General features: G+C 38.8%; 1 protein-coding gene across 1 annotated transcript; it reads left to right on the forward strand.

Moving 5' to 3' along the window:
- Positions 1-26,151: 26,151 nt before the first annotated feature.
- LOC130834491 (cGMP-specific 3',5'-cyclic phosphodiesterase-like) lies at positions 26,152-51,920 on the forward strand. The gene is made up of 3 exons (XM_057704635.1): positions 26,152-26,591; positions 48,011-48,599; positions 51,858-51,920. The coding sequence occupies exons 1-3, from the start codon at positions 26,470-26,472 to the stop codon at positions 51,918-51,920; spliced, it is 774 nt and encodes a 257-aa protein (XP_057560618.1). The 5' UTR covers positions 26,152-26,469.
- The last annotated feature ends 13,444 nt before the right edge of the window (positions 51,921-65,364 follow it).

A 65,364-nucleotide genomic window follows, 5' to 3' on the forward strand; every position in this document is an offset into this window, starting at 1 on the left:
AACTGAATGAACGTATGATAGCTTGAAGGAAAGGTCAGGGAGGTCTTTGAGGACATAATGTTTTAATAATAATAATAATAATAATAAAAATCATAGGCACACCACTGTGAATCCTGGGTGAATAAATTGTGAATGAATGAAACATGTAGTCAATGATTGAACTAAAAGCCTACAAACAAAACTGAGAAATGCTTACATTGTATGAACACAGGATCATTGGATGAATATTTATATAAGCATGGGAAAAAGAGAGCAATCACCCCAACAGAATATATTTGGACATGTCAACAGAAGTCTCTCAAAAGCCCTAACACTGCAGAAAATGGCTTGCAGCATTTGGCCCTATCTTATCAGCTTGGAAAATCCATCTGGGCAAATCATTGTCACCATTTTTTTGTGTAAACTAAAATAGTCCTCTCCTCAGCTAGATATTAGAGTCCTGGCCACAATCACAGTCACCTCATTTGAAAGACTCAACCAAGGGAATGTGTGTGTAAAGATACAAACAGCCACTCTAACAAATGTCACTTCACCCTACCACATGTTCAAATAAATCATCCAATTTCTAAAACCCACTGTCTATATTGAATACCATGTTAGGCAACAGAAAGGAATTTATAGTATGTTTATGAAAGTTTTCAAGTAATACTAAGACAGGTGGGTTCATTACAGACAAAAACAAGCTAATAGCTAGTAAATTACCAGGAAAGAATGATTAATGACTAATAAGGAAAAAAATCTAGAGTCACAAAGGACAACAAATTAAATGTGTTATCTCAATCCTTATCCCTACACTGTCATATAATGCTTACATATAGGATAAATAGGAAAATGAGAGATAGAAAGACTTTTCTCTCAAAGTTAATATATGTCAAATCTTAATTAAGAGCTTTGTATTTTGAGGCCTTATGTTGCCCCCAAGTTTAGGAAACAGGAGAGAGTCTTGGACGAATCTTAGGAATAATAAATAATTTAAAATATGCTAAGTGCTATGAAATGTTAAAGATGTTTAGATAAGGAAAAAGAATAGCTGTCTTCTGAGAATCTTACCTCACATTTGTTTCAGAGTAGTATAAAACAAAATATATGTTTATTGATTTTAGATAGAATGGAACTCTTTGTAACTCTTTTGCAGGAGGATGATATCAAACCCTTATAACCACAATGAGCTGCCACTTCGTACCCACTAAGAAGGCTGTAATAAAAAAAGATGGACAACAATACATATTAATGAGGATGTAGGGAAATTGGAACCCTCATGCATAGATCATGGGAATGTAAAATTGTGCCATCACTTTGGAAGACAATTTGTCAGTGCCTTAAAAAGTTAAACAGAAGAGAACTGAAAACATATGTCCACACAAAACATAGGTCCACACAAAACATACAATAATATTCACAGAAGCATTATTCACGATAGCTAAAAGTAGAAAAATCCAAAAGTCCATCTATCATAGAAGGGGTAAACAAGACATGGTATATCCATACAGTGGAATATTATTCACTAATAAAAAGGAATGATTCATGCTACAACCTGGATGAACCTTGAAAACATTATGCTAATTGAAAGAACCCAGACAGAAAAGGCCATATTTTATATAATTCCACTTATATTGAATGGTCAGAGTAGGCACCTGTAGAGGTGGAAAATAGATTAGTTTGTCTGGAGAGGGGATGGGGTTGGGGAGTGACAGGGAATGGGGTCAGAATTTCTTTGGTAATGAATGTGTTCTAGGATTAGAAATGTTTTGGAATCACGTAGTGGTGATGGTTGTACAACTTTGAGAATATAGTTAAACCCAGTGAATTGTATACTTTAGAAGGGTGAGTTTTATGATAGGTGAATTATATGTCAATTTAAAAACTATATACGTGAGTAGCTAATATTAGGGAAATAGTTATTGTATTTTAGAACAAAAAATGTTTTATCTAAAGTAAACTTCTGCAATTTAAAAATATTCATTAAAAGGACAATGCACATCAGCTGTTCCTTCTTCTTTAGAACAGATGAAATAAAAATAATGGACAGCAATGATAGGATTAATTATACAAGGTCTCTGCCTACAGAGACTTCCCTGTACAGTGGAATAGACGACATGCAGATAAATAATTACACTACATGAAATACATGGGAAAAAATGAGAGATCTATACAAGGTAATATAATACAGAAGAGAGACGGTCTATCTCTGGGCGGCATCAGTGCTTAAGGAGCTTCAAAGTTAGTATACATTGATCTGAGTCTTTATGGAAGAGTGCATCTTCCACAGATACACAGGGTGTGGAAACACATGCAGATACAAAGAGCACGTTGGTTTCATGGGTCTGCAAGTCATTCTGTTGGGCCAGAACTTGCAGAGTTTTTGCAGAAGAAGAGCTGATGAGGCTCACAAGGTTTTGTTTTTAACAAGGAATGAGACGATGAGCTTTATTCCATAGGAGATGGAGAGCCATCAAAGATAATACTCAAGAAAGTGAATTATTCAGATTTCATTTTAAGCAGATCATGCTGGCAGCAATGGGGGTCAAGCATCGGAAGACGACACGACTAGTCGCCGAGAGATTCTTAGAGAGTAAATGGTTAAGGCAACTAAATGACGAAGCAGTATTAGCAGAAATAGAAATAAATTAACCAGGTAGGGACATACTTAGGGAAGAGGAGGAATTGAGAATGACTCATCTCTGGCTTAGGCAGGGAGACATTTGTTTATGTTGTTTCTATTTCTAACAGAATTATATTTAGATTGTAATGTTGAATTTGAAGCGTTTGTTCCAAATTAGAAATCTAGTTGGTAGAATTTTGCATTTTCAGCAAGGGGGAGAATGTCTGGGTTGGAGATATATATTTGAGGGGTCATTAGAACATTCCTGGACTGATGGGAATGGATAAGATTGAGCAAGAGGAACAGATAGAAAAAAAGAAAAGAGGGCAAAGGCCAGAAACCATTAGAAGCCTAGATGTTGAATAAGGGAGCTTAGAGCCCAGCACATATTGCTCAATAACTATTTGTCAAATGAGTGGACAAGTGAACTTCATATTTGCTCCCAAGGAGAGCAAGTAAGATGAAGGGTTGAATATGGAATCAAGAAAGAAGGATGCTTCTTACCTAATTGTTAGTAGATCACAATGAAAAATAAAAATCAGTCCTCTACATTGGCTGAGCATATAATTTTGGTAATTTTAAGCACAGAGATGAGATTGCTGAGTAGAGAAGAAGGCTGAAGACTAAGTTCTAATCAGGAAGAGGAGGTAGATCCAGCAACTAAGAGAGACAAGCAGCCAGTGAGATGGGGGTAAAGGGAGGTGGGAGTGATGTCTTGGAGACCAAGTGAAGAAAAGGGAGAAAGGGTAGTCATTGCTCCAAATGCTGCCTATAAGTCAAGTTAGATGAGGACTGAGGATTTTATATTGGATATGGCAAGGTAAAGGTCATGAGTGACTTTAACAAGTGCTCTTCTATGAAGCCAAAATGGGAGAAAACCTAACTGCAGTGGGTGTAAGAGACAGTGCTGTGGAGGAGTCAGATATGTCGGTTCAAATAAAAGATCCAGGCAGAGAATGAGGAGGTGAAGAAAATAGAAACAAGTATGGAGTTCTAGCATAAAAGGGAGTAGAGAAATGGGCAGAGCTAGTGTGGGATGAGGAGTCGAGAGAGGGATTCTTTGTAATGAGATGGGAGATATTCCACATGCTTTTAACTGATGGGGATAATTCAGTGCAGAAAGAAAGGATGATGCAGAAGAGAAATGGGATCAGCCCAGCCTCAGAGAAGTTAAGGAGGAACAGGACCCAGAACACAAATTGGGGGTAGGCGGAGGGAGTTGGTAGGAGAATGCTACTGCAGGAACAGCAGAGGATGTGGGTCCAGATGTAGGAAACTCATTAGATTTGGTAGAATTTAATTTTGCAGATAAGATAAAAATGGTAGTACATAACTTCCCAAGAACCAGGAAGCCAGGATAGTTAATTTAATTTCTGTCTAAAAATTGTGACATGTTAAATGTTGGCCCAAATGGGACCTAGTATTTTTCCTTAAAAATGATACTATTATTTTCATAAAGTAAGTTGTCTCTTAGTAAGTGTAAGAATAAAATGCTATAAAAGTTTGAATATAGAAGGCAGCTGGGTTTTACATATCAAATATGAGAGTGAGTCAAAAATTATCTGCACTCTGGCCTTAGAATTTATTTTCATTAACTTTTAGAAAAGACAAAATACATCATTTTTCAACATAATCTCCCTTCTTTTCAATACACTTTGTCCATCTGTCAATGAGCTTTCGTATTCCCTCATTAAAAAATGTTTTAGGCTGAGCTGTGAGCCACAAATGCGCTGCCTCCTTCACTTCTTCATCAGAAGTGAATCTTTGTCCTCGTAGGGCTGCTTTCAGGGGACCAAACAGGTGAAAGTCCGATGGAGCAAGATCAGGACTACAGGGAGGATGCTTTAACACCTCAAAGCGAAGTTTTTGCAGAGTGTCGACAGTGTGGGCAGAAGTGTGCAGATGTGCATTGTCACACCAGATCACAAAGCCCTTGGATAGTAGTCCTCTGCGTTTAATCCAAAGTTTAGGCTTCAGCACAAACTTTTCGAAACGTAAGTCTGTCATGGATTATTTCATAGGCAGAGCCGTGGCTGATTTGCAAACGATTTGCCACACAATCCACTGTCACTCATCTATTCGACAGAGTCATTTCACATGTACACTCAATGTTGTCATCAGCCGTGGTCATGGACAGGCGTCCGGCTCCCTCTTGACGGCTAACACTTGTGCAACCTTCCTTGAACTTCTCTATCCATTCATATACACTTCTTTGCGACAAAACACCTTCTCCATACAGTGCACAAAGTCTTTGATAAATAACGGCACCGGGTGCACCCTCAGAGCACAAAAAATGAATCACTGCATGCTGCTCTTCTTTTGTGCAGATCACAAGTGGGGCATCCATTTTTGCTCGCACCTCAGTTACCAATGAACGGATGTAACACATTCACACCTGCACAGCAGTGACTGGGGAGACAGTAGCCTTGAATGGAAAGCGTTGATAAGACAGTGCGGGCAACAGAAGTTTTAATATAACCGGAGTGCAGATAATTTTTGACTCACTTGTAATATGACAGCAAGTACATTGGAATCCATGTAAAGAAAACTTTAACACAACTGGAAGATTTCTAGGGTCACTTAACTAGCCTGACATTAAACAGGAAGCCATCAATAGCAATATTTACTTTAGGAATACATGTGCAAATCAAACTCTGAGGGGTACATTTCCTTGTAAAATAAACAGAAAATAAATGCCCTAATAGCTGTCTTCCCAGTAACAGTGTATTTTCACAAAACACTTGTAAATAATTAGAATTTATTTTACATAGGAGGCATTCAGAAAAACCCTTTTTAATGAATACACAGATGGATGAATAAACTTTGAAGAAACATTGAGGAGCTTTCTGGATCCTGTGAATAGTCGAATTATTCTTCAAAACATGAGTTACCTTCCCTTATAGGCAATAGAACATTGCCTGTTGGATCCTAGAGCAAAAGAAAAAAGTATTACAAGCTCTAAGTCAATTAGCTTTTGTAGAACAGATAATATAAGGGATACATTTATCTGAATAGAGTCATATTTTTATTAGACAGTGGGGAAAGTCTTGAGCAGACAAGGTGATAGAGATTTCAGAAGGCACTAGGAAACATTTATTTTCTAAATTCAACACAATGAATGTTGGCTATGATTATAATGATCACTATTCATGTTTTCACTAACTTGTTTTGCAACTAGCGTTTCTTTACAGCTAGTGATTATTTTCTGTAAATAAAGCAGTTGGGATACTGTCTGCACCTTATCGGGTGATAATGTGACTTAAACAACATGAATTTTTATGTCCAACAGGGGAAATAATAATATTTAAATATAACATTTTGCATATAGTTATATTCAATAAATATTTGTTAATTTGATTTAAAGATTATACCTATTTTACGTGAAGTAATAAATGTTTAACATAATAAACCATCAGTCCAAGAAAAGGTTGGAAAATAGTTACTATAAGATCAGTTGGGGACAAGAGTGTGATTACACGTGAACAAATTCTGACCAACAGAACACATATCTCGCTACCTAAAAAAAAAAAAGAATAGAATTATTGCTTTTCCCAAAATACGTAAATACAAAGTATGTGTCGAATACAAAGAAGAAATCTCTTTGGGATTCCAAAAGTCAGTTCTCTAGCTCACATAAAAGCTGGATTGTTTTTATCCCTTTACACCAAATAAATGTACCATAAATGCTAGTTGGGAAGGAAAGCAAGAAAACTTAATAAATAATCTTTTTTACATAAAAAGTAAATGCTTTTTTAAAAAAGTTAATAATTTGATTGTAGGCCATAAATAGTCACTTAACAAATAAAATCATTTAAATTTTAAAAGTAAATCTGAGTCCTATTTTATACTCAAGAGCATTATTCAAGTCACGAGTGTAGTTTTAAATTTGAGTGTAAGTGAAATGGTATTTCATAAGTGCCAACTAGACTTCTCTGCTATACCTTTAAACGAAATGGACACATTATTTTAGGTTAATTGCTTGAGATAGTCTCACTTTGAAATCCCATATCAATAGTTCTGTGATCATTTCAATTCAGAATGTTTGCTAAAAATTATATATATCGTTGTCACCTACTCAAAGGTCAAATATTCTTTTTAAGGTACCAGTACAACTTGAAACAAATTCTGATGGCTCTGATTGTAGCGATTCTCTTTAACTGTACCTGAAAAGTAACTCATGGCCTTTTCTTAATTTGTTGGATTTTAAAATCAGTTAATTTTTAAAATTTTAATCATGTCATGTGGTGTTAAAAATATGCAAAGGTTCTACAGCAATTCATACACAAGTTATATACCCATCTTCACTCTTCACTTTTCTTTGCCAGGTAAATTATTACTTGAGCTTCTTGCTATCATAGGAAACTTGTAATTTCACAAAACACGCAATGTACAATGTTAGGGAACTGAAACTTGGTGACTTCAGATGAGTGGGTATATTTGAATTGGCAAGTTTTAAACTAACGTAGTCTCTAGAAAGTGTTTATTTGATTTTGCAGGCCTCTAAGTACAGATTTCTGAGTTAGCATGAGTCTTAACATTTTGATACCATGAGTAAGGACTATCTTTTTTACTTGTTTTATTGACTCAGCACCAGAATAAAATGTTGATAGTGCATAGATTCGAATACTTTCAGCAGCAAGTGACAGGAAACCCAACTCAAGCTAGCTTAAATAATCACATATTTATTGGCTTACTCAGCTAGAAAAAGAGAAGGCAGAGAGGTGTTAGAGGTGACAATCCTGTCACCTGCCAGAGTTCTTTTTCCTACTCTAAATAGAAGCTTCATTTTCAGGGTAATAGCAAAAGAGTTGCAGAAGAATCATGACAATGTCTAGAGAGAAGGTTGCTCTGAGAATCTCTCTCATTGTGATGATGTCTTTCTCAGATGCCCCTTGAAAACCCCTTTCACATTAGCTGGGTCACATGGCATCTCCTGCATCCATGACTTGCTCTAGAGATGGGGTTAGCTTTAGATGCACCAGAACCACCCAATAGAGCTGACCTGGAGTGATTGAGGTCAGGTTCTCCTGAGGCCCATGAAAGGTATGGCGAAGGGGCAGATACTTGAGTACAGTTTAGGTATTATCGGAAGGAAGAGAGAAATGAATGCTTGTAGGCAGCAGAAATGTCTGTTTCAAGTAGTGGTTGGTGATCATGTATGAAATATAGCCCTCCAAAAATCAAAAGCAAATAAAAAAATAGAGGGAGCAATACTCTTCCATATATACAGAATTTTTATTCTGCAGCTTTAGAATTTTTCGGTCAGGAGATTTTTGCAGTCCTGTCTTTCAAATTCATGGTGTGTTTTCAGCCTCTTTGCAAAAAAGAATTATATACCAGCTTGGTCACTCTGTGGCTGCTGTTTTTTAAGTCAGGCTATAACTTTGGAAATAGTATCAGATATTTTATTTGCCTCCCGCATTTGTTACTGTTCATTTCAGATTATGTTTTTTTCTAATGTGTTATTCAGCCAGACTTTAACAAGCACTATCCTTACTCAAGGCACTTTTTACACATCTTTCATATATTATTGGCACATATGTAGTTCATGAATTTGGTGGAGGAGATAGAGTTTAAGGCGAATATGCTGGGCTATCTGATAAAACGATTTGTTTGGAGTGAGGGATTAATTAGAACAAAATAGGAGCTATGCAAACCCTTGTTATATTACATTTTCCATTTATATTAAATCTTGACTGTGTTCCTAGACTAGCTATATTCAAGCATCTGACTAATATTCTTGCTTCACTTGCCATTTGATTCAAATGTGATCATAATTGATGCTTATAAACCCAATAATGTGGTTAGAGACTCATCTCTTATAACCAGCTAGGAAAAATTCCTGAGCCTTATAAAGCTATCTCCTCATTTATAAAAAAGAAAGAAAAACTACCTCACTGAATTGTGGGAAGATTTAAATGCGATGAACTGTGTAAAATCATGGAGCAATGTTTGACATAAAGTAGGCCCTCCATAAAGGTTAAGCAACTTCTGGAAAAGGCCTGTTGCTGGAGTGTCCCAATTAAAGAAGTTAACCTTCAAAGGAAATGAAGCGTATAAATACAAATCCTTTAATCTTATAGTATTGCAAGATTATTTGTTTGTTTTAGTGACGGGCAAGAGTAAAGAATATATAAATTGGTATAGTTTCAAATTCCCAAAAATACATAAAGAGAAAGGTAGACATCTTTAAAAATTTTTTCTAACCGAACACAAACATGTGTATCTACTATGGCCTACTCCACAAACCCAGAGGGAAAAAAAAATATGCATATCTCTTATTTGGTTCCTGTTAATCCACTGGGTCGTCTTTGGTTACCTGCATCCCTCCCTAAATGCCACAGCTCTTGTCAGACACCCTCTACAAATAGCCACCCTCAGAGTTCTGGTCCCTTCTCCCTTTCCTTCAGACCGGGAACAGGTAATGGTTCTCCGCTGTTGCTAGTTTTGAAGTTCTACATAATCCTTATTTTTGGTTTCTTTAAACACTCCCACAGTTTTAAAAATAATCCTTTGAATCAGTTGGAGTTTACCCTCTATTTTCTTCAGAGATCCTGACTGAAACAAGTAAATAAGGACGCAAGCCAGGTTCTCCAAAACAGGAACTCCTACAGGTGAAACCACATTTCATTTTGTGGGTAGCATTTCCTCTAAGCACCCCTGGAATCAGAAGGAGGATAGGGAGCTGTGAAGGGTATTCCAGGCTACAGACCCACTAGGCCCGCATAGGAGTGAACGAGCCTTCACGTGGTTCCCACCCCGGCCTCCACGTCTTCCACCTGGGACTCCAGGTGTAGTGGATTAGAGACCCTGCTGTACCCCATCTGAATTCCTGACCCACAGAAACCATGAGACAGAAACACTTATTATTGTTGCTTTAAGCCACTGCACTTCGAAGCACCCTGTTACACAGCAACAGATAACTACTACGCTTGTCCTCTCCAGCGTCTGTCCTCTGAGGAGCTCCCAACCTCTTCCTCTTTTTCACTGTCCATCATCTCTGACACCTGTGAGAATAGGCAGCACCAGCGCTCACTGACCCTAATGACACAGCAGACCAGGGTGACTCATTTCTCCTGTTCTCTAAGCCTTTCCTGACAAGACTTCACAGCATAACACAGTGGTAAAGAGTGCACACCCTCTAGCTGAACTGTGTGCCTTCAAGTATGAGCTCTGCCACTTACTAGCAGTAAGCCCTTGAACCAATTATATAACCTCTACATACCCCAGTGTCTGCATCTGTAAAATGGCGATAATAATAGCACATGGTTGATAAGGTTATTAGGATTAAACAAATTATTATTTGTATATTGTTCCAGAGTGCCTGGAATATAGAAAGTGTATATTTTATAGAATATAAAATAATATAAAACATATATACTGTATAATATAAATATGTTATAGATATAATTATATCTATATATAGATTACATACATATATAGATTCTATCAATATAATATTATATAGCTACGTAGTCTATATAGACTATATAATATCTATCTAATTAGATATATCTAATATATATATCGAATCTGTAGATTATATTGATAGAATCTATATATAGATATAATTATATCTATAATTATATATTAAAGATATATAGTATATATAATATAAATAAAAGAATATAAAATAAGACAGTATGCCAGAAAATGACCAATTTCCCCACAAAGCAACAATGGGAAGACTCACTGAATCCAGAAAACCTAAATAAAGGATGGCCTGAAAAACCTGGTCTCTTCTAAAATATTCTAAAGTATTTTGTTAAGGGTAACATGCTAATTACCTGATATGAATACACACACATATGCTTGTGCTAATTTGTCTCTGGCTTTCTAAAGCATAATTTTGGACATCCTTAACATAGACTGTTAGCTTTCTCCTCTGTTCTTTAATAAATCTTGTGATATGTACATCAGGTCTGGTATATAAGCCAAGATCCTGACAGGAAAGAGATGACATTCTCAAACTGGGTAATTCAGGAGAATTTAATTAAGGGACGTTTTTGAAAGGTGGACAAGGTTTCTAAAAGTCAATAACAAAAGACAGTACAGTTAGAAATGGCAGGGAGCCATTACCTCCCATAGGCTGTAAGGCAAGAGTAGTTCTCTGGAGAGGGCTGTCTTGAAGAGATTTTGGCAGAGGGACACAGCCAACCAGGGCTGACCCAGTTGGGAGGTTACCAGGTGTTTGGTTATTTATTGCTGTGAAACAATAATCATGTATTGTACTCACAATATTGTGGGTCACTAACTCTGGCAGGGCACAGCAGAAATGGATTATTTTTGCTTCACAAAAGCCTGGAGTCTCAGCTGGGGTGGTTTGAACAGCTGGAGATGTTTGAGACAGCTCAACAAGGGTCATATATCTGGGGCCTCGGTACGGTTGTTGGCTGAGTTCCTTCATTCTTCTCTATGATATATCTGCTGGGATTGCAACGTCCTCCAAGATGTTGTCTTCACTCACGTATCTGCCTTGGAAGGCTGGAACAGCTAGGGGATGGCCAGCATCGCTCTCTCTCCATGATCTCTCCCTATGGCTTCCTCCAGCAGGGAAGTCTCAGGGTAGTCGACTTCTGACAAGACAGCTCAGAGCTCCAAGAGTGAGGGCTCCAGGAGACCTAGGTAGTAGGGGCTGCAAGGCTTCTTGTGATGCCCTAGCCTTAGAAGTCTCAAAATGTTACTTCCACTACATGCAATTGTTCAAGCAAGTTACTTAGGCCAGCTCTGATTAAAGGGGAGAGGGGAATTAGACTCCACTCCTCAAATCTTCAACTGGAGAAATAGCAAAAAAACCCTTGACAGCATGTTTAGTTTAGCATATCTGGTTATTAAAGATTCTGAGCTCATTTCCTCCTGGCCTGCCATCTCTTGCTGATGCTCTCTATAAACCAAGTCAACCAATACCCAGAGAGCAAAGGAGCTTGTTTTTTTTAATCCTACTAAAATTTAAAAATTTGAGAAAATTTACAAATTTATAAATATACAAATTTATATTATTCTACTTTTATAATCACATGTCATATATTTATTGTTTGTTAATATTGGGTTGGTCAAAACATTCATTCGGTTAGTGAATATGTTGTTCAATAAAGTGCTCTGTGAAAATGAAAAATGTCTTTTAGTTTTACTTAAAACCAAATGAACTTTTTGGCCAACACAATACATTCTTATATTCATATTATTTTCTTCATTGAAATACAGTTAATTGACAATGTTGTGTTAGTTTCGGGTGTACAGCAAAGTGATTCAGTTTTATATATATATGTGTATACAAACACACACACATATATATTCTTTTTTCAGATTCTTTTCCCTTATAGGTTATTACAAAATACTGAGTATAGTTCCCTGTGCTACACAGTAGGTCCTTGTTGGTTATCTATTTTATATATAGCAGTGTGTATATGTTAATCCCAGATTCCTAATTTATCCCACCCTCCCCCCTTTCCACTTTGGTAACCATCAGTTTGCTTTCCATGTCTGTGGGTCTATTTCTGTTTTGTCAATAAATTCCTTTGTACCATTTTTTTAGATTCCACATATAAGTAATAGCATATATTCATCTTTGTCTGACTTAGTTCACTTAGTATGATCATCTCTAGGTCCATTCATGTTGCTTCAAATGGTATTATTTCATTCTATTTTATGGCTAATATTCCACTGTGTATATGTACCACATCTTCTTTATCCATTCATCTGTCGATGGACATTTAGGTAGTTTCCATGTCTTGGCTATTGTAAATAATGCTGCAATGAACATTGGGGTGCATGTACCTTTTTGGATTATAGTTTTCTCCAGATATATGCTCAGGAGTGGGATTGCAGGATCATATGGTAGCTCTGTTTTTAGTTTTTTAAGGAACTTCCATACTGTTCTCCACAGTGACTGTACCAATTTTCATTCCCATGAACAGTGTAGGAGGGTTCCTTTTTCTCCACATTCTCTCCAGCATTTATTGTTTGTAGACTTTTTGATGATGGCCATTCTGACCGGAGTGAAGTGGTACCTCATTGTAGTTTTCATTTGCATTTCTCTAATAATTAGCAAAGATGCTGAGCATCTTTTCATGTGCCTGTTGGCCATCTGTATGTCTTCTTTGGAGAAATTTCTATTTAGGCCTTCTGCCCATTTTTTGATTGGGTTGTTTGTTTTTTTGATATTGAGCTGTATGAGCTGTTTGTGTATTTTGGAAATTAATTTCTTGTTGATCTCATTGTTTGCAAATATTTTCTCTCATTCTGTGGGTTGTCTTTTTGTTTTGTTTATGGTTTTCTTTGCTGTGCAAAAGCTTTTAAGTTTAATTAGGTCCCATTTGTTTATTATTGTTATCTCCATTACTCTAGGAGACAGATCCAAAAAGATATTGCTGCAATTTATGTCAGAGTGTCCTGCCTGTGTTTTTCTCTAGGAGTTTTATAGTATCCGGTCTGACATTTAGGTCTTTGGTCCATTTTGAGTTTATTTTTTGTATATGGTGTTAGAGAATGTTCTAATTTCATTCTTTTACATGTAACTGTCCAGTTTTCCCAGGACCACTTATTGACGAGACTGTCTGTTCTCCAGTGTATATTCTTGGCTCCAGAGGAGCTTATTTATGTAGTCTTTATAGGTCAGCCTTCTGGGAACAGAGTAGGACCTGGAGGAACAAACAGAAGATATCCAGCATATCCAATGACTCTCCAAACCCTCAAAAAGGCTTTCAAGCACTGTGCTAGAGTTATATAGGAGTTTGTTCTTGAGAACATGGGAATGACCAAGAGGAGAGAATCATATAAGCCCTTCATTGCATTTGTATTTCCTATAATTGTACCTTTCATTCTTCCAGTCTTAATCTGTGTTCATATAGAAGTGTTCTTTGGTGTGGGCTAGAATTTCATTCCCTACATACCGTCAATTATGGTACTGCAATTTCCCATCTACAGGGAAAAAATAGACTTACCTCCAACTGGAATCCCACCATTGGAATATTCTTGCAAATCATTCTTACACAGGGTGGGTAGCAACATGTTAGTCTGTGTGTGCTAGCATGCTGAGGCTTGGGATGCAGTACATTCGTGCCTCAGGAGTCTAGCAACATTAGATACTGTGTCCCCTTCCATCGTGAGGTTCTATTTAAAAAAATGTTTTTTGGACGGAAGGCAGGGAACGGTAGAGTATCAGGTGAAGGCCTTAAACTCATACTGTACATCATTTTCTGTTTGGTTTATCTTCAGAATCAAATAGTTACTTCCTTTTTCAGCAAAGACTAGTAAAGGAGCATTCTCCTTCTATACCTTCCAGAATGTTTTGCTGTCCAGTAATTTTTAAATATATTATAGTTTCCTTTTAAACTAAGTCTTATCACAGTTTTCCAGATTCCCCAAGTCAGAAAGAGCTTTTTCCTCCTGAACTATCCACACACTTCCAGTAACAAGTAATGTAAGGCATATTCATTTCGCAACACGATGTCTGACCCTTTTCATCCTGGAATTAGGTGATTCTGAAGAATGTGTGGTAGGAATATTCATGTAAGTCTCTCCCACACCAGGGCAGCGAGCAAAAACTTCACAATGAAAAGAATTGACTTTGAACCAGATAAAGATATCTCCCTTAAACCAAACTAAATGTATTCCTAACTGAACGTCCTCTTCGCTGAATCCCCAAAATGCCTTCAGCCACTCCAGTGATATTGCTGACGTCTGAGGAGGAAATTTTGGGTGTAAAGAGTCCGTTGTCTTAAACAGTCAGCAGTTAAATAGTTGCAACGATGTGGCCATGTTGCTAGAAACCCACTCAGAGATTCAGAAGGGGCCCTATAAAGGAATGATCAGGAAGCTTCTGTAACGTTGGGGTACATCCACCTCTGCCCTTTTTTGCAGATGATGTTTCCTCAGGAGGAGCCGTTGCTCTTCTCTGCCTCTGTGTCTAGATCAGGGACATCCTGAGTCAGCTTGGCACACAGTACACCCCAGCCCCCGCCACCCCCGCTGCCTCCCAGTGCTGGATTACAGCTCATAAAGAGACGTGGTTTCGTTCCTCTCTTCCAGAAGCTCCAAATTCCTTATGAAAAGTAATCTAACTCCATCCTAGGGACCTTGTTTGTGATGAAGGGGTCCCAGGGAATGGCAGCCTTTTGTTTCAACTGTCATTCCCCCTTCAAACAAGGGAACCCTTCCTATACCCCATGTACATAACTAAAGGGAAAATGTCACGTGATTTGTAGCAGAGGATCTGATTCAAAGAAACTGTCTGTCTCCTTTCTTACAGGTTGGAAGTGCTCACTTAATTTTTAATTCCCCCTGCCCCCCCCCCCAAAGGCTATCTACAGGTATTGTCTGCCTCAAGAGGCACCCTGTTCCTTGTTTTTAGGTGACTAAAACAAATACATGTACATATATTTATCAATTATATGCTATAACATTTTAGGTTATGATGTGGATATACGCAATTTACTGTTCTCAAGGACCTTATAATCTGGTATTCAATGCTTAACATTTAGCACCTAGCATGTACCAGAGAGTATTGTGGGAGCTGGCGACCCAGTGGTGAATAAAACAAACTCAACTTTATGGAGCTTACAGACATCTGGAATAAACAAGCAAATAATATAGACTATAATGTCCAGAGTAGATAAGTGTATCAAGAAAAATACAGCTGTGTTTGGCAGTGGTCTGATTGTGTGTCCTATTTACTTACTCAGAAGACCCTTCTGAGATGATACGTGAGCAAAGATCCACATTAATTGAGATATGGAGCTATGCTACTATTTGGGTTTGTTTTTTTTTTTAAGTCAGAGTGAGCAATCTCCCCAATTTGGGAGATTTTTTTTAATCTTAATAACAATAAAAACTGTTAATGAGTCACAAGAATAGTAAATAAGACATAAGAAACCTTACTCATTCATTCATTCATTTATGTTCCTAGGGATACAGATATGAACACAGGTCTTAGAAGGGTGTGACTAAGACTAGCATGAATAAGACACAGGGCCTGCCCTCCAGGAGCTCATATCCTGATGTGGAAATAAATTTCAAGTAGAGGATTACAGTACAGTGCAAAGGTTGGGCATGTGCTATGAGATTACTTAAGAGGTATACTAAATGAGCCTTGGATGAGAAGTGGGGCCTGTTAAGGCCTGGGAGTATGAGTTTGTTGGAGAACTTAATCTCTAAATGAAATTCAGAGGAAACAGTAGGAGTTAGCAAGAAGCCAAAGAGAGCACATTTCAGCCTTGTGCAAAGTCCTGGGAAACTGAGAATATGCTACATTTAAAGAACTGTGGCACTGATGCTTCTGCCAGTGTGAACCCGGTTCAGGCCACACATGGCTTTATATGTCCCACTGAGAAGATTGTCCTCTGGTTAGAGGGGATAACGGGGAAACACCAAAATGTTTTAAGACGGAAGTGACTCCAGCAGGCTTACACTTTGGAAAGATCACTCTGCCTGCGACATAGAGAACGCATGGCTTCAGGATTGAAGACAGGAAGTGGGTTGGAGAAAGGGGATGGATTTAAGAGCTGTGATATAAGATCAGTCTTTAGGCCTCCATGATTGGCTGGAAAAAGAGAAAATTACAAAATAAATTATTTACACCAAAAAGGTGGCTTCAGAGAATGGATTTGGAGTCAGTTTTGAACCATATGCTGGATTTGAATAGATGGAGTAAGGAGTTTAATAGAAGGGAGAGGGCTAGAAGTCCCTTCATGTAGTTATTCTCCAGGTAAGAACTACGGAGCTCTGAGTGCTGGGCACTCTGACTACTAAGGTATATTTATTATATCACATAATAGTCAGAACAAGTCTATGTGAGCCATTGTTATTCCTGTTACAGAGAAGGAAGCTGAGGCACTGGGCAGTCACCCAGCTGGAAAACAGGATGATACAAACTTCCAATCTAGACTATAAAAACCAGAGCCATTATTTTATAACCATTTCTTATTTTACCAAAAAAAAAAAATGTATTTCCCACCAGACCATAGGTGAAGTAACTTTTGACTGTTTAAGATATACAAAAAACCAAATTCACTCTCAGCATAAACTAAACAAACCAGAATATTGTTACTACTGAAGAGATGCAAAAAGTCTGCTGCAGACTCTGAAAGCATTCAAAGAAGAATTTCCCAAAATGCTTTGAGCAATGGCAATACCATTCGTAAAATCATATGGCCTTCCAAGGTAACTATTGCAGAGAGAAAATCACTTGCATTGATCAATTCTAGAATTTTAAGACATTATTGAAATGTTTTTCGGTTTCGCAGACCTAATATGAAAGAAATTTTGCTGGTTTTACTCTCATGCTAGAATAGCTTGCACAATACTTCTAATATGTGCACCACCTCAGTGATTTCATGGACAGGGAAGAATGAAAACAAATGAACTGAAGGAATTGGGGCCTGTTCTGTGGAGTATTTCCTTCTTTCAATTGATTTATTGATTACTCTTCTTGGAAGTGCTATTATTTAAAGAGAACATTTTATGTAAGCATAGCTGGAAATTTTATCCTAGAACTTCCAGATTGGAACGGCTGCACATCATCTCCTGTCAATATATTATTCATTTCCCTGTAAGAAAGGAATGGGAAAATTCAGTCACTGTGACTATATCTATTAATATAAAGAATGAACTTCTGGCTTCATCTAGATCTTCATACAGCCTTTGTTTACTTAAAAAATGGAGTATTTTCAAGGCATCTATCAAAGTTGAGTAAAAATTTTGCACACTTATTATCCCTAATTTGGGGGTCTTGTTTGAGTTTTAATTGATTTTATTAAATTGTAAAATGTTGATTTTTGTTTTCAAAGAATTGAGTCAAAGTAGTTTATCCACAAGCTACTCCTGAAAGATGAAAGTTATCTCCAGTCATGAGGTTCTTTCTTTTTCTCTGGCATAATAATTAAACCACACCTTGCCTTACACATTTGGAAAGAGGCAGGCTTCACAACAGTGTCTATGCAGCCATCCGAGGTTTTCCAAATGAGACTGAGCATCAAGTAAAAAATTTTCATCTGTAACTTATAAAGGAAAAACAAATGATTCTGTAGGCTAGACTCAAGATCAACAAACCTATCTTTTTTTTAATACACATTTTGTTCCTTTAACCTTTAAAGAGTCTATTTTAAATGACCTACTTTTAAACTGGTTTTCAGTTAAGTGTGTCACACCTGGATGCAGTTAACTTAAAAGTGTTTCACTCCTTGCTATTTCTTTCTAAACTAATTATTTTATTTTTAGTCACTCTGACTAGCGCAGGATATCTTCTCTAGAGAATGAAATCTTTTCTGTAATATGAAAGTGGATGACTAGAGTACAGATTTGTTCTGGATATAGGTGTTTTAGGTTATTTTACGCTTCTGTGAATGGTTAATATTATTTATCAATTAAAATGACATCATTCCTCTGTTTAACACATTCTCCATATGCAGGTGAAAGGGCAGTGAGGAGCCTCGAGAGTTCCTGAGGTTGATCTGCCCTGAGACAGGACTTCAAAGCATTATCAGAAGATGGTTGTCCACCTCATTTGTAAAAGTCTCTAGGGAAAAATTCCACAGTTGGTTTTCATCATGAGTCCATCTGTGTTGCATCCTTCTGTCAGGAAAGTGTGTCTAGTATCTGTCCGGAATCACTCCTGTTTTAATGTAAGTCCATTTCCTCTACGTGTGACCTTCCTTGATACAGAGAACAGCTGCTTGCCATCCTCTGTGTAGTATCCTTTCACATGGATCAGCCTTTGTATATCAAACTGAATTCTTGGCTGCTTCAAGGGACTTAGGTAGAAAACCCTAGGTTTGATTTGAGGGGAAAATGCTGTGTACTGATTGGAATCATTGCACTGCACTATAACATAGTTTTATTATTCATAGTTTGGCTCTGTCCTTGAAAGTTAGAATTATGATCTGATTTAAATTCACGCATTTAAGATATTAGGCTGATCTCTACTGTGTGACAACTTGAAACATGTACTCCAACACTGTCCTCAGAAAACTGCTATGTCACATGAGCTTAGTGCTGCTAAGAATAAACGGTGATGTTATTAAGCGTGATATGACTTCCAAAGACTACTAAAAGAAATAACCCTTCCCCAGAGATCAATTGCTGACATATTTACATACATACAATGAGCAAAAGTATTTCCAAAGTACTCTAAGGAAAAGCCCAGGACTTCCCTGGTGGCGCAGTGGGTAAGAATCCACCTGCCAATGCAGGGGACATGGGTTTGACCCCTGGTCTGGGAAGATCCCACATGCTGTGGAGCAACTAAGCCCATGTGCCACAACTACTGAGCCTGCACTCTAGAGCCCACAAGCCACAACTATGGAGCCCGCATGCCTAGAGCTGTGCTCTGCAACAAGAGAAGCCACCCCACTGAGAAGCCTGCACACTGCAACGAAGGGCACCCCCCGCTTGCCACAACTAGAGAAAGTCCATGCACAGCAACGAAGACCCAACCAACCAAAAATAAATTAAAAAAAAGAAAAAGCCCACATTTCTTTTTAAAATGACCCAACAAATATCTACTGAACCCATGCTATGTCCCAATCACTGTGCTTTATTATACAATATTATTCTAGATGGATTCCTGAGGTGGTCTCCATGATCCCCTCATCCTGCTGTTTACACTCAGGTATGATCCCTTCCCCTTATGTGAGGGCAAAACCTTGACTTGCTTCTTTCAACTGAAAAAAAATGTTCAACCTAAAAGTTGAGAATTATGTTTTAATCAGTGGCCTTATGGAGGACTATAGGATACATCCTCTCAAACAGCTCTGAGGAACTATTCCAGAGAGGTAAGGGAGGAGCCAGGACATAGAGGATTTTCTGCTGGGAAAACAAAACAAAACAAAACCATGCAGTCAAACATCAAAAGACTACTGCTAATCACCCCCCCCCAAAAAAAAAAAACAAACAAAACCCCCAGACATTTCAACTTAATGACTTTTAGTGCTTTGCTATATATGGGAAGATGCAAGAGTCTGGGCTTATAGAAATTATTCCTTTGTTATGCATCTTAACTATCAATATCTAGGGCCAGTATTCTGCTTTTCTCCACGCTGTATTCCCCTCTGGGCACACTGCTGGGGCAGCTGCAGTGGCTCATGGCTTGATGGCAGGCAACATTCATTGTTTACTGAAATGGCAGGCAACTTTTTTCTGTCCACACTTCCACAAATATAATATGGCAAAGGTACGTATGCATGTATGTATGTGATTGTGTATATGTGACTGTTTGATTATATTATTATAAGTTTATACTGCTCATCTTGCTGGAGGCTCTCTCCCTTGCTGGCTTTGAGGAAGCAAAGCAACTGGACATGTTGGGAAACTCCATGTGGCAAGGCACTGACAGTGGTTTTGAGAAGCAGAGAGGGGCCTCCAGCCAATAATCTAAAAAGGCCTTCAGGAAGCAGCCAGCAAGAAAAAGAATTTCTCAGTTCTACAATCACAAGAAATTGAATTCTGCCAACAGCCTGAGTAATCTTAGAAGAGGATCCTTCTCCAGTTGAGCCTCAGATGAGACTGAAGCTCTGGCTAACACCTTAATGCCTTGTGAGACACCTCTGAGCAGAGGAGCCAGCTCAACCAACCCAAACTTCAAATTCACAGAAACGGAGGTAACAAATGTGTGTTGCTTTAAGCCACTAATATTGTGGTAATATCGTTGCATAGCAATAAATAATAAGGAGCTCCTCGGTCTTTGTCTTTCTTGACCTTGAAATCTTTGAAGCATAGAGGCCAGTTATTTTGTAGAATGTCTCTCAGTCTAGGTGTGTTTTATATAAATCCCTCCATCTCATCCTCGTGATTAGATTCATGCTTTTGGCAGTAATGACATAGAAGGAATGTTGTGTCCTTCTCAGTATATTCTATTAAAAGGTGTATACTGTTAGTCTGTCCCAGTATAAGTGATACTAAATCAAATCACTTGGTTAGAGAGGTATCCAACAGGTCTCTTTGTTGTAAAGATACTATTTTCCCACGATAAATAATAAGCAACCTGTGAAGAGATACTTTTATTTTAATTTTTATTTGGAGTATAATTGATTTACAATTTTTATTTGGAGTATAATTGATTTACAATGTTGTGTTAATTTCTGCTGTACAGCAAAGTGAATCAGTTATATGTATACATACATCCACTCCTTTTTAGATTCTGTTCTCATATAGGTCATTACAGAGTATTAATTAGAGTTCCCTGTGCTATACAGTAGGTTCTTATTAGTTATCTTTTATATATAGTAGTGTGTATATATCAACCCCAACCACCCAATTTATCCCTCCCCCCCCTTACCCCCTGGTAACTATAAGTTTGCTTTATGCATCTGTGACTTGTAGATAAGTTCATTTGTACCTTTTTTAGATTCCACATATGTGATATCATATGATATTTGTCTTTTTCTGTCTGACTTACTTCACTCAGTATGATAGTCTCTAGGTCCATCCATGTTGCTGCAGATGGCATTATTTTATTCTTTTTTATGGTTGAGTAATATTCCACTGTATGTATGTGTGTATACACACACACACACCCCCCCCCCCCCCCACATCTTCTTATCCATTCCTCTGTCAAAGGACATTTAGGTTGCTTCCACATCCTGGCTAAATAGTGCTGCAGTGAACATTGGGGTGCATGTATTTTTTTGAATTATAGTTTTCTCCAGATATATGCCCAGGAGTGGGATTGCTGGATCATATGGTAGCTCTGTTTTTAGTTTTTTAAGGAACCTCCATACTGGTTGTACCAATTTACATTCTCACCTACAGTGTAAGAGGGTTCCCTTTTCTCTACACCCTCTCCAGCAATGGTTTGTAGAGTTTTTGATGATGGTCATTCTGACTAGTGTGTGAGGCGATACCTCATTGTCATTTTGATTTGCATTTCTCTAATAATTAGTGATGTTGAGCATCTTTCCGTGTGCCTGTTGGCCATCTGTATGTCTTCTTTGGAGAAATGTCTATTTAGATCTTTTTCCCATTTTTTGATTGGGTTGTTTGTTTGCTATTGAGCTGATGAGCTGTTTATATATTTTGGAGATCAATCTCTTGTCAGTCACTTTGTTTGCAAATATTTTCTCCCAATCTGTGGGCTGCCTTTTTGTTTTGTTTGTGGTTTCCTTTGCTGTGCTAAAGCTTTTAAGTTTCATGAGGTCCCATTTGTTTATTTTTGTTTTTATTTTCATTGCTCTAGGAGGTGGATGAAAAAAGATCTTCCTGCAATTTATGTCAGAGAGTGTTCTGCCTATGTTTTTCTCTAAGAGTTTTATAGTATCTGGCCTTACATTTAGATCTTTAATCCATTTTGAGTTTATTTTTGTGTATGGTATTACAGTGTCCTACTTTCATTCTTTTACATGTAGTTGTCCAGTTTTCCTAGCTCCACTTTTGTTTTAAATTTTTTATTTTTTACAATAAACTGCATATAGAGTGTACAATTTGTTATCCCAATCTCCCAATTCATCCCCCCCCCCAACCCTCCCCACTTTCCCCACTTGGTGTCCATATGTTTGTTCTCTACATCTGTGTCTCTATTTCTGCCTTGCAAACTGGTTGATTTGTACCATTTTTCTGTAGTCCACATATATGTGTTATTTGTTTTTCTCTTTCTAACTCACTTCACTCTGTATGACAGTCTCTAGGTTCATCCATGTCTCTAAAAATGTCGCAGTTTCATTGCTTTTTACAGCTGAGTATATTCCATTGTATGTATGTACCACATCTTCTTTATCCATTCATCTGTTGATGGACATTTAGGTTGCTTCCATGTCCTGGCTATTGTAAATAGTCCTAGCACCACTTTTTGAAGTGACTGTCTTTTCTCAATTGTATATTCTTGCCTCCTTTGTCATAGATTAGGTGACCATAGGTGTGGGGGTTTATCACTGGACTTTCTATCCTGTTCCATTGATCTATATTTCTGTTTTTATGCCTGTATCATACTGTTTTGATTACTGTAGCTTTGTTGTATAGTCTGAAGTCAGGGTGTCTGATTCCTCCAGTTCCATTTTTCTTTCTCAAGATTGCTTTGGCTATTTGGGGCCTTTTGTGTTTCGATATAAAGTGTAAAATTTTTTGTTCTGATTCTGTGAAAAATGCTGTTGGTAATTTGATAGGGATTGCATTGAATCTGTAGATTGCTTTGGGCAGTCATTTTGTAGTCATTTTGGGTAGTCATTTTGTAGTCATTTTGTAGTCATTTTGACAATATTGATTCTTATGTGAGGAGATGCTGTAAGCTATGAAAATATCCCATCCATCATCAGTCTCATTAATTAGTTTTAGCAACCATTAATATTTTTCTAATTACGTGATTCTTTTTATATTTATTTGTTGGTGTTCTACTGTAAGAAACATCCCTTTCTCTTCTGTTTATTTGGTTATCTAGTTATTTATTTATATCAGTATGGAATCACAGTTTCTTATGTTAGTCAATGGTTTAAAATTTGTTGCAATCAATATATATTTTGATATTCCAATTGCTTTAGATATGTACATTGGAAGCCCCTTTCAGATATGTTCTCTGTTCTGATATGTTGGCATCATTTTTATTTTCTTATTTTCTGTCAAAACAAGATTTTCCAGGCACATTTTGTACTTTTCCTGACACAAACCTGGAATCTTTTCTCCAAAGACTCCTGGTTTCTTTTAAAGTGAATAATGGTATTTAGAAACCAAATCTGGGACGAAGTGTACTCATTGCCACATGAATGTCATTGCTTCTAGTATCTCTCAGTGACAGTGAAGTATATACTGAGATAAGTTTAACAAAATACATGCAAGACATGCACTAAAAACTACAAGACATTGCTGGGAGAAATTTAAAAGATTGGAATAAATGAATAAATATACTATGTTACTAGATTCTAGGACCCAGTGTTATTAAGATGCCAATTATGAAGCTGTCTTCTGCTTAGCATCTCAGAAGGCTGCAACCAGTTTATTGGCTGGCATCGTGGTCTTATCTAGGCTTGACTGGGGAAATATCTGCTCTGCACTCACTCCAGTTGTTGGTGGAATTCAGTTCCTTGCAGTTATAAGATTGAGGAATTCATTTTGTTGCTGGATGTAGCTCCTTGTAGGCTGTCAGCTGGAGGCTGTCCACAGCTCTTAGAAACTGCCTGCATTTCCTTGTCATGTGGGATTTCCCCACATGACACATGCACACACACATTTAATTTTTAACCTCCAATTCCATTTCAACACCACAATGTACCTTCTAGGCTTCCCCTTCAACAATGAGAAACCTAGATCGCATTATATGTGCAAATGTGTTTACTCAGTTTTCTCAAGCCTAGAGTATATAGGTTCGCTGCAAGGACACAGAAGCTGCTATGTGGTATTTGAACAAAACAAAACAAAAGGCAGGAAAGATGTCATGACTTTTATAATTTGTGTTCTCTTTTTTGGAAAAGGAATTTGATTATCCATGGTTTTGTTCGTTTTTTCTAGTTGTATGAATAAAACCTTTAGCAGCAGAGGTCGGTAAAAATCATGCAGAACCTTTTAAGCCATGGTAGAGAGTTTGGGTTTTATTCAATGGGAATGCATTGGAGGGCTTTCTGTTAAGTTGTTGCATGTTTGTTTGTTGTAAGTAGTATTAATATCGTTTTCCAAGTTATTTCCTAGTAATGTTTATCACTTATTCTTCAGCTTACTCTACAACAAGATAGACATGCTTAGAGCAATCCATACCACAAAGTGAGAAAATACATAAAATAATGGAGCAAATAAATGGGATAAAGAATTAATGGAGCTGGAGAACAAAAGGCCAGGGTGAGGCCAGTTCAAAATATGCTTAACTTTAAGTACTTTAAAGTTACAAGACGTACTGTTTTCTCTGAGTTTTCTAGAGACTAGAACAGTTTGAAATGCCTCATCCCCCATCCCTTGAGATATACTCACTCAGGTAACAGGCCTTCACAGTAACCCTCAACCCAGCATCTATGCCACGCAGAATTGAGACTCACTGATGGGAGAGTCCATGGATTGTTTTTCTTGCACAAATTTTTCGGAAGCCTTCCTGGTTGCTGATAATTTAACCCTTTGAGGTTAGGAAAGAAAATGGACATTTGGATAACGCCTGTTTAGTTAATCATGGTAGCCAACCAAGGCAAGAAATTCAAGCCAAAAATTCACTCCATCTTTAGTAGGACATAGACTTTTAAATTATAATTGACCTCTTGAGAGGAGAAATGCATGGCTTTCCACAGGGAAAAACTGAGCACTGAGGAGAAAGTCTTTATTCCATGAGCACCATAATCTCTATCATAGTAACAAATTAGAAGAGAACTTTCATTTTAAAATCGGATATAATTTATCATGCATTACTTCATGCTATACTCCTTTGCTTGTTATTGGTTTGTGGCTACTTGCATACAATAATGAAGTTTCAAAGAAACAAGTTACAAAAGGACAATTATTTAATGCAGGAAGTATAAACCATTGCATTGGGGGACTGGAAGACATTTTTTAAAGTTCTCATATTATCTGTTGAATTATGTGTTTCTACACAGTGAGTAATGTCTTACATTCTTGCCAAGAGTGTTTTGAAAGGAGTTTGTTAAAAGTATGTCAGCTAAATCACTTTTAGGATATCACTGCTAATGGTGTCGTTCACACGTTGTGAAACACACAGCTCCAATTTAATTCTGCCCAAAAAATTAGGTCATTGCAAAATACCATATGAAAACTGCAGGGAGATAGGGATGAGGATAAGGCAAAGGAAGACACCAGTTCTTTTTTGTAAAGCGTAATAGGGATAGGACAAAACCGGGTAGGAAGGCTGAGCCCTTTTAAACAGATACTTTTTTCCGTGGGGTGTGTGTGTGTGTGTGTGTGTGTGTGTGTGTGTGTGTGTGTGTTAATTCCAGTTGAGTACAGATGATGAATTAATTTAAAATTGGGCTAACTGGCTGTTCTGCACTGTACCTGGGTAGTTCCCGTACCTTCAAGTTCACCTAATGGTACAGAGATGCCCTTGTTTTCTGACTTCATACAGAAACATCGTGATTATTGTATCTCAATTTACTTTTTTCTTTTTCCAGTCAAGAAAGGGGGCTTAATGCAAATTAAGCCTTTGATGCGAAGGCACATAATTTATAATCATGATTGTTATTATTAACATTAAATCGCGGGAATGGCTTTGTTGGAAGTTACCCACCAGGACCCGCAAATCTATTTCGGTGACACACGCCCCAACTCTCCTCACCGAGGCGTGGTGCTTGGCTGGGGCGCTCTGAGCCACTGCGCTGGCTGAGCTCCGAAGGAGGTGGTCCCCGCTCCTCCCGAACCCACGCGCTGGGCTGGGAGAAAGCGAGGCGGGACAGTCATTGTTCTCCCTGGCCCGGGCTACCAGCACCTCTCACTTTCGGGAGAAACTTCCCCCGGCTGCCGCTCTCTGGGCTTGGGATGGGTCTCCACAGCGCGCCCTTCCCTGTCCTGGAGTGGGACGCTCAGAGAACACACACCCCCACAGTCACCTTTGCGCGCTCGTCCGGAGCCGGCCGGCACACAGCGCACCCCAGCGGCCGCGTGGCTGCCTTCTCGTCCTGGCCACTAGGCTTCCGCAGAGCTCGCCAGTCGCCGCCGCGCGCGCCTCGGAATCTGGGGACTCGAGAGCCTGCGAGAGCCAGTCTCAGCCAGACCCCAGGGAGAGCGCGGGGCTGCGGCACCCCGCCCCGCCCGCCACACCTGGGAGCGGTGAGGACCGGGAGAGGCGGGGCGCGGCAGGAGGCTGGCCCGGTGCCTGAGCAGCGCCGCCGAAAGCCGGCCGGACTGGAGCGGGGCGAAGGGGGAGGGTCTCGAGGCCGAGTCCAGCTCCTCCGAGGGAGGGACCCCAGCTGGGGTGGAAAACCTGCACCGGGGAGCCGCAGAGACGCGCCGCGCTGATCATGGAGTGGGCCGGCCCCGGCTCCGCGCGGCCGCAGCAGCAGTGGGACCAGGAATCGGTCGAAGCGTGGCTGGACGATCACTGGGACTTTACCTTCTCTTACTTTGTTAGGAAAGGCACCAGGTAAGAAGAGGACCCGTGGAAGACCCGGCCGGGGCATGGAGCGTAACCTGGGGCTGATCTCTGTCCCTTATTGAATTTTCCCCTTCGTTAACCATTAAACAGTCTCCACTCTCAGGCCCTTTGCCTTTGAAGTAGGGCCGTGATCCTGTTACGGTGTAGAGACCTCGACTTTAAGGCGAGTACAGCCGAAAACCCCAAGCGTCGGATTCGATCCAACTTGCACAAAGTTCAAATCCAAAATTGAACGTGCCGGACCCCCCTCTCCCTCCCTCCCTCCCCCCAACACGCTGGCAGCCCTGGTGTTCCCTGGGAGCAAGACTATTTTCCTATGCCTGCGCTCACGAGCCTTCCTCTAGCCCTTCTCTAGCCTCCTGGTTCCCCTAAATCTCCTTAGCGAAACCAAAAACAGTGTTTGAGCCCCTTCCCTGCCGCTCCGGAAGCACCATTTCCAATGCTCCTCCCCCGTCTCCCTTCGCCCCGGCCCTGGCGGGGCGGGGAAGCCCGGGTAGGGCACGAGACCACGAAGAAGCCCCAAGGGCAGCAGCATGCCGGAACCTTCCCAGAGTGAGTGCTGTCGGTTTTTTGCCCCCTTCCAGTCCCCTGGTTGTCCCGCGCTCCTCCTCTCGGCCGCTTTTGCGCGCAAGGCGGCGCCGCCGAACGGGCTCTGTGGAGGGGTTCGCGGCGCGCACACAAAGGACGGCGCGGAGGCGCGGCGGGGAGCGGACCCTGGGGGGGGGTGACAGGTCCCGCGGCCCGGGACAACCCCAAAGGCCAGCTCTTCCTGGTCCGGAGCCAAGCGCCAGGGCGGCTGCTGCGGAGGGCGGGGAGGAGAGAGAGACTATCCTTCGGGAGGCGGCTGCTCAGCGGGCAGTCGGGGCGCGCGTGGGAAACGCTCGCGGGAGACTTGGAGAGGAATCGCGGCTGAAGCCGAGGGGCTAGGAGGGCGAAACGCAGAGTGCCCGGCGGCCGGGTGCCCCGAAGCCGGGGGAGTTGGTGCGAAGCCCGGCCGGCCGCTGCGCGCGGCGCGGGGCTGACTCCAGACGCACCCCTTTGAAGGAGGGGCCGGGATCTCGGCGTCGCCGGCTCCCGGCAGCGGCCCTCGGGCAGCTGGCGCTGGCCGCCTCTCCGGGAGGGAGACGCGAGCGGGGCGGTGATGGTGAAGGGGCCGGCCGGGGCTGGACGCTGGGCTCCCACCCGCCGGTGCACCGCCGCGACTCGGCCGGGCGCTCCCCGCCAGGGGGCGGCGCAGCGCGGGGCGAGCGGGCGGCGGCGGGCGGCGGCGCGACGGCGGGGGCGGTAGGGGAGCCGGCTTGGAGTCGCTGGCCTCCCCTGGGCACGTCGTCGGCCCCCAGCCCCCACCCCCACGGCGCCTCCTCGAGTCCAGGGTCCGCCGACGCCGCCTCATCTGCATCTCCAACTCGCCACGTTTGCTATGTTGCCTTTTGGAGACAAAACAAGGTACTTCCTTAAGCATCCTCCCCCTCTTTCCCCACTTTCCCCGGGGGCGCGGTGGGGGCCGGGTGCAGGGTGCTTGCACCCAGGTCACACCGGCGGGGCGATGCTTCGTTGAAAATGTGCTCTGTGACATTTCTGTCTTCCTCTACCTTCCTGCAGATGTAATACTCTGAGGTCTTAGATGGGGCGCTTTTTAACTCCGTTGCTCCTAAGGAATGTTCAGTGGGTGTCGATTTGATCACTTTTGGGGGGTTTTAACAGAGGCGATGGCTTCGGGACAGATCTTATCTCCTCTGTTTAATTACTCAGCCTGCCTTTTAAAATCCTCTTCCCGCTTTCGCCTTCTATCAAAATACTAAATTTGGAGCGAGCCAGGGGATAAATCCTGAATGGAAAGTGGTTCCCTTTCGAAGGGCACTTTTCTGCGGGGTTGGGGTGAGGCACTAAGACCATCTAGGTCTGGAATTATCGATTGCTGGGAGCCAGCAGTTTTGAGAGGTCTCCTCCTCCGAGGCCATCTGTCCCAGTTTTCCTTTCACCCTTGCATACTTGCACCCTTCCGCCCTTAATGAATTATAGCGCATAGTATAATGCGGAGTGGGCAGGAGAACGGGGCTGATATTTTAAATGTGTAGAGGGATGTTCTTTAGGCAGATTATTAAGAAAGAACAAAATTATTTATTTTAAACTCAGCGTAAATGTCCTTTTTCTTTTTTTCTCCCCTCTCCCTTTAAAGACATAAACTTGGGATTGTTTGGTGGTAGCTTTTAACTCATACATAACAACACTTCACTATGAGAGCCCGCCAAAAGCTTGAGAGTAACGTTTTTTTGGTTTTTTTTTGTTGGTTTTTTTCCGGAAAATAAATTGAACGAGTTGTTACATTTCTTTTCACATTACTTTTTTCTCCCAAATAGCATAGGATTAAAATCCCAGTTCTCAAAATTACACTGCTTAGCGTAAAATGTAGATCATCTGAGACTTTGTTAAAGGTTTTCTCTTCAGTTAGGGTTTTTATATCATAGTTGATGTGGACAATACGCTGAAACGCTTTCTGTGGTATATATATGTGTGTGTATGTAATCTTGGGAGAAGAGTTTATGTTGAGTTCAAGTTGAAAAACGAAAGTGTAAGATAATCAAGAGTAGTGTAGGCCCTCAATTTTAGGAGTTATACATAAAGCGCTGAAAGTAGTCAGTGTGAAGAATATAATCTGTCTTGTCTGTAGCCAGAGATTTTTCATGGAACAGTACTCCAGTTTGGGCTTCTATTTGATGGCATGACCTGGAGACACAGAATGAGAGGTTGAACATTAGCAAATTATAAAAATGCCAACCTGCTGAACACAGTGTGATTCACATGGTTGTGGTAAAAGCTTATTGGAGACACTTTGTTTAGAGCTGTTTTTTGTTGTGGTTTTTGGTTTTTGGTTTTTAACGAAAAGCTCACATTACTTTGCTTTTTCCCCTTTTGTTAGACTATGTATAAAATGAACACTGTATGTGATTTGGGAAAGCCTTGAAAGAGAATAGTTCTGTAGAGGCATTTGGTGTGTTTTAAGATTTAAAATAAATTTGCATTCACTTAGAATGGCCAGCTGTGCCTGTAAACAGGCTGGTTGGTAGAATTATTTCTACCTTATTTGATTTAATTGTTGTTTGACATTCATGCATGCTTCTCTGTTCTCTCCCCAAACTGAATGGTCTGCACTCAGTAGTAAGTCATTGAATAGAAGGAAGGTTCTGGCCCTCCTTAACTCTCATGTAAACACCTGTGAATTTTGGTTGACCTTGAAAGCAATTATCGCTGCTATATTTTACATTATTTCCTATAATTATCTTTCCTTAAAAGCTATAGCTTGTAGCACACAAATAGATGCTTTTTAGCAATCAAAACCTGTTTCAGTGAATTTTGAGAGTGTCAGTTGAACATTTCATAATATAATCTATTGGCATAAAAATTAACTTGAGACTAGTAACTAAAACCTATGGAAAACTTCCACCCTCGCTATTATAGAAAACTTTGCAGTCCTGCAGGTTTGGGATGCTGTGTTCATTAAGGGCTTTAATGCTTGTACATTCACAGATGGAGCCTTTTTGGTGCTAATGCCACTTTAACAGCTGTTGTTATTCTTGACAGCATATTAGAATAATTTATCTTTCATTAGTTACTAATCAGCTCTGTGATTGTGGGGGATGTTTTTGATCCTTTAGTATTGTAGGGGTAATATGATTGACTTTTATTGCTTTGTTTTGCACTAGGCCAAAGCTTGAGAATATTTGGCATATACTGGAAATAGGAGATATTAAGTGAGGACAACTTTTTATGACTACTTGGATCAAAGTCCAGAAACAGAAGTTTTACACTCCCATGTAGTTTTCTATGATAGACTTTTTATTTGACATTGCAAAGCTGTGGTGAATTAGTTGATGTTTCAGGTCCTGTGTTTGGGATTTTCTTTTTCTCTTTCTTTCTTTTTCTTTTTTCTTTCTTTCTTTCTTCCTTCCTTCCTTCCTTTCTTTCTTTCTTTCTTTCTTTCTTTCTTTCTTTCTTTCTTTCTTTCTTTCTTTCTTTCTTTTTCTCTTTCTCTTTTTCTTCCTTCCTTTCTCTTTCTCTTTCTTTTTTCTTTCTTTCTTTTTCTTTCTCTTTCTTCCTTCCTTCCTTTCTTCCTTTCTCTCTTTCTCTCTCTCTTCCTCTCTATCTCTCCTTCTCTCTCTCTTTCTCTTTCTTCCTTCCTTCCTTCCTGTGTCTGTCTCTCTCTGTGTGTGTCTCTAAAAGCTATAACCTTTTATTTGCATGATATTTATCTTCAAGTCAGATGATGGGTGTAAAATAAATCTTGCTATTCGATCTTAAAAATGATTGTTTCTGTGATCATATAGGAATATAAACTTTTCACAATTTTCAAACGAGTTGCTAAGCATATTTTGTTAAGCAGTCACTAATACTGAAGATAATAAAGTCCTGTGGGCATTGACTCAGTCTGGCTTTGATATTATTTCTATTTTCATTATGGTAATTCTGGTGTAATAATGTCCTTTTATCCGTGTGTTGCTTATGACCAGGGTCCTTATAGCCAGCTCTGACACCTTTTAGTGCCCTAAAAGTACTCATGTGGATTGAATTTGCATAGGATTGAATCTGGAAGAATCCATAGGAGCCCCTGAAATGTTTCTCATTGCTCTTCTATCACCAGTGTTCTCAGGGTTTCATATTCAGTTCCATTTTGAAAGCCCCCAATACAAGATCATGATTCCTAAAACTGTGGCAGAACTAATCAGTGGCAATTAGTCATTCAAATCTATTTGCTTAGTGTAACACTTAAATAGGCTTGTAGTACAATTCAGTAGCTTTTTTTTGTTTTTGATCTGGAGATCTATAGAGATTGCCAGTATTTTCTTAATATTGTTTTCAGTACCTAAAGATGAGCAGTTTTTAGCATTTTGATTATGTTGTGCAACCAAATTTCCTTTCTAAATAGTTCCACCTGAAGAAATGACTTGAGTCTGGTTTCTGATACGATTTCTTTTAAAATATATGAAAATGCTTTCAAGTTGTATGGGTAAAGTTTGTACCTTCACCCTTATCTGATTACAGAGAGTATGTCTTACTAAGATGCATGCTTCCCTTCTTCTAGATTTGAAAACACGAATTAACCTAAACATGCTTGAACTTCCTAATACTTTTTAATAATGCTTGGGAAAGAGTTCTTTCGTGCGAGAAAAGTCTTTAAAAAAACTGCTTGGTATTTATTAGTTTGTCCCTCAAATATTTTTCAAACTAACAATTTATTAACCCCCTAACTGTTGCGTTAAGTTAGATTTTTTCTTTGTTCTCAGGGCTAATTGTAGGATAAAAACTCTTGCTTTGGTAAGGGCTTCAGGGCAATTAAATAAATCACTGAGTTGATTGATAGTGGACGGTTGAAAAATGACTAATTTTTGAATTTAGACTGCACACTAGCTACTGACTTTGCAGGACTTCCTATGAGATTACTTTAGCTGGACAGATGTTGATTCAGTTGATCAATGTTACAGCTGATTGATGTGGCCTTGGAAATATCTGTTAAATCAGATTCTCAGTAAAAAAAAAAAAAAAAAAAAAAAAAAAAAAAAAAAGTGCCTATGAATTACAACCTACGAATAAAAATTGAAGAAACTCTTTCCACATGAGTCATTCGTTTGATATTTAGCTCTGTAATCTTATTTACTGACTTGGTATTCTCACTTTATTTTGAATCATATTTTTTTTCATGGTGTGAGTGCTTTATTCATTTTCTCTAACTGGTAGGAATTTCTACTTATTGCCAACTAAATATTTAAGGCAGGTAAGGTAAACTAAGTGTTACGTTCATAAGAATCATCCTGATGAATAGTCTAAAAAGCTTTATAAAAAGCCTTCTGTATATGGATGTATACATAGATGTATATATACACATACCCCATTTGTAGTTTGTAGTGAACATGCTTTTTAAAGTCTTAGGTGCCATTGTTAGCTTCTGTATTCTTTGAGACCTTTCCCTTATTTCTGAATTGTAAAGTAAAATTAACTTTTTGCAAATTGTCTTCTCGGAATAATTTTATTATATCTAAACTTGAGAAAGAAAAGATCCCTATCTGATCTCATATCCCTGGTAATAATTATTTTTTAAAAAGTCATCATTTCTACTTTCTGTTGAATAAGTATACTGAGGTTATAAGAAGAGAAAAAACCCTAATTTTTTAAGCTGATGAAATAATTAAAACACACAGGATCTTTGAACTGTAGAGTTAGAGGAAATCATGTCCAGTGTTTCTCAAATTTAAGTAATGTTTACCTTGTAAGAAAGACATTCTTATTGATCCCCAGTATCTTCGTTAAAAAGCTTTTGGTCACAAGTGACAGAAACTCATCTTAAACTCATACAAAATTAACTGACAATTGACATTCCTGGAGTTTGGTTTGGGTGTGAAATTCACCTGATGAAATAATCTTGTCAACATTCTTTTTGTCTGTATATCTGTCTAATCAATCTTCCTTCCTTCATTCCTTCTCTCCTTCCCTCCCTCCCTCCCTCCATCCCTGCTTCCCTCCATCCCTTTGGCCCTATGCAGCTTTGGCTTTATTCTCAGGCAGGCTTTCTTTGTGCCCTGGAAAAGTTTCTTCTTGGCAAGTTTATGTGGGTCTTAAGCTTCTGATGTTTGAGAAGTACCTTCTTATCCATATCAGTCATCTCAAGATTACTTGGCCTTGCTTGCATGACTTGCCTGCTCTGGACCTGTCACTGTGTCAGGAAGAATAGGGGTGTCTCACTACTTTGTTGGGGCAGGTCGCCCATAGTGTGATACGTCAGTGGGGGAGGAGAAATTCCCCAAAGAAAGTGATGTCAGCACCTCCAGAGGTTCCAGAGATCTGCCATACTAGTACTGACTTTCTCTTATTTTACTGTTAGTTAAATGTGGAATTCTTAAGAGTAGGTATAAGTTAATCCTAGTTATAGCATTTATACAGCTAATACCAAAAAAAGTGTATAAGTTAATTATAAATTAAATGATAAAACTCTAGCCAAATGTAAATTGACAGGCTTCATTAAATCATCCTGGTAAGGGTGACTGTGGCCCTGATTCCCCTGCGGGGGTCTGGTGAGGTCCGCTTGCCTTGGCTGCAGTTGCCTCCTGATGATTGTTTCTCCCAATGGGGCCCTCTTAACAGTCGTGCAACTTTTAGTGCCATAGCACAGTACACCAGCTTTGGGGTTTTATTTGGCTTGAAAGCATATTTGCATATTAAATCTACTTTTTTTTCTCTTTACCCCCGAACCATTGGGCTGCAGTGTGATTGTAAACAGAAATATAAACTTGACTGCTAAAATTGCAGGATAGTATTTGGTTATAAGGTGGTCATCCCAATCATTTAAAGTATATGTCTTGTACTTTTTTTTTTTTAGGTTTTAATTGTCATTAGTGTGAAAACGCAAAACTGAAGCATTTCCATAGAAAAACTACAGATCTTCAAAACATACTTGCTTTGGACTGTCCCGGCTTCTCGTACCTTAGATTGAGACATGCCAATCTAGTCCAGTCTTTCCCATATCTAAGCTGCAAAACAAATCGGTTTACATATTTACAGTATAGATTTTGCTTATTAGGTTTTCTTTCAGATGTAAGCAGGTTTTCCATGAAAGAACATTTTTCATATATGTGATTGTGAATGCATGGAAAATTATAAAACATGTCTCTTCCAACTCTTGGTCAAATTTGAATGTAAAAATATGAAGCAGTTGTGCATTTTATTTATATTTGGTCCCAGTAAGCGTCTCAGATGTTTTCATAGCTGGAGAACACTTGGGAACATCAAATAACTTTAGGCAGCATTTGTTTCTAAACCATGCCAGAAGCAAAGGAACTACTCACTGTAACATCAGAGTAGAGATTATTGGAGGAATCACTTGGAGGTGTCCCAGATCGCCCCTGTTTCATTTAATACCCTGTTATAGTATGTGAATCTTTTATTCATCCAAACCATTGCTTTTTTTTCTTTCCTTTTTTTTTTTTTAATTGAAGTATAGTTGATTTACAGTGTTGTGTTAGTTTCAGGTTTACAGCGAAGTGATTCATCTTTTTCAGATTCTTTTTCATTGTAGTCAACCATTGCTTCTTAAAGGGGATGCTGTTTGGCATTCGGTAGTGATACTTTTTGTTGTTGTGAGAAACTGTTCCGCGTGTTGCAGGATGTTTAACATCCCTGGGCCCCAGAAACTAAATGTCAGGAGCACCCTGATTATTGTGACACATATTTCCACATGACCCCCAAAGGCTGGCACCACTACTTGGTTAGGAGCCACTGTTCTGAACCCTTTAAAATTTACCTCTATTTATGGTGGTTAAGGGCCCCAGATAAGATAGATTTAAGCTTCAACCCCAGAACTACCGCTTTCTTAAAAGTACCTTTAGGTACTTTATTTGCTTTCTCTGCAAAATGGGAATAATAGCATTGACTTCTAGTGTTCTTAAGGAATTTAAAGGAACTAATACATATTTCCTTATCTTTTTTAGACTGATTTTCAGTAGGTTACTGTTTATTTTACTGAGAATCCTCAGTGCCTTAATTATAATTGCAAACTTTGAGAGTCACCCCCTTATTCTGATAAGTGGGAATTAGAACAACAGAACAGGGACTTAATAGACTTTGTGTCCTTCTCATTTTTTAGATGAGTTTTTATTAATGGTTGGAACAGAACCTTTTGTGGATTGTGTAAGGTACTGGAAAGGGAATTGAAATGGGAGTCCAGACCTCCTGCCTGTGTTCCCAGCTTTGTGACTGGCCCAGGTTAATAAATCTTGGCTTTAAAATGGGAGATAGGAGGGGGTGAGAAATCAAAGCAAAGAAATTCATAAATGAGTTTAACAATCTCTTTCAGCTCTAAGCATTCTTGATTCTCACCAGGAGAGCAGAATATCAACTTCTCAGATTGAATAGTTTCCTTCTTTAAGTATTTTCCAAGTATGAGTGGTGGATCTAGGTCAGTTATGCAAACAACACAACTAGAACTGTGTAAAATTAGGATCCAAGAGCAGAAGAAATATCTAACATTATATTTTATGTGAGTTATTTTTATGTTTTTCCTACAGATCATTTTATCACATTTCCCTATGTTATCAACCATCCCTTTTTAGACAGGAAATTAGTGTACTCTTTGTAATTCTGGTTTTAAGTGGTTAATTCCCATCAGTGATGGAGAAAGGCACTGGAGAGAAAGAGAAAGGGGTCATGTTTTAATAGTAGACTTAAAAACATGATTGTGCACTGTGTTTGTGGATCATTCAGGGCCTGTAACTGTTTCCTTTGTTTTGTTTGAGGCACCCTGCAGATCTCTGTAATGTTACTCAAGGGTAACATCCTTGAGGCCCAGATATCAGCCTACCTATAAAATTCCCCCAAGTAAGCCCCCTTGGGTGGGAACTAAAGTGGACCAATTTTAATCCCCAAATCTCCTGTAGCAGAGTGTTAAAGCATTGTTTTTATCAAGTGTTGATATTTAAAACCATTCTCCAGTTTAGAGGTATGGTTGTTATGAAATATTGCTATGGTTTTTATCATAAGTAATTAGTTGTATATTTTATCACATTTGTTGTCAAACAGTTTTATTATATCTGTGATGTTTTGAAAAACTTATCACCGAAATTCTATAACTTATTTTTAAAAATTAAATTCTGAGTAGTAATAGAAAGACTGATTTTTCTCAAGAAACAAAACACAACACTGTTCAGCTCTTAATCTTTGTGCATTATTCAGGAAATTATGTCATATGTAAGTGTAGTTATTGGTCTAGGGAGTCTATGTTTTTTCAGTTCTAATTTGAGAAAATACCAACATTGAAACAATTGTTTTTTTTTGCACAAGTGTTTCTATAGAGAAATTAGTGCTTTTAAACTAGGAGCTTAAAAAGAAACAAATGGGTAACATCTCATTATTCTGTAGAAACCCATGAATACATTATTTTTATTTTTACAAAATAAATTTTGAAAATATATTTCAGTTAATGTTCGATTAACTTGGGAATTTCCTGGTGGTCCGGTGTTTAGGACTCAGTGCTTTCACTGCCAATGGCCCGGGTTCGATCCTTGGTCAGGGAACTAAGATCCCACAGGCTGCATGGCGTGGCCAGAAACAAAAAATTCAGTTAACTTAAAAACAGTAATGACCACATATTAAACACTGTGTACTAGACTCTATGCTATTACTTTATAGGCATCATTTCCCTTAATTTTCTGAAGAACGCGATGAGGGTTAATGCCATTATCTCCATTTTATAGAGAGTGAATAATGCACCTGAGGTCTTATCTCAGAAGCAGCTCTGGGGTTGAAGCCTCAGTCTGTCCCACCAAGAGCCCTTACCCACCAATCTCTACTGAAGTTCAATATTCAATATTAACGGAAGCAAAGCAAAGACTCATAGATTTAATGTCGTGAGGAATTTAACTCAGGAAGAGGCTAAAGTTTCTCCTAGGGCCTCTTAATGTGCAAGCACGTTACTAAATGAGGTGCCTAAAGACTTTGCCCAAGTGGGTTTCGTTTCCATATATAATTTTAGAGTATGAAAAGTGCGACCTCGCCAATGACATTTTAGAATAGAACGGCTGAAAACTTGGGTACTAGACTGTTACCATTGTATTTTTAGTATTAGAACACAAATACCCTAAGTACAGTATATTTTCAAAGAATTTTTATCCTCTGATACATTATTTTAGGCAAGAGTACGAAACACACTAAACTAGTTGCTCTACAAGTAGATTTCATCTAATTATATTTTTAACCCGTGAGAATTATGTTCACATCAGAATTTTACACTGCTTTGTAAATTTTTCTTTGCCTTACTTTTCTAGATGCCAGGAAATAGTCTATAAAACCTAGACAAAGTATTTAAATTATTTTTCCCTTTCAAGGCATCTGGAATACTGAATATGTACTTTAAGGTATTTCTGTCTTTTTAAGATGAGTGAGCACAGTAAAAGCTATTGCTTCGTGGAGCCCCTTTGTACACAGTTGCGAGTGCATGTGTGTTTGTGTGTGTGTGTGTGTCTCCCTTTTGCTAACCGTATTTGAAATGGTATGTGAGAATTTGCATCCCACTATGCAGTAAGTTTTGCATATTCTATTTAATACTTCTAGATAGTAAGCATTTGGAAGAAGCTATGACTTGTTTAGATTAGTGGGAAATTTCTAGAACACAAATTATAAACTGTAGTTTTCCTCCCTGGGATAGGTAATAATATTGAGTGAAAATTAGAAATTGCAAAAGGGGGAAAGTTGTCATTCATAACAGAGTATGTGCCATCATCTGGTGACATTCCATTTTTTCAGTGGATATTACTAATCAGTTTATAAAATTTTTGTAGAATATGAGATGAAGCATAGCTCATATCTAAAACTTAAACCTATTTAAATATCCCGTAAAAAGATATTCTTAGCTTGGTACCATTAAATTTAATCATTAACTTAATTGAATCTATCATTTTAAGAATGATACACTTTTCATCTTCTTTAAAAATATGAGCACACAGGATGTGTAGGAATGAAATATGTAGCACTTTGTTTCTACCATGTGTGTAATTTTGATGAGATAACTCTTTGTTACAACCGTTGTAAAAATGACAATTTACCTCCTAGGCTTCTACCCCCCAGAATTTCTTCGATGCTTTTTTCTTATCATTCACGAATGAATTTATTCTTTCCATTTCTCTGTGTATTACCAAAGATCCCAAATGCCCGACACTGGAAATGTCAAGCTCAGCCTTTTCCTGCAGCAGCTGCTAGAACCTGGCCGCCTGGCCTTTTGAGTGCATGAACTCATTTAGTTTTGTAGGGTGCTCCAGCCACAATGAACATTGTTTTGAAGGATGCAGTGCCGTTGGGGCTTTACAGAAGCCTCCTGAAATCAAAATATGTTAAACGTTATTCCTCATGACACTGATGTTTGTATTAAATCATCATTGCACGGGTGGGACTCGAGCTGCAAGCGTCTTCAGTAAAGTAGAATACTAAGATAGTAGACTTCTGATTGGATTCATTGTTTTAAGAGATTGGGGGTTTAAAATCCAAGTCACATTTGTGATAACTCATGGCACGTTTTGATCAGCTTCCAGTGGCTGTATTTCCGGCTCTCTAATTAATTTCAATCTTTTGGGTTCTTTACTTGCTCAGGAAGGGAAAGGATCCCTTCGTGAGCCCTGAGCAGCATCTCTGGTACCTGTACGTTTGAAAGCACAGATGGTATTCACATTCATGTTACCTGAGTGAAGTAACTCCCAACATTGATTTTGGCACCCTCCAGGGTTTCTCCAGTTATTTTAAGACATATTGTAGAAGTTTAAAAACAAAACTACGTCGAATTTACCCATTTTAAAAAGGTGTATAATGCAACTCATTTATGAGGTGAGAAATTTTGTGTGTAATAAAATGTGGAAGGAAATAACTGACTGGAGAATAATAAAACAGATTTCGGTGAGGAGAGAAGGAATGACTTAGATGGGGTGTTAAACATCGGGATCTTGTCATCGATTATAAATTCTTGGCGTTAATTTTTATTGCATTTCCCTTGGCTGTGGGTTTTTTTCAAGGGTCCAGGGCCTGTTGTCTTTCATTAACCTGGGCCTGTTGTCTTTCATTAACAGCCTTGTAAAAGTTAAATCAACTCAAAGACTTCAAGAGGTCTGTTCTGCTTTCGATTGCAGGGCAGTTAGCAAGGACTTGCTGATACCTGAAAGCAGAGTCACTAAGTTATCAGTGCTTGTAGGAGAGGGTGGAATACCTTTGTGGAACGTGCATCCATTTTGTTCTTTTCGTTCAAGTGGCTAGGATGTAACTTATGTAGAGTTATGATGTAACTCTTCTTTTTAGAGGGAGAACTCAGTGGGATTCTATAATGAGTGACAATCTGCAGTATCTGCTTTGGACAAGTACTCTGGATGCTCAGGGTGCAGGTAGTCAGCCTGTTTCCAAACCCTCTGAGGCCCACTCAGCCTGTGGGCCTGTACCACCAGGAATACAACCTTTTTCTCCCTCACTTTCTCTGATTCTCTTGGCTGGACTTTAGGAGGGAGTGAACAGCCATGGCTCCTTACCCCAGCCCTACGTCTCCACTGGAATGAATCCTAAGGGTCTAGGAGATAGCAACATCTTCAATATATGGAAGAGATTTTGAAATGCTTCCACGTGCGTTTTCTAACTTGACGCGCACACCAACCCTGTGCGGTGAGTGAAGGAGGAAGAAGTCTTTTGCCTGTTTAAAAATGAGGAAGCTGAGGGGCAAAAGGAGATGACAAGAATTGACCAACCTAATCCTCATCACCTACTGGCCCGTTCATCATGTAAGCAGGCTTCATGACCTGTTCATATGGCTGACCGTGTGTACAATGAAGAACTTGTACTCTGGAGACAATGAACTCCAGAGAAGTTGTGATTGGTTCAGCCTCACATCTGTGTATTCTTATAGTTGGAACTAGAGTTCTCTCGTGATGGCCAGTTTGGTATTCTTGGCTTCATACTCTGCTGAAGAAAGTCAGCACCTTGTGCTTCATGAAGAAGTTAGAATAGGCAGTATTTCCCCTATTATACAGAGGATGAAATCGAAACTCAGAAGAAGAAAATTGTTTGCCACTGGTCACAAATCCCATTGGTAGCAAAAGCTAAGAAACAGATTGGAATTTAGGATTTATGGCTGAAAAACACAGCTTCCCGGGGTGTGGTTGTAAGTCCCAAGAGTTTTTAGCACTTAGTCAGCCTCCCTTTTATAAGTAGATTGCAGTTTGTTTTTTCTGTATTAAATATATGGTATGGTTTGGACAGTAAAATGAAAAAGCTTGATTTAAGGAAGACTTTTATGCCACAAATTATTAATCCAAGAGCTTTCAAAAGGTTCAGTTATCTTACACAGGATCCTTTGTGCTCTTTCAATGATAAAATTAGTATTAGTGATTTGATAGCCTGGAGCTCATTAGCATGCTGCATAGAACCTGCTTTTTTCTTTGTTGTCTACCTGCCAACAGTTTCACTTGGGAAAAATAGAATATCGAGTGACTAGTGTGGCCAGCTAAAATATAGGACACCCAGTAAAATTTGAATTTTAGATGCTGCTGATAGTAAAAAATTATTCATTGTTTACCTGAATCTGAGTTTTAACTGGATATCCAGGATTTTTATTTGCTAAATCTAGCAGCCCTGAGAATTATTCTTCTCTTGAACACATTTATTATATATTCTTTTCAGTGAATCATTTTCGGTTTGTAAAACATTTTATGCTTTCAGAGAAACATAGGCATGGGATTCAGTCAGATTTTTTTTCAGGACACTATCCTTAAGAATCTTGGTTCTCTGAATCCCTTGAGGCAGTGTTTTTACCTCAGTGGTTAAGTGTGCTGTCCTTTTATGATCTGGATGGAAAGAATTTAGTTAGAGGATGTGTATTATAGGTGATTTTATTTTCTCTATGCCTTGTGTGTTTAAATTTGATCTTTGACTCTTTCAGATGCAGCTAGACATTATGAAGTGTCTTCGTGACAAACATTGATGTTCTGGGAACTTTTAGGTTCTTGTAGGCCATAAGACTTGGATTAGGAGACCCAGATTTGATTCCAGGTTTTGTTACCAGCTTGCAGAATGTGTTTGGTTCAGCCATTTAATTTAGCTTCATAATTTAGAAACTGGGATTGTGCATGCCTGCTTCACGAGGTTTAAATAAAATGATGCTTTTTTTCCCCTTCCAATATCACTAATGTAAATACTTTTCAAAATCTCAGAGACTCAAGGAAGAGAAAGAAGGGAAAACAGAGATCCTATCTCAGGCCAAAGAAGTGATTTGCCCCATCAGAGCTACCAGCCAGGTTTCTTGAATCCCATCTGGTATATTACCCTCATATTTGACATGTTCATCTTTCCAACTTTTTTCATTCACATGCAGTTACATATAACTTCATATGACAGCAAATTCAGTGTGTGTGTAAATTAGCTGCTGGACACAATATAAGCTTCAGTTTGGGGAGGAGAGGTCTGGGCTTGCTCACTCCTGTATCCCTAGTGCCTGACACACTCAAGGACCTTCATGAGAATAATTTATTCTAGAAAAAAAAGGACACAAAAGTGAATCCAATTAAAACGGAAAAATATCAGTGAAAAGGCTTTGATTGGAACTTTATCTTGAAAAATGGAACCACGGGTTATAAGAGTAAATTTACCTTATTTTAGATTTAAGAAGATTTAGATTATAATGAAAACGCCAAGCTATTAAAATAAACAATTTTCTGGCAAGGCTGTATCGTAAACACAAGTATCTTTACTTCTTATTTGGCATTCGCAGCAGGATCCTAAAGAGAGTCTTTTTTCCTCAAATATAGTTTTTTAAAATTAATATTTGACGTTTTTCCAGCAGCCTTTCTTAATCTAGAATGCAGTTATTTTCACATGTTTGTTATATCATGATCCTTGTTGATTTTTTTCCAGTTGTTAGCTGTTTTTTAATTGGACTTAACCCTTAATTATCAGTGGCTTTATGTAATATTAGAATAGTTCTCCAATATCACCTTGGTTTCCTTCTAGAAATTCTATATCTTACATAAGAGTGTAAAATTGCAGTCTGCAGGTGATTTGTATTTGCAGAGATTAAAGTATTAAAAAACAATCAACAGGAGATGATAGATATTAGTCTTAGGAAGGAAGGCCCACTTCATACAGCCACATAGGTCATGCACTGCAAAACCTCAAGGGATGCCTAAAGGGAGAGAGGTGGGAGAGAGGATTTAATTTCATTTATGCTTGGTTTATAAGTGATTGTTTTGATGTTATGATAACATATGTTTTCCTACGCAGGGACATATCTACAGGGACTCAGATGATCAATAATGTGGTCGTGAGAAAACCCTTCCCTCCATGACTGGTAGTTAATAAAAATTGTTGATTGAGTCACTGAATATAGCAGATCTATTTTTCCTGAGTCATTTAATACTGAGTTCATCTCTCCAAGAAAATATCTAGAAGTAAAACACTTGTGACACAATACAAATATAATACAAAACACCTAACAAAGAATTTTTGGACACTGGCTTAGTTTAAGACATATATTAGGCCCTATAGGATATCCTATAGGGTAAATTAGCCATGGTCAGTTATGAGACTCACATCCAAAGGAAGATGAACATTAATAGCTAAAACACAATGTTGATTTTCTGTAACAAATATACCAGCATTCAGATTTTCAAAGGACTATTGTCCCTTTTAATGCAGTTAATTTAGGAGGCTTCATTTATTTATTCATTCACACAAATAGTTATCAAGGACTTAGTATGTGCAAGGCATTTTCTAAGTACAGACATGCAGCCGTGAACAAGACAGACAAGTATGACATTTACATCTCCTCGGAGGAGGCAGACAATAAACCAACAGATTGGTAAAGAAGAAAAATAGACGATAGTAAGAATTCAGATAGCGTGGGGGGAGAACATAGTGTGTCGAGGCCACTTGAGGTGGAGTGATCAGGGAAGACCTGTCTGCGCAGGGGCTGAGGAGCTGCGATCAGCCGGGTGCAGGTGAGTAGAGTGGTCCAGACTGGGGGCAGTTAGAGTTTGATGTGATGAGGAGTATCAAGGGGCCGGCATGGGCGAGAGGGGCTATGGTAGGGGATAGAAAGAGTTTGAGTTTGAGTCTCAATTCAGTGAGAAGCCAAGTAGGGTAGTTAAGATGTTAAGGTTTTCTTTGTTCAAAGATGACTCTGGCTGCTGTGTGGAGAATGGATTGAAGGGAGGCTAGTATAATATCAGAGAGACCAGTTAAGGGGCTGTGGCCACAGTCCCAGGTGAGAGGTGGTGGGCTTGGATCAGGGAGGTAGTACAGGAGATAGAAATGAACAGACTAGAATATAGGGTTTTGAAAGTCATGTAGACAAGACTTGGCTGCTGGATTGGACGTGTGAGTTGAAAGAAACAGAAATTCAGAGTAACTCCTAGATGTTTGGTTGAGTAGCTAGGGAGATCATGGTGCTACTTATTAATATGAAGAAAACTGTCAAGGAGTGAGGTTGAAGCAAGATGAAGGATGGGCCATTAGGAATTCTGATTTCACGATTTTAAGGTGTCTGTTTAGATGTTCACATGGAGTTGTCAAGTAGGTGGTTTGATTAAAAAATTTAAAAGTCGACCACCATTTTTCAATGAGAGGATAAGAAATAAGTTGAGGCTGTGTTTCAGGTTTGTAGCTGAAATAGTAAAAATACCTATTTTTGTATACATTTGAGAATTTAAGTTACATGTACACACTTTTAAATCACATGAGACGTTAAGTTAAATGTATTGCTTTTTTCTGTCTTACATTTTATGAAACAGCTTATATTCAAATGCTTCCTGTGCATTTTTCACATACATGTCTGACATCAGTGTCTTTGGCACTACTGCTGTGATTCTGGAGGTAATGCAAGCATTTCCCAAAGTATGTCCCCCTCATTTCTGTCGAAGTTTTTGAGATACAGCATTATTTTATTATCAGCGTATGTTCTCATTGCTGAAAATTTTGTCCTAAGCCTTGTCATGAATTTATAAAACATTAGGCAATTATATTTTAAAAGATTCTGTGCTGTAGGTATACACCAGGGATCTGTACAGTATACTTACTACATTGCTTTTCTAAAAATAAATTTATTTATTTATTTATTTATTTATTTATTTATTTATTTATTTATTGGCTGCCTTAGGTCTTCATTGCTACGTGCGGGCTTTCTCTAGTTGCGGAAAGCAGAGGCTACTCTTCGTTGTGGTGCTTGGGCTTTTCAGTACAGTGGCTTCTCTTGTTGCAGAGCATGGGCTCTAGGTGCATGGGCTTCAGTAGTTGTGGTGCACAGGCTTAGTTGCTCCATGGCATGTGGGATCTTCCCAGACCAGGAATTGAACCCATCTGTGTTCCCTGCACTAGCATGCGGATTCTTTTTTTTTTTTTTTTTTTTAATTTTTTAGTTATCTTTGTGTCATTTTTTAAAATTTAAGCTCTTTTTTGGAATATAATTGCTTTACAGTGCTGTGCCAATTTTTAAGGTACATCAAAATGAATCAGCTGTATTTATACACATATCCCCACCCTCCCGTGACTCCCTCCAACCCTCCCTATCCCGGCCCTCTAAGTCATCACCCATCATCGAGTTTGTCTCCTTACGTTATGCAGGAACTTCTCATGAGCTATATATTTTACATTTGGTTGTGTATATATTTCAAAGCTACTCTCTCACTTCGTCCCAGCTTCCCCATTCCTTCCCCCTCCCCCAACCCTGTGTGCTCAAGTCCATACTCTACATCTGCATCTTTATTCTTTCCCTGTCACTGGGTTCATCAGTACCATTTTTTTTTTTTTTTTTTTTAGATTCCATATATATGAGTTAGCATACAGTATTTGTTTTTCTCTTTCTGGCTTACTTCACTCTGCATGACCGACTCTAGGTCTATCCACCTCATTACAAATAACTCAATTTCACTCTTTTTTATGGCTGAGTAATATTCCATTGTATATATGTGCCACAACTTCTTTATTCATCTGTTGATGGGCATTTAGGTTGCTTCCACGTCCTGGCTGTTGTAAGCAGTGATGCAATGAACATTATGGTACATGTTTCTTTTGGGATTATGGTTTGCTTTGGGTATATGCCTAGTATTGGAATTGCTGGGTCATATGTTAGTTCCATTTTTAGTTTTTTAAGGAACCTCCAAACTGTTTTCCATCGTGGCTGTACCCCAACTTACATTCCCACCAGCAGTGCAGGAGAGTTCCCTTTTCTCCACACCCTCTCCAGCATTTATTGTTTTTAGTTGTTTTGATGATGGCCATTCTGATTGGTGTGAGGTGATACCTCATTGTGGCTTTGACTTGCATTTCTCTAATGAGTGGTGATGTTGAGCATCTTTTCATGTGTTTGTTGGCCATCTGCAGGTTTTCTTTGGAGAAATGTCTATTTAGGTCTTCTGCCCATTTGTGGATTGGGTTATTTGCTTTTTTGTTATTAAGCTGCCTGAGCTGCTTGTATATTTTGAAGATTAATCCTTTGTCCGTTGCTTCATTGGCAAATATTTTCTCCCATTCTGAGGGTTGTCTTCTAGTCCTGTTTATGGTTTCTTTCGCTGTGCAATGGCGGGCAGATTCTTAACCACTGCACCACCAGGAAGCCCTATATTGCTTTTTTAAAAACTAATTATTATTATTATTATTATTATTATTATTACTATTTTGGCCCATGCTGCATCACATGCAGGATCTTAGTTCCCCAATCAGGGATCAAACCTGTGCCCCCTGCACTTGAGGGCATGCAGTCTTAACCGCTGGACCACGGGCGAAGTCCCTACATTGCTTTTTAAAGAGAACTTTAAAATTTATAACTGTATCTAACACTTGGAATTATGGGGTAATCCTGATCATATCTGTGTTATCTTTTTTTTGACCCATTTCATTCTAGACTGGTGTCATTTCAGGGTAGTACAGTATTTACCAAACAATAGTTGCTGTTCAAAATAAAATAATTAAGGGAACATTCTATAAGTGAAAGACTTAGTAGAGACTCAGAAAAAAGGCTAACTCCTCTTTCTCCCTTCTGGATCGTCTTTTTTCACTTAATAAATTGTGATAACTATTCACATCAGTACCTATGACCATTTTTAAATGTCTGCCTAGTGTTCCCTTTATAAATGTGCCATGATGTGTTTTTTTTTTTTTTTTTTTTTTGGCACACGGGCTTAGTTGCTCCATGGCATGTGGGATCTTCCTGGAGCTTGGATCGAACCCGTGACCTCTGCATTGTCAGGCGGATTCTTAACCACTGCGCCACCTAGGAAGTCCGCCATGATGTGTTTTTGCCAGGCTTCTGTTTGTGGTATTAGGTTGCTTCTTATCTTCGCTATAACAAAAAGTACCACAGTAAATAAATACCCTGGTACTTCCTTTCCCACATGCGTAAAATCTGTGGAACAAAGGATAAATGCATTTTAAAACTTGCTAGCTATTGCCTACTTGCCCTCTGAAGAGGTGTTATCAATTTCTATTGCATTCAGAAGGATTAGAGAGTGCCTGTTTCCCTGCACTCTCCAAAATGATACACTGTCAAACTTTTTTATCCTGGCTCCTTGGTGAAGATAATCAGTAAGTCATTGTCAAGTGGAGATTGCATTGCTTTTATAGGCCAGTTCTTTTAAGTATCCTCAGTGGTAGCAAGTTTCTGTCTCTTGAAAGTGAATTTGAGTTTCAGAAAAAGTCGTCTAATGCATAAGATATACATTAAGTTAGCTTTTACTCTAGGTTTTTGTGGTTTTACTTGCTTGTTTTGAGAGGAAGGCTTACTGAAAAACAAGATCTAACTTTAAGATAAAACAAATATTCTTTCTACTCAATACTCTGTAATGGCTTACATGGGAAAAGAATCAAAAACAGAGTGGATATATGTATAACTGATTCACTTTGCTGTACAGCAGAAACTCACACAACATTGTAAATCAACTGTACTCCAAAAAAAATTAATTTAAAAAACTAATATTCTTATGTGGCTCTTGAAAATTTTTAGAAGTTAGTTTCAAAAGAAGAGTTCCAAAAATGTCTAAAGTAATGGCACCATCCGTTGGCATGAGAATGCAGCTTCCCAAGAGGAATTATTTGACCTGAACAACAATCATTTGGATGTGTATGATCTGGCATATTTGTTTAAAAAAATCACCCACTGTGAAGGCTTTAGCCCAAATGGGTTTTTTTCATGGGATGGCACATTAATAACATAAATAACTTAAGTTTTCTTGGACTGAATTTTCTATATGTTATTACCTACCTTTTTTGTTTTCTCCTTTATACAAGGAGTAGATACTCTAGAAGAAGAGATCATCTTTACCATTAATTGAACAAATCTTATTAGGATGATTTTAATGGAAATCTATAATCTTTCTACCACATACCAGATCAAATGGTTTATATTTTCCATTTCCCTTTCTAAATCTAATCTATATGTAGCGATATAGATTAAAACAACTATCTACAATTAAGCATATTAGCTAGCCAATTTTATATAAATTTTTAAAAATTTTTAAATATTTAACTTCAGAAAAAGTTGTATGTTTTAAATAGCAGATACATTTCCATATTTATATTTTCCTAAGACTCTTGTCAAATTTAGTGTCTTTTACTTTAACACAAACTGATTTGAGAGGAGCAGACTTGACAATGTGTTATAAATCAGATATCTGAAAATACACGTTATAGGAGTTAGGCTTTATTCAAATGTTCACTGAAGCAATTGTCCTCTAGAGTTTTTCAAAATAAAACTGTCTTAAATAAACCATCTTGTTTTTATTTTCTATGACAAATCAATCATTACCACATCAGTTTACCATGAGCGGCTTTTTAGAAGCTTTCGGGGGTAGCAGTATTTAAGAAGGGGTGTTCCTCAAACATTTACTGTGTCTACATGTTCTTTTCTGCAGAGAAATGGTCAATGCATGGTTTGCTGAGAGAGTTCACACCATCCCTGTGTGCAAGGAAGGCGTCAGAGGCCACAGGGAAGCTTGCTCTTGCCCCTCACAGCAGAGTCCCCATGCAGAGAGCAGCATCCCTGGAACACCAGCCAGGAAAATCTCCGCCTCCGAATTTGATCGGCCTCTTAGACCCATTGTCGTCAAGGATTCTGAGGGAACTGTGAGCTTCCTCTCTGACTCAGAAAAGAAGGAACAGATGCCTCTAACCCCCCCAAGGTTTGATAATGATGAAGGGGACCAGTGCTCAAGACTCTTGGAATTAGTGAAAGATATTTCTAGTCACTTGGATGTCACAGCCTTATGTCACAAAATTTTCTTGCACATCCATGGACTCATCTCCGCTGACCGCTATTCCCTGTTCCTTGTCTGTGAGGACAGCTCCAACGACAAGTTTCTTATCAGCCGCCTCTTTGATGTTGCAGAAGGTTCAACACTGGAAGAAGCTTCAAATAACTGTATCTGCTTAGAGTGGAACAAAGGCATCGTGGGACATGTGGCTGCTCTTGGTGAGCCCTTGAACATCAAAGATGCATATGAGGTAAATAAGAAACAGAGGCGGGGTGGGAGGTGGAGCGTGGGTGGGGCCTTGGACAACTACTGTGAATTGTGGGGATATTTGAAACTGAGATGTAAAAATGTGCATACTTGTTAAAAATGGGACTGTCTGGTAAGGACCTCCCCATCTTTTAAATGCCAGAGTTTCTTCACTGGGGGCTGAATCAAGGATAGAGGCCTGAGGGAAATATTGTCTTGTTTTCCTGCTTAATGATAATTTAACATAGCTCATCTCACAGTTGTATTCTTTCATCTTTTTACCTGATCACTATACATATCCCCTATCTATGTTATCTCCACGTGAACTTCTGGGGACTTTACTAAGATTCTAAAATGATAGGTCCAAAAAGTGTCAGAAAAACAAACCCATAGTCTTTTTAAATTCATTCACTCAATACATCATATTCATTCATTTGAAGTCCCTTTGACACCAAAGTCTGAGTTTCCTTCTTCCCACTCTTTCATTTCATTAAACAAATAAATGTGTGGATAGCTCTAGAAAATGGACATTTTTGCCCTACAATATTTCAGTGGAAAGATTTGATATTTCTTCCACTTTTGCTTCCATTATGAACAGATCTTTATTATGGACTTAAAGTTTACACTGTATGATTTTTCAAATTTCCCATTTAAAATGATTCTTTTATTAATTGAATTAGAGGTTTTAAACAAATCATCTTAATTGAATGACACTTAGTATGTTTATGAATTATGTTCTGGCATCATGCTAGAACAATTATGCTAGTTACTTATCATGTGGTACACTTTGAAGATTCCATAATAATACCAGCTTGAGGCTCCTCTGTGTCATTTGAGGGGTCATAGATGTTTTATTCATTCCTGTACTCCTGATGCCTAATACAGTGCCTGGAACATAGATGAGTGTTAATAAATATTGATTGGGAGAAAATTATAGTAGATGAGATAAATAAGTAGACTAGATAGCAGGTCATAATTGATCCAGGGAAAATGTGTTAGGTTCAGGGAAGCAGGAGATCACATACAATTGGGGAGATGGAGAGAGGTTTCTTTGAGGAAGCAATGATTGATATGGACCCTGGAAGATGGATAAGATTTCAGTAGATTGAGTGGTGTGCATATTGAGATCCAGTTGCAAAAAGAAGTTTGAGGAAGAAACAGGAAGTTGGACCATGTGGTGCTTGTAAGGAAATGTGTGGGTGATAGTATAGACGTTGAGGAGCTACTGGAGATTACTGGGGTCTTAAATGCCAAGCTGAGGAGTATTTATTTGATTCAGAGCCATGAGGACTAATTAAAGATGGTTTGAAAGGGGGACTGGCATGATTCAGACTGTGCTTTAGAAAGATGAATATTATGGTGGCCATAAAATGAATTAGAGGGAAAAATACTGGAAACTGGGAGGACAGGTTAAATAGTCTGAGGGAGTAAGCACCTGAACCAGAGCACTGGCCTTTGAGACCAAAAGGAGGGACTGGATTAAAGATGAAGAAGCTGAATCTGCTAGACTTGGCAGCTAACAGGAGGTGGAAGTGAGGAGAAAAGAGGAGTTGGAGAAGACTCAGGTTTTGAAGTTGGGTGAATAAGTAATAGTAACTGGTGAGAAATCCTGAGGGCAGGTATCTGGGGGAAGATGTGATAGTTCAGATTGGCTAAATCCTGAGATAGCTTTCAGAATCCACTCTATACCAGCAGTGTTTTCAATTTTGATTCTTCACGGAGCTATCTCCATGACCTCTTTGAGCTCTGTAAGTAATGTCACAGCATAGCAGACTCCAAGAGGGGTATTAAGGACACAGCTGAAGGATGGCTGCCAAATTTGCAGAATTCCCGTCCTGTCTTAGGTGACAGCTGGGTTTCCGCTTTTCAATGGCACTATAGTCCCAAGTACAGTAGGACCATAAATATGCTACAGCTTTGCTGAGAAAGCCTTCATCTGTTTGCATGGTCCTAAATTTCTCCAGCCCTGAGAATTTCTTCACTTATATGCACGTTATTTAATCTGTTTACCATCTTTAGAGTTTTGATGGTGTAATCTTTGTTTTGCAGTTAGTAATGATTTAATGCTTGTACTGCCATCTAAAATAGGCTCAGTGTCCTTGATCTGCAGTGACCCCAGACTGAAGCCTCTTAGTCTGTGGATTTCTCATGTTGCTGCTTCACCCTTGACACCCTTGATCTGTGTTTATAGAGGCCTTGCAGAAGTTATTCCCATCCCAGGAATTTCATTAGAAGTTGTGGGATTGATCTGGGCCATAATTTACATTGGTATTAACAGTGGAAATCAGTTGGCTAGTGGGTAATTCATCACTTAGCCCACTCATAATTTGAATAGTCAAAATACTGTCTCATAGCCGTTTATGAAAATCGTCAGAATATGAAAGTATCTTCTATGTTTTCTGAGTCCTACTTCTTTAAATACGTGTCTGTGAAAATGACACATTTCTTCAGCTTATGAGACCACAGAACACTTAAAAATTAATAATGTAGCAGTAGAAATCCAAGAAGTGGCCGTGAAACAAAGTAGTGCTCAGATTGAAGCTAAGAGTAAAAAAATAGTCTGCTAGATAGATTAATTGTAAGAAATGGTCAACTTTTGATTCGCTTTTTAAAACTTTGTAACAGAATGATATAAATTTAGGGATTCAACTGTTATATTATTAATAACATAACACATTCATATGTTTAAAATAGAAGACAAGGTCCACAGTTTAGACCAGTGAGTTTCAATTAGACCACCAATACCAATGGTGTTCAGTCACACATCATCTCCTCCTTCATCAGCCCCATCATTCGTGCAAATTTCTTGAATGTGGCACAGTATTTATTAATAATAAGATATTAACACATAATAATCAGAACAACTATATAAATGTGTTGGCATTATCCTCATATGTGAAAACTAGATATCATCCAATATCTAGATTGAATTGTGTATTAGTCAGTGTTCTTCAGAGAAACAGAACCAGTAGGATATCCAGAGATAAATAAGTGATTTATTGTAGGGATTAGCTCACTTGGATATGGAGGCCTAGAAGTTCCACAATCTGCCCACCATCTGCACAATCTGGAGAACCAGATAAATTGATGGTATAATCAACTGAAGGCCTAAGAATCAGGGAGGGGTCAATTGTGTAACTCTGGTTTGAGTCCAAAAGCTTTAGTTCCAAGAGCTCTGATGGACAGCAGGAGGGCAAGAGAAGATGGATGCCTTAGCTCCGAAAGCAAATTCGTCCTCCCTCTCCCTTTTTGTTCTGTTCAGGTACTCAAGGGATTGGGTGATGCCCACTGCGTTGATGAAGATCTTCTTTACTCATTCTCCTGATTCAAATGCTCATCTCTTCTGGAGACGTCCTCATAGACACACCTAGAAATTACATTTTATCAGCCACTTGGGTATCCCTTCGCCTAGTCAAGGTGACACAGAAAATTAACCATCACAAATTGCTTTGAACCCCTGGTTCCATGACCTGTGGAAGCCATAAGCCTCCCCAAGATTTCCTATGTCAAAGGATTTACATTGGCTAAACAACCCTTTTTCCTAAGTCAACTGGAATGCAAAACTTGTACTCTTCTCTTGTTTCCTGGAGACAGCCTCTCCATGGATACCATGATTTCTAGGGAGGAAACTTGGAAGGTCTTAGGGAAGGGTCACATTGCCACTCATGTGGCCTTCACCCACCCCTACTTTATTCCTCCCTTTTCAGTCCTTCTCCAGATAAACAAATCTTCACCAGCTCTCATCCTACAGGTCTCACTTGCTACTCAAGTGAATTTCTGATGAATGAAATTATTTCTAAAATGAATTTTCAGAGGAAAGAAAGAACAACAGCAACTGTTTTAATTTTGATAAGTCTTTAATTTATCAAAATTATTAATTTTGATAAATTTGATAAATTTGTCATGGCATAATTGTACTCCAGGAAACACAGTTCGGGAACTGCTCTATCTTTGTTCAATGTTCTAATAATCTTTAGGTATTCCACTTTGCGGAAGAAAACCGACATATAATTTGGCAAGTCTACTGTGTTATTTCCGTTTTCGTTTTCTTTTATCTTTTATTTTTATATTATTTCAAGCTTACAGAAAGGTTGCAAGACCAGCATCACAAACTTGTGTATACCCTTTACGCAGATTCTCCAATTGTTTATATTTTGTGCCATTGCTTTATTATTTTCTTTTTCTATATATAATGCATGTAAGTAATATATGCATATTATTTTTTTCTGAACCATTTGGAGACTTTTTTATGAGTATATATTTTCTAACAAGAATATTCTCTTACACAATTGTGATACATTAATCAAAATCTGGAAATTTTATGATACAATACTCTTATCTGACATTCTATAGTCAAATTTGGTCAGTTGTTCCATGATGTCCTTTATAGTTGTTTTTTCCCTCTGATCAAGGCTCTAATTCAGGACTGCATATTGCATATACTTGTTCTATCTCTTTAGTCTCCATTAAATCTGGAATAGTTTCTCAGTGTTTATCTTTCTTAACATGTATTTTGGAAGAATACAGGGCAGTTATCTTGTAGAATGTTTTCCTTGAATAGATACAAGTTAGGCACTTTTGGCAGGAATACCACAGATGTTGACCTTGAGACCTTGTTTGGTTTTACAAACAACAGTCAGTTCTTCACTTCTCCTGCACCCGCTTTGAGCTACATTCCAGCTCAATTCAGACACTAGCTACCTGGAGTTAGTGCAGACCCCACAGGTTAAGGACTCAGTGCCACAGTATTGTCCCCGCTTCAGATGCCAGCCATACATAGGATCCCCACATCCATGTCTGGCTAGCTACAGATTCAGGAGTTCCCTGCTCAGATTTAATGATTTCTTAAAATGACTCAGAACTCAGGAAAGCACTATAATTAACACTACAGTTTTATTATAAAGGATACAATTCAGAAATAGCCAAACAGAAGCGATGCATAGGGCAAGGAACGAGGTGGGGGACACAAAACTTCCATGCCCTCTCGAGTGGGAGGAGGGGCAGTGCATCACCATCCCAGCACACAGATGCCGTCATAACCCAAATCTCTGACAAACGGGGCAAGAATATACAATGGATAAAAGACAGTCTCTTCAGTAAATGGCGCTGGGAAAACTGAACAGCCACATGTAAAAGAATGAAATTAGAACATTCTCTAACACCATACACAAAAATAAACTCAAAATGGATTAAAGACCTAAATGTAAGACCAGACACTATAAAACTCCTAGAGGAAAACAGAAAACACTATAAAACTCCTTAACATAAGTCATAGCAATATCTTTCTGGATTCATTTCCTTATTCTTTATATATGTGTGCATGTGCTCAAGCCATGTTCCAAGCTCTTTACTCCTCTCTGTAGAATCTCTTATCTTTCTCTTCAAGCTGAAGAGCTTTCATTAACTCTTCTTTAGTACCCGTGTGGTGGTGACCAATTCTCTGATTTCGTTTATCTGAAAATGCCTTTATTTTGACTGTAATCCTAAAAGATATTTTCACTGCCTGGACAATTCTTAGTTAATAGTAGTTTCCTTTCAACACTTAAAATGTTCTCCCACGTTTTTCTGGTTTTAATTTTTCTTATGAGAAGTCAGCCAGCCTTCATTTTTCACCTTATGAGTTTCACAATATATGTCATTTTCACACTATGTGTGTATGTTTAAGGTTTTCACTAATGTTGGGAAATTTTTGGTCATGTGTTTAAATATTCTTTCTGCCCCATTCACTTCTCTTTGAACTCCAATTGTATATATGTTAGACCATTTGATGTTGGACTCAGAGAACACTGAGGCTCTGTTAACTTTTTTATAGATTTTTTTTTTGTCCTCTCAGTCCTTTTGACTAGATATTTTCTGTTGATCTATCTTCAAGTTCACTGACCCTTCTGTTGTTTCCAGTCTGTTGTTAAATCCATCAATGAACTTTTGTTATTTTTCAGTTCTAGAATTTCCATTTGGCTTTTTTAAAATACTTCTTTCTTTCTACAGAGATGTCCATCTGTTCATTATTACCATATTTTCTATTCAGTCCTTAAACACACTTATAATAGCTGCTTTAAAGTCCCTGTTTGTTAATTCCAACCTCTGAATTATCTTGAGGTCATTTTCTATTGACTGCTTTTTTTCACAAGTCAGTTTACGTTACCACTTCACCTATTTTTGTCCTCCTGCCATTTGATCTATTTTTATACTAGAGAAACATAATATAGTTTCATTTATTTGTGTAAAGTCCGTTTTCATCCACGTTTATCTGCATCATTTTTCTATGCAAGCCTGTTTGCACCAAGGAACTTGCATGAGATCAAAATCTTTATTATCTTGGAATTTTATCTGTGCTGGAAAAGGCCGCTGAGCATAAGGAGGCAAACCATACTCTTTCTATGCAAGGGAAAGATCTCAAAATGTCTTTAAAAACTATCTAGATATGGACATATTGAGTGGATGCCTAGACATGGGTATGATTTCTATTTGAATGGCAGTCTCACTAAGTGCAGAAGTTAGTGGTTTTAAAGATTGAGTCAGTGATATCCAAAATACTTCATTTCTAAAATACAATTCTTGGATCACTGTACTCAATCATAATAGTCAATACAGCTCTGTAGAAAACAGTTCAAAGCTTCCAGATCTAAGAAAAGAAATTTATAGGTAATGAGCATCTACTGCGTGCCAAATACCAATTCGGTGCTTTACACCTGTTCAGCCTGGTTCCTTCTAGGTGGGGAAGTGGGAGACTTGGGCTGCAGCCTGTGGTCTTGGAAACTGGTGATGGGACATAGGCAGAGCCACGAAGCAAAGAAAATGATGAAGTCTGAGTTCCAAATGACAAGTCCTCCAGAGTAAGGAATAGCTCCAAAACTTCAGGTCTGTGAGGGGAGAAGAGTGTGGAAAGAGAAGGACTGGATCCAGAATGAAGGTTGTATAACTGCTGGTCCCCAGTAAGTCCCAGAGGATAACCGTGAAGGAACACTGAGTAGGGAGAAAGAATCCTTCCTAGAGTATCTTTAGCTCAATTTGTGGGCAGGGAGGGGATCCGGCATCAAGTTAGTACATTACACATGCATTATCTCAGTCCTCACAACAACCCAATGAGAGTTACTATCCCCATTTTATACCTGTAAACAGTGAGATTCAGGAAGGTTAAGTAATTTGCCCAACTTGAAACATCCAGAATACATCCCCAGACCCGACTCCAAAGCCCATATTCTTTCTACTGTATCTCATTGCTTCTCAGAGACTGGGGAACAAAGAAGGGTTCCCCTGTTTCCCTGTGCAGACTCAGCCAAGGAGACTACAATACCACACGACTCTAACCCCAAGCTGGAGAAGTGAAAACTCACAGCCACAATATTTGAGTGTCAAGGAACATTAACTTTTTAAAAAACTCTTTTGCATAATAAGCTATCACTAAATGTTTATTAACACAAAACATTTTGTTGTGTAACAGGAGCATTCGTTTTCTTCAGTCAACATTTTCTTCTCTCATTTCTTTCACTTGTTTTTGTAACTAAATGCTGTGTTGGAATTTGGGCTTCTGCTTTATGGACTTTAGCCAGGTTGAGAAATAGACCCAGGAAGCAGAGATTGAAATGTATGTCTTATCATCTAAATTATGGGGTTCCCTAGTAAAGCTGAGTAGGAGATGAGGCTTAGGCCTAAAGCAGAAATAGGTTTGCTCCAGTTCTCCACAAATGAACTTCAGTCTTCCTCACTCAAGCCCAGCTCCAGCGTGGGAGTAAGAAGTACTGCTCCCTGAACGCCAAGGGCAGAATTAGAAAACGCTGTACCTGAGCTCCTGCAAGTCTTAGAAACTGAGTTCTTCTTTGTTGCCTGGGAAGGTGCGAGAGAGAAGGTGTAGAGAGGGGCCCCAAATATTTATCCAGTACCACTTTCCATCATCAGGATTAGAACAGAAACCTGAAGAGTGAAGCAACACGCATCCCTCCCCTTCTCTGCCAGGTTTCTCATCTTGTAGCATATTACAGTGTGTGTCCCACTGGCATTATGTCAGTTGATTTCAGGTAGCAGGGTGATGGTGACAGGCATTTTTTTTAATTTTAGTAATTATGCATTTTAATCTGTATTCAGAAAAAAAAATATTTTAACATATCATGAGCTCAAGAATTTTAAAGTACACACAATATTTTAAAAATGTATCAGTATTAGCATGGGTGATGCGCAAATAAATAAAAATCCCAAAGCAGCGCGTATATGAAGGAAGGCTGGGAAAGGATGTCATAAGGCATTGTTCTTAAGCGAGTTAGAAGTCAGCCAGGGCTGCCGTCCTCTCAGCAGGGCAGGCAGCTGCTCACAGTGCTGCTGTGCTCTCACCATCGTACACTCTGCTCCTTTCTACACAACGTTCCCCTCTGGAACTGCTGATGGGCATTTCACCTTTTGCCCACAAAAGACTCTAGCATCATGAGTCAGCCAGGATTCCATGCGGCACCCTAAGCTCAAAATTCACTCCCTATTCTATTCTTATCAGTAATTATCTCCTGTCATGTTGTCCAGAATAGATCCACCAGATTTTATGAAATGAATACAAAGACTGGATCAACAACAGAAACATGTCCCAAATTTGAACAATAGGAAACTCTTATTATTCAACGTCCTCAAAACGAAATCCCCTTGCAAATAAAAGCCCACAGAAATGAAAGTCCAAATGCCTTCATTCCCAATTTTATACGACTGGCTCCGTCTCAGCCAGAGGGTCTTACGTACTTGTCTGGGTTCCCACATCTGCAGCTGTGTCCCAAGCTGTCTTTCATAGGTATGTAGCTTCTTCAGCCTCTTTAAATTCAAATCTCTGGTTAGTTTTACTCTCCAAGGGGTCAGTAACCACAAAGGAAACTGCAGCTCCACTGCAGAAGTTATCACAAACAAAATTATGATCCCCAAATTAAATGAATGGTGGAATGTCGTTCGATGTTGCTATTCTCAGCCAAAGAGCATGGCAGGTCACTTAGTGGTAGCTGTGTGGGAGACAGTGAGAACCTGAGAACACCTGGTTTCAGTCCCATGGCAGGCCAGCCAGCTGCACCAGTGTTGAGTCCACAGCCTGGGCATCTGTGTGTACTGACCAGAAACTGCCCAACAGTTGTATTTCTACATGTATAATATATGTATTTCTGTGTTTCTTCTTGTTTTGTTTTGTTTGGGAGATGCTTGTGGGGATTCCCCCCGTATGTGTTGCCTACTTTCTCTCAGAGAGTGACATGCGAGACATTATTGCCTTCTTATTTAGATATTCTGGTTTCTTCATTTCCTCCTGTCTATTGTCTCATGCAAGACTGTGGTCTAGAGAAAACCTCTACTCCCAGATCCTTCCAAGTGTGTTCTCTGTAGGGGTGAAGTACACTATTCTCCATGAAAACGTGAGGAATGGAGTAGAGACCATCACCCTACTTCCTTAGCACTATGTTTTAACTTAATAATGTACACTGTTTTATTTACTCTGATACTAGTAATTGTCGTCACTTTTCCATAAACGTTTCCTTCCTACCTAGGCAGGCTGAGTTGGACCCAGGTGGGCAGTAGGTAACTAGAGTCAAAATTAAAAAAAAAAAAAATAAAACACTAGGATCAGGACTTCCCTGGTGGTCCAGTGGGTACGACTCTGCACTCCCAGTGCAGGGGGCTGGGGTTCAGTGCCTGACGGGGGAACTTGGTCCCACTTGCGTGCTGCAGCTAAGACGTCTGCATGCCATAACTACGTTCGCATGCTGCACCTATGACCTGGAGCAGCCCAAATAAGTATTAAAGAACAAAAAACAGAAACAAACAAAAAAACACCAGGATCACAAGAGAGGCCAGTGAGTCAGGATTACTCTTGTGCACTGTTGGTAGGAATGTAAACTGGTTCAGCCACTGTGGAAAACAGTATGGAAACGCCTCAAAAATTTACTAGAACTTCTAAATGACCCAGCAGTTCTACTTCTGGGTATTTACCTGAAGAAAACAAAAACACTAATTTGAAAAGATATATGCACCCCTATGTTTACTGCAGCATTATTACAACAGCCAAGATATGGAAACAACCCAAACGTCCAAGGATGGGTGAATGGATAAAGAAGATGCAATGTATATAGACACAACAGAATACCGTGTAGCCATAAAAGAAGGAAATCTTGCCATTTGCGACAACATGGATGGACCTTGAGGGCATTATGCTAAGTGAAATAAGTCAGAAGAAGAAAGACAAATACCATATAATTTCTCTTTTATGTGCAATATAAAAACCAAAACAAACAAAACGAAAGCAAACTCACAGATTCAGAGAACAGATTGGTGTTTACCAGAAGGAAGAGGGCTGGAGGAAGGGTGAAGTGAGTGAAGGAGAGCAATTGTATGGTGATGGATGGTAGCTAGACGTACAGTGCTGATTATTTTGTAGTGTATACAAATATTGATTTATAATGTTGCATACCTGAAATTTGTATAAATGTTATATACCAATTTTACCTTGATTGAAAAAACAAAAAAAGGAAGAAAAAGTAACAGGAGGATACCAAAGTTTAGCAAAACTTTAAGGAGATTCTAGATATCACAGATGTAAGTAGTCAAAAGTTAGTATTCCAAAAGGTTGGGCCACTGAAAAGACAGAGCACAAGCACAGACAAACAAAAAATACTTAAACCTAAACTTCAGGGTAGAAACTTTTCTGTTCTTATGCATTCCTGTCTCAGTAGGATCTGACCATCAGTGTAAGGAGAGAGACTGCAGCTGTGGAGGAAAATGGTGCCAAGAGCTGCAGCTGCAGAATTTTTTTTGGTTGTTTTGTGTGTGTGTGTGTGTGTGTTTTCACTTTTTACTTTAACCTGTAAAATTAATACATGCACAAGTTAAAAAAAATAAAACAGTACAGAGTGGTACTAAAAAATGTAAGTTCTCTACCTGACCTCGTTCTGCCACGGCCCATTTCTAACCCAGCTTCCTACTTTTTTAATTAATTTTTATTGGAGTATAGTTGCTTTACAATGTTGTGTTAGTTTCTGCTGTAGAGCCAAGTGAATCAGCTATATGTATACACATATCGCCTCCTTTTTGGATTTCCTTTCCACTTAGGTCACCACAGAGCACTGAGTAGAGTTCCCTATACTATACAGTAGGTTTTCATTAGTTATCTATTTTATACTTAGTAGTGTATATATGTCAATCCCAAAGTCCCAATTCATCCCACCACCCCTTACTCCCTATTTTTAAACATCTTTTATTCTGTTGCTGGTTATTACCATACCTCTGAAACTTATGCTAATTCCTCCACTTCTCATTCATCAACTTTAGATAGTATCTATTGAAAGACAATAAACTTAGTTCATATTTCCTTATCCATTACTAAGTTTTTCCAGTTATAGTGCTTTGGTTCTTCTGGTGGTTATCTATAATTTTAAAGAATATGCTTAAACCCCATATTTCGTTACATCAATTTTAGATAGTATATCTGATTCATTACTAGATAACGTGAGAAAAATCTGTCTGATATTACCTTCCACATCTCTCTGCTGCCTTAAAAGTCAGACTTCCATTTTTATACATTATCAATGTTATTAATATTAGATTCTCTTTTATAGCTACTATTGTCTTCCAAGTTTTGTTTATATGTTGATTCTACAAACTGAAATAGCATTTACATTATTCCGATTATTAAATTACTCCTTGTTGAAAGACTGAATAGCTCTACCTATTGAGGAAAAAAAGGTAATCTATATCATTAAAATGGAAAGATGAATGTTCCAAGTGTCAAGCTCAAATGGGATTCCTTAAACCCAATCTTCAAGACTTCCTACTAAATTATTCATTTAGCCAAGGATACCTTTAATTTCCAAGAAATCTTTCTTCTTTGATTATTCTCATTTCCCAGCCACCTATTCTTTGGCTTCTTGACTCTGAAGATGTTAGGGTTTGGGGTGTTTTTTTTTTTTATCCATTTTTTCTTCAGTTCTCTTAATTAACTGTTTTCTTCAGGAGTCAACTGTTATATCGGTTCCACTTGGACCCTATCATTTTTGCTGCTGGTTTCTACTACACTTTCTGGGGTTTTTTTCTCATACACATGCATGATGAAAAAGACTGATCAATACTGTTAGCATGATTTTCAACTCTGCTATCAGACCTGTCCCTTGAGTGAAAAGATGGATGGTAGGGTCTATGTACATATAAGATGGTACAGTCAGCCCTATGCATCCATAAGTTCCACGGATTCAACCAACTTAAGGTCCAAAATATTCCAAAAAAATTCCAGAAATTTCCAGAAAGCGATACTTAAATTTGCTGCACACTGGCAACTGTGTACCTAGAATTTACATTGTATTAGCTATTATAAGTACTCTGTAGATGATGTAAAGCATACAGAAGGATGTGCATAGGTTATATGCAAATACTATGCCATTTTACATAACAGACTCAAACATCCGTGGATTGTAGTATCCACAAGGAATCCTGGAACTAATCCCCCACAGATACTGAGGGATGACTGTATTCTTTAAGGATACATTGAGATATTTTGTTCATCATGTATTTTTTTTGAAATTTGAAATATATTTTAAAGTATTTTTTTGAAATTTGCCTTTTAAAAATAATGCATGAAAATATCACTTATTTTATTTACTTAGTTTTTTTGTGTGTGCCAGGATTCACTCACTCTATTAGGAATCTGGCTTGGACCAAGGGCCTGGGGGTTAAACATAATTCCCAGGTATGGTCAGCAGGGGGCAGAAAAGGGTAGTGGAACAAGTACTCACTGCCAAGGCCTGGGCATCCCTCTCTTTCCCCTTTCTGCGGAGGTAAAAATCAATTAGTAGGTAGTAGACGGTCCAGAGTGCCAGAATCAGGAGAGAAATTACTCACAGAGACAGTGACCCAGAATGGCGAGTAGGCTGAGGAGGCAGGGGAAAGGTTTAGCCACCATTCACAGCCTGGTCTGTGTCACAGAGACGTGGACAACCAGACATCAGGAGGTGAATCATCAGAGCACTTTCACAGTCCTGACTGCTACTCCCAGCCTGCCCGAAGCCCAAGGTCTGGCTCCTTAAAGTAACAGGAGTCGACGATCCACCTTGGGAGCTGATATAAACTTCCTGTCTGAGAGCTAGTCCATGCTGCCAGCCAAGGGTTCCACAACCAGCCATTTTAAGGAGGACAGAGTAGGGTATGGGCACCAAATGCAAATGCTGACAGTTAATGAAAACACTTAGATACATTCCAATTAAATAATTTGGGAGCCAACCTAAACCTGATGTGGCTTAAATATATTTTCTTCCCTCCTCCAGAGGGGAAACATTGTTCAGTTGTGCAAACATTTTGACTTTGAAATGAGACAAACGTGACTCTAAACTGTTTGGTATATGGTTCTCAGTTACTTAACCTTTCTGAGCCTCAGTTTCTCCATCTCTAAAACTAGAAATAATGATTCTCACCTCACAAATCTGCTGCAAAGAAATGAGATGATGTACATAAACTGCATGGCAAAGAGCTTGGCAACTTGTAGTCAGTCAGTCAACATTGGTAGCTGTTCTAGCTCCCTGTCTTTGTCTTGGAAGAATATCCACCATGCTGCTTGCTATCTTTGAATACAAAGTTTCAGTCTCCTAAAAGTATAACTAACATTAACTGAGGGATTACTGTGTTAGGTACCACAGTAAGTTTTCTGAAGTATAATCTCACTTAATTTTCATGATGTACTTTTATCATCATCTCTATTTTACAAATAAGGACATTGCACACCGATTTTCCTAGTCTTTCCACATGGTAAAGAACAAGGAAGGATTCAAAACTAGGTAACTGGATTCCAGAACTCATGCTCTTGACAATACCCAATCTGTTTTCCAATACAGACATTTAATCAAAGAGTTAAAAATCTAAAGGAAAAAACAGAATAGTCTCGTCTTTGCAACGTGTTTAAATGTTGGTACTATTGTCATAGGATCACCTCTTCTATTTGATACTTAGGGCAAAAGTTCAGTGTTCAATGAAATAAATGAAAACGCGCCTTGTCGCAGACACAGAGAATGGACATGTGGACACGGAGGGAGATGGAGAGGGTGGGACAAATTGGGAGATTATGATTGACATATATACACTACCATGTGTAAAATAGATAGCTGGTGGGAACCTGCTGTATAGCACAGGGAGCTCAGCTCGGTGCTCTGTAATGACCTAGATGGGTGGGATTGGGGGTGGGGGTGTAGGGAGATCCAAGAGGGAGGGGATATATGTATACATATAGCTGATCCACTTCATTGTACAGCAGAAACTAATACAACATTGTAAGGCAACTATACCCCAATAAAAAAATTAAATAAAGTTAAAAAAAAAAAGAAAACACACGTCACTGTTTTTCCATTTAGAATTCTTTCATAAAATTAAAAGAACTAACAATGGTATTTTGGAAGAAATTCAGCTTTAGCTATTACATTTAAAGATTACTATTACATGACTAAGGAACCCTTCCTTGATCTTTCTGAGAAGTGTTCTCTCTTTTGCTTCACTAGAAAGGGAAGATGGTGTAAGAATACTTCTTCCTCAACTGATGCCTAAAAAAACAATCACAGTCCTGGTCCTATGTAAGGATCACGCAAAACACTTTTTATAAATACAGGTTTTCTGGATCTGGTAACTCAACATTTCTGGGAGAGGACAGCCTAAAAAGCTCCTCGATGAATATCAGAACTGATTACCAGTGACTAGATTCTAGAAGGGGAGACGTCTTCCTGGCCCCTAACCTCTCCAAAAGGGAGAGGCAGAGAATGGAGATAATTTGGGAACTGGGGAAGGTGCAGACATATGTCTGCCTACATTTCTTGCCTTAAATAGATTCTGCCAAATGCTTGATGAGAGGCCAGAAAGTGTTGCCCAATGAGCCTCCACGGTTCTAATCACAGTCAAGCATGTCCAGACCAGCACTGTCCCTTTAAAAGTGCTGAATAGTCTCTGGAGGCCACTGTCTATATGCCGCTTCTATGCTAGTTCATTTTAAGAGTGAAGACCTTAACAAAGTCACAAAGGACTAAAAAGACCTGTGCTTCTGGCCTCCACCCACCTTTCCTGACTTACTTCACCTTCCTGTACCTTCTGTTAGTGTCTCCAATCTACCAAACTCTTTCACGTCTCTGAAATTTCATATATTCAGATTCTATCCCTTCAGCAAGAAATATGAAACATCCTCTCCCAACACACATTTTTCTCTTCTCTTCTCTTCTTCTCCCTCTTTCCCTCTCTCTCTTTCCGCTCCTTCCCTCCAACCCTCTTTACCTCTCTCCTTTCCTCTCCACCCTCCTAATTAATTCCAAATTATCTTTTTAAAAAATCTATTATTTATTTTGGCTATGCCGGGTCTTAGTTGTGGCATGTGGGATCTTTAGTTGTGGCATGTGGAGTCTTAGTTGTGGTATGCATGTGGGATATAGTTCCCTGACCAGGGATCGAACCTGGGCCCTCTTCATTGGGAGCACAGAGTCTTACCCACTGGACCACCAGGGAGGTCCCCCAAATTATCTTGTAAAGCTCATTTCACAGGAGCTGTTCAAAGAAGCCTTCCTTGCCTGCCCTCTCCACAAAGTCAGGTGTCTGGTCCGTCTTGTAATTGCTCATCTCACTCTTTAATTTTTCTTTGTAGTACCTACCAGAGTCTGACATAAGAGTTATTGGTGAGATTCTGTTTAATTTCTGTCTCCCCCATTTAAATCTAGGTTTTGTGAGAGAGCTGGGCCAGAGTCCCTTTTGCTCCCTGCTGCCCAGACCTAACCAAGTGCCTTTCCTTCAGTACGGGTTCAAATACTCTCTGTTAAATGAATGAAGTAAAAGGAAGAGGGACTTTTAGATTCTCTCTTTTTTTCCTTCATCCAGGGCAGAAAGCTATATCATTGATTTACTCAATAAAATGTTTTGAATTCCTCCAATGTGCCAATGCCTGTGAGAATTTAATGATACATCAAAAAATAGACTCATTCCTTGAGGTCCTTAGAGTCTAGTGGGGAATAAAAGATATGTATTCAGATAACTATTACAGGAGCTTGCAAGGGAAACCACAAACTTTCTTACATAATCAAATTTCAGTCCTTCACTGTTGTCAGAGCAAAGAGACCATCCCTGTGAGAAAAGATTAGGGGCCTCACTGCCCAGAGGCTGTGTGACCTCCAGAGTCAGCGGGATTTGAATCCTTCCGTTACACTGTGGCTGCTTGGGTTCATGGTACCTAAACTATCTGTGCAGCAGCCTCCTCAACTGCACAATGGTCAGTTTTCTAGTGGAAAGAGAAAGGTGTCTTTACAGGAAATGTTTTTAGCAGATTACCATAGGTTCGTAAAACTGAAGAAGATATACAGATGGCAAATAAGCACATGAAAAGATGTTCAGTGTCATTAACTATTAGGGAAATGCAAATTAAATCCACAATGAGATGGAGCTACCCAGCTATCAGAATGCCTAAAATAAAAAATGACACCACCAAATGTTTGTGTGGATTTGGGGAAACAAACACATACAGTACTGGTGAGAATGTGAAATGGTACAGCCACTCTGGAAAATGATTTGACCGTTTCTTTAAAAACAAAAGGTACAACTACCATACAACCAGACATTTGCACTCCTGGGCATTTAGCCTAGAGAAAGGGAAACCTATGTTGACACAAAAATGTGTACACAAGTTTTTGTTGCGGCTTTATTTGTAACAGGCCAAAACTGAAGACTACCCAGTTGGTTAAGCAAACTGTGATACATCATTATCCTGGACTACTACCAAGAGTTACAAAGAAACGAACTATTATACCTGC

The sequence above is a fragment of the Hippopotamus amphibius genome, chromosome 13, assembly GCF_030028045.1.
Source record: "Hippopotamus amphibius kiboko isolate mHipAmp2 chromosome 13, mHipAmp2.hap2, whole genome shotgun sequence".
Taxonomy (NCBI): Eukaryota; Metazoa; Chordata; class Mammalia; order Artiodactyla; family Hippopotamidae; genus Hippopotamus; species Hippopotamus amphibius.

Excerpts from the sequence above, each read along its gene's own strand:
- LOC130834491 (XM_057704635.1), top strand. The coding sequence starts at position 26,470 with ATGGAGTGGGCCGGCCCCGGCTCCGCGCGGCCGCAGCAGCAGTGGGAC. Across the intron at positions 26,592-48,010 it reads TTTGTTAGGAAAGGCACCAG|AGAAATGGTCAATGCATGGT; the intron begins GTAAGAAGAGGA and ends TCTTTTCTGCAG. Across the intron at positions 48,600-51,857 it reads ACATCAAAGATGCATATGAG|GTACTCAAGGGATTGGGTGA; the intron begins GTAAATAAGAAA and ends TGTTCTGTTCAG.